This window comes from Triticum urartu, chromosome 5A (assembly GCF_056163025.1).
Source record: "Triticum urartu cultivar PI428250 chromosome 5A, HENAU_Tu73, whole genome shotgun sequence".
Lineage (NCBI taxonomy): Eukaryota > Viridiplantae > Streptophyta > Magnoliopsida > Poales > Poaceae > Triticum > Triticum urartu.
In genome coordinates this window covers 150,594,322-150,666,410 of record NC_141877.1, presented here as the reverse complement: position 1 = coordinate 150,666,410, position 72,089 = coordinate 150,594,322, and the positions used below count along the sequence as shown (strand labels likewise).

At 44.5% G+C, this 72,089-nt stretch overlaps 2 protein-coding genes across 3 annotated transcripts; both read left to right on the top strand.

Moving 5' to 3' along the window:
- Window positions 1–25,582: 25,582 nt before the first annotated feature.
- Window positions 25,583–43,765, top strand: LOC125508274 (phosphoglucosamine mutase family protein). 2 transcript variants are annotated; one of them, XM_048672929.2, is made up of 18 exons: window positions 25,583–25,760; window positions 26,933–27,154; window positions 27,359–27,425; window positions 28,790–28,973; window positions 29,968–30,020; window positions 32,219–32,307; window positions 37,381–37,605; window positions 38,533–38,597; window positions 40,965–41,025; window positions 41,099–41,216; window positions 41,287–41,368; window positions 41,449–41,521; window positions 41,621–41,682; window positions 41,773–41,868; window positions 42,243–42,397; window positions 42,945–43,041; window positions 43,129–43,206; window positions 43,302–43,765. In XM_048672929.2, the coding sequence occupies exons 1-18, from the start codon at window positions 25,598–25,600 to the stop codon at window positions 43,407–43,409; spliced, it is 1,998 nt and encodes a 665-aa protein (XP_048528886.1). In that variant the 5' UTR covers window positions 25,583–25,597; the 3' UTR covers window positions 43,410–43,765. The 2 variants fall into 2 exon arrangements, with proteins under 2 accessions (XP_048528886.1, XP_048528887.1); XM_048672930.2 differs by lacking the exon at window positions 26,933–27,154.
- A 4,818-nt stretch (window positions 43,766–48,583) lies between these two features.
- Window positions 48,584–50,040, top strand: LOC125508273 (aquaporin PIP2-6). Its single transcript, XM_048672928.2, has 3 exons — window positions 48,584–49,285; window positions 49,376–49,516; window positions 49,624–50,040. Exons 1-3 carry the CDS (start codon window positions 48,677–48,679, stop codon window positions 49,732–49,734), a joined length of 861 nt encoding a protein of 286 aa, XP_048528885.1. The 5' UTR covers window positions 48,584–48,676; the 3' UTR covers window positions 49,735–50,040.
- Window positions 50,041–72,089: the final 22,049 nt, after the last annotated feature.

Below are 72,089 nucleotides of genomic sequence, written 5' to 3'. Positions count from 1 at the left end.
TTTTGTGGGCACTATGCTTTTGTCTCTATTACAGAGCCCACTAAGGTAGATGAAGCATTTCTGGAGTCTGAGTGGATTCAGGCCATGCAAGAAGAATTACATCAGTTCGAGCTCAACAATGTCTGGGAACTGGTCAAACGTCCAGATCCTCGCAAGCACAATATCATTAGCACAAAAGTGGATCTACCGCAACAAGCAAGATGAAAATGGCCTTGTGGTGAGGAATAAGGCACGACTTGTAGCTCAAGACTACACACAGGTTGAAGGAATTGATTTCGATGAAACTTTTGCACCTGTTGCTAGACTTGAGGCTATTCGCATATTACTTGCTTATGCTAACCATCATGATATCACTTTATATCAAATGGATGTGAAAAGTGCATTCCTCAATGGTAAGCTTGAGGAAGAAGTATATGTTGCTCAACCCCCAGGTTTTGAAGATCCAAAGAATCTTGACAAAGTCTTCAGACTCAACAAGGCCCTCTATGGCCTCAAGCAGGCCCCGCGGGCATGGTATGACACCTTGAAGGAATTCCTCATGAAGAAAGGCTTCGAACCCAGTTCACTCGACCCTACTCTTTTCACTAAATCTTATGATGGTGAATTGTTTGTGTGCCAAATATATGTTGATGATATTATCTTTGGCTGTACTGACCAACGTTATAGTGATGAATTTGCCTATATGATGAGTGAAGAATATCAAATGTCTATGATGGGAGAGTTGAAATTCTTCTTAGGTATTCAAATTCGTCAACAACGCAATGGCATATTCATATCTCAGGAGAAATACCTCAAGGATGTACTGAGGAAATTCGGCATGCAAGATTGCAAAGGCGTCAAAATTCCTATGCCCACAAATGTCCATCTATGCACTGATGAAAATGGTATCAACTTCGATCATAAGGTATGCCGCTCCATGATTGGCTCTTTTTTGTACTTATGTGCATCTAGGCCAGATATAATGCTTAGTGTTTGCATGTGTGCCCGATTTCAAGCTACACCGAAGGAATCACACCATAAGGCTGTGAAGCATATTCTTCGATATCTAGCTCACACACCAACACTTGGATTATGGTACCCCAAGGGCTCGGCTTTTGATCTCATTGGATATTCTGACTCTGACTATGCTGGTGATCGTGTGGAACGCAAGTCAACATCTGGTACATGTCATTTCCTCGGACGATCTTTGGTCTGTTGGTCCTCAAAGAAACAGAATTGCATATCACTATCTACTGCTGAAGCTGAGTATATTGCCGCTGGTTCTTGCTGTGCTCAATTGCTATGGACGAAGCAAACTCTCAAGGACTACGGCGTCAACATGAAGAATGTGCCTCTCTTCTGTGACAATGAGAGTGCCATCAAGATTGCTCACAACCCAGTTCAGCACCCGAAGACAAAGCACATTCAGATTCGTCATCATTTTCTTCGTGATCATGTGTTGAAGGGCGACATTTCTATTGAGCATGTGAAGACTGAAGAACAGCTAGCCGATATCTTCACAAAGCCCTTGGATGAGAAGAGATTTAGCAAGTTGCGTTGTGAGCTAAATATCCTAGAATCTTCGAATGTTCTTTGAAAAGGACACTCATCCTAACACTTATGCAAAATTGATGACTTAGATGTGCAACACATGAAGAAACGTTTTTCTTCAATCAATGAAGAATAACACTCTTAGTGTGAAGAAATTAACGAAGAATTTGATTCTCAGAACCCTACGATAATTGTACACGGTGTTTGAAATCATCATTCTTATACGGTGGGTTACGCCACCACCAAAAATTGCAATTCCTCAATTGTTCATATTCTTCAACTTTGCATTGTCTTCACTGTTTCCGTCGTTTTCTTCATTGGCTATATATATATGAATTTATGTCCTCTACAGCATTCACTTATTGCTAATTCTTCAAGTTGGTTTTTCTGCTAAGTGAATGTGATCGGACCCTTCCCCTCTATGCTATACTCAACCCAATCTGTTCACAAATTCTTCATGTGCATTCTATTTGAAACTCGTTCAAAATCTTCACTGTGTCCTTGTCAGCTGAAGAAATTGTGAACGGAACTTTAAAACCTATCTTATTGAATTTTTGGCTTTGCTGCTCAAACCGTTCCGCATCCCACGATACACTTATCCATTCACCCACGATCGCACACGATCTCCACCTCTTAGTACGTGGGTGACACATGTCAAGCGGATGAGAAGGGTCAGGGGCACGTTCGTCCAATTTCTTCGGGCGAATAGTTTTTCACCGTGGCTATAAATACCCCTCCTTCCCTTCCTCACTTCTTTTACTCCACTCGATCTCTCTCCAGCTCGAGCTTCTCAAACCCTAGCGCCGCCGCTACTTCACCGTCGCCGGTGAGGAAGAGCTTCACTGCCTCGACCTCGTCGCCGACGTACTCGCACCGACCGCGGAAATCTTCACTCCGCCGCTGCCGTAGCCGTCTTCCTCCGCCGAGTTAGGGCGTGAAAGATCTACACAGACGAACTTCACATCTCCACTTCACTGTTCGTCGTGTTCGTCGTCCAGGGTAATTAAAAGTTACTTTTACTGCCCTCGTTGATTCGAATGATTATCTACAAAATCTTCAAAGGTGTTTTTCTTCATATCTTCACTCAACTACAAAGCTGATTTTCAGAATCATCTCAGCTACTTGCCCCCAATTGAAGTCCTCAAGCAGACCTATTCCTCAGTTGATGGAAAGGGCAAGGCACCAGCTGTTATAGATGAAGGCATTCGTCCATTGGATGGTCAATTTCGCAAAGCTGCTTCTTATTCCACCAATGATGACTCTGCCACACATGACTTTGCCAATGCACCCAAGTCCACTCCTCAAGCCACTGCTCCACGCGTGATGACTGACCGTGAACTTCTGCTTAGTCTTCACCAGAAGGTGGATCGAAATCACAAATGGGTTAAGCGTCAGTTTGGTTCATTTCTTCACAACATGACTGCTACACACAACGCAGTGAAGAAAAACCATTACTACCTCCATCAAGTCTTCGGTCGCACCTGGGCAATCCTGTCACATCTGTATGGTGAAGACGATCTGAAGAAAATGGGTCTTAAGGAAGATTTTGACTGGTCTGCACCTCCACCTAAGAAATTCAAGAAGGTCAAGGTTCCTTCTCTGGTGGCCAGCTCATATTCTTCATCACGCGACACTGATGAAAATGAAGACTTGGACGACACTGCGGCAGGCCCTACTACGACAAATGACCCCAACAACGCTGGCGCTCCTTCATCAACTTGATATTCTTCAGGGGCGTTAGTCCTCATATTCGATCCTTTTGGTCATTTGATGACAAAGGGGGAGAATTTTGAGTTAGTCTTCAAGCGGGTCTTTCTATATGGGCGTTTTTTTGTTAAGTTACAACTCTTGTTCTTCTGAGACTTTATTGGATCGAGTTGTAAACTTAAACCCGATGGTGCTCTGATACTTTTGATATGTTTTTCTGCATGCTTATTCCTCATATATGCTAATGCACGCATGCTGAATTACATCAGTCACCATATTTCATCATGCATTTCAAATTCTTTATTATGATATGTCAAATGCGTGTATGAATTACAAGATATAGGGGGAGATCTTCATGATTCAACTCTTCAAGTGTGCATTGCTTCAAAAGCAAATTCCTCACTATGCACATCTTCAGGGGGAGTTCTTCTATATCTTGCAATCAAATTCCTCAATATCAGTATTTACACTTCATGTGTTTATCCCCGTTGAAAGCTTAACCTATATTGTCATCAATCACCAAAAAGGGGGAGATTGTAAGTGCATCTAGTGCGCCTTAGTGATTTTGGTGTATTGAAGACTTATAGGTTAAGGGACTAATGCGTTTGTGAGTGTACACAGGTCTATAAGTCTATGAGGAGTTTGATATTTACAGAGAAAGTCGACCCCTAAAAATTAAGTTCTTCAACTGAAGACTTTGAATCTCTGAAGACTTTCTGAAGACTTTGAAAGTGAAGAAATTGGTGTGACCTTGAAGACTTGGTATTCATTCGAGGAACATGAAGCGTGAAGATTTTTGTTTTCGTAGTTTCATTTTCCCTTTCTTGAGTCATAGGAAACACCGTACTATTAAAGGGGGTCGAGAAAATACTAAGGAAAAATTTCCATGTGATGCTCAACTCAAAATCCTACACCTACCAATCCCTTCGAGTGAAGTCATTGGAAATCTCATACAGTTCAGTCATATTCTTCAGTGACAGAGACGAAGTTCTTCTGGTCACTGAGGAATTTGTTCTGACTGAGGAGTTAGGAATTCGCCAGTGCGGATTGCCTACACAGTGAGGAACATGATAGCCCTGAGGATTTTGCTACTCAAAATTCCGACCATTGCTGTGCTATGCGCCAGCTGTTCCAAAATATCTATCCACCTAACGGTCATATCATTGAAGGCATTTATGTCTTACCATGTCGGGCTGCTCCCACTACAACAAGAACCCCCCTACAGCAACGCATCATTGCGTTGGCAAAGGTCCATATAAGCGTTGGTAGGGCCTACACCAACGGACTTGTATGCGTTGCCGTTGGTGGCGTTGCAAGGGTCTACAACAACATATATGCATCCGTTGGTAAACGACCGGAATAAGCGTTGTAAGATAGCAACGTATAGAGTTAGAGCCCAACAACGGTTCACATGCGTTGGTGGCTACCCAACAGGATGATTATAAATGAGTACTACAATACTAGTGCATTGCATGAAAAATACATGGTATTTATATATCACCATCAAGAATTATTAGGACAATGTTGATATTGCACAGGGAACATTGTATAATAAACAGAAATTTCTCATCATATATTAAATCAACTTGGTTGCATTACAAAGTACACCATACAAAGATTGCAAGATGTGAAACTAGTAGTAATCCCATTCTTGACCTTGCAACCTTCGTGTCAGCCATTCTGAAACATAATGATCTAACATTGATACCAAAAATATCAGATACATAATGATTGAAACATTGGAACTGGAAATGGCATTCTAAGACACAATGTGAAACTATCTAGTAGCACCCCTATTCTTGACCTTGCAACCAACATCTGAGATATGCACCATCGAATATTTGAATCTATCTACAAAACAAAGAAATGAAATAGGTTAATAGGGCAGAAAAATTGAAAGGAGCAGCAACATAGAAAGGTTGAAGGCAATGTGATAATTAATCTTGCTGCATGACTAATAAATTTGACCTTTTTTGTAGTTGTAAAACCTTATAAGATTTCGCTAATGTAGTATCAGCTTGCAATACCAAGAATTCATTACCAAGTTTAACAACATCAAATTTAGCTTTATATTTGGGGTTAATCCTTTAGATTGAAGTAAAAGCAGTGTTCTTGTTCGGATTTTTCCAGTATCACATTTGTAGCTAACAATAGTCATTTTAGCTCACGGTAAACTAACTCAGTTAATTTAATTTTTAAGTTTCCCCATGTTAATAGAAACAGAGTGCTTTATAGGGGTGGGGGAATGTAAGGCAGGCATACAGTAGTTGATGAATTGTTTTACTTAATCTAGCCGCAAAGATTCTTATCTCACAGAAGTAGTACGGCCATTTTTACATGCAAGAAAAGTGTTCTCTTGTACTAATTATGTGAAAAAGAGAGAAACATGTCCAAAATAATAAAATATAGTAATGCTATTAATACTCCAAAATTTCCATTAAAACTGGTGAAGAATCATTCGCGCAATATGGAACTACGATCAGAAAATACCTCCTAGTAAATCCAGCTTGGCACAGTAGTCTTCTATGTTTTAGCGCCAACAACATCGACTTGGAACAATCGAGTCTCTGTAGCCTGCTAATTTGGCATATGCATTAGTAATCTATGTTCGCTTTTGCCCACAGAATCGAACATCAAAATAGCTGAATACATGTGCACGAAGTCCTTTACCGTACTCTTTCTTATCTTATTTTATACCAAAACTCTTACATGACCTTGTTCTTGTATGGAAAAACTCTTGCACGACCTGGTTCCACGATATGACATGCTACATGGCCGAAACAATCTAAACCTACTCCCTACTTATAGCATCTAAAACAACGCAGACTCCAGCGCCCTTTCCTACACTAGTAAGGCATGCCAACTCCAAGACATAGTAGTATAACATGTAGGCAGCTAGCTATGCAAACTCATTGAATCATATATGGACTAGTACGACCACCCAAGTACACAAATGCTTATGACATGCAAACCAGACTTGCTGGAAAACTAACTAATCAATCTAACCAAATTAGACTCAAACTTGGCTAGTTAAACTAGCACGGACTCCTACTAAACTACTTGACATTATTCTAACAATTTAGAAGACCACAACATTCATGCAGACTAAGTAGTGCCAGTGTATTAATCTATGCCAACATTTATTAAATAGGATTGGCTTTCTTAGTTCACTTGTTTACCGAGAACGTGGAAACTTAGAGCAGTTCCAGTATGCTCAGCTTTGTCACCATGGTTGCTGGATGCTGAAACTGTTGGCCGAATAGGTAGAGGAGATGGCCCTGAGTATTACAGAGAAGAGGGGATCCTAGTAAGATCCAATAGTTTCAGATCAGTGAATTTGACGTACTGACACACTCGCATAGTCGTCGCATCTGATTGCTTAGCTATCTATTTATGGCTGTTGGTATCATCCAACCACCGTAGTGTGCCCTGTATGTCAGGGAAGGAGAGTGCACAAGAGGAATACTTTTCATGTTTACGTTCTTGGATGAACCAAGTACATGCTCATTGTGTTAACAGTTTAAGAAGAATATAGTACAAACAAGAGAAGATGTGAGAGGCACCTGGCCAAGAGTTTGTGTGCGACCCATCATGCATCATTCTAGTATTTGGAAACATCTGTGGCTCCTCACAAAATACAAAATTAGTACAGAAATTGCAGGAATTCAGAAGTACCTGTATTTCCAAAAAAAAGAGCACTAAACTCGATTTAGAGGCGAGATTTCAACAATATGAGTCATATACATATGACAAGAATATCAAGGTATGTTCTTGTATCGCACCTTCAAACTTTATAAATTATTTAACAATTTATATTGGATAACATGAGTGTAAGAATTATTTCCATCTGAGCTCTTGCATTAACTTCAAGATTGTAGTGTGCAAATTTTAACTGAATAAGAAACTGAAACTAACATAAGTTTTTGTCCAGGGAAAACAAATATTACATCAACCAGAAAAAAGAATAAGATACAAATTCATGTTTTCCTTACTGTAACATAAACTAGCGAAAGGATCCTCGCCATGCTATAAACAAGTGAGTTAAGTACTCTTCTTAAGGCTTCTTATACATGGATCGATTTCTCCTGATTGTAATGCATAAGTGATGTACATCGATCTGTTAAGAAACAACAGAAGCACACACTTAGTAAAAGACAATGTCAGAACCTGTGAGTGTAGATGGAACAAAGGGTTATAGAATAAATACAAATATTGGGACGGAGGATGCGAGTGGGACTTATTTATTTAGTATATTGTACATGTTACACCAAGTAAATAACGATTCAGTGTATTGAGAAGGGGAATCTCCATTTGAAATAATTATGCCAGTATCATGGACCCATAATTACACTGACATGTTGATTTTTGCAGCAATGTTCTTCAGTGACATACACAATCACATATGATATATCGTTGATGGACTATCCCAATCCAATTTGAACTAAGTTGATCTTTTTTATAAGAAAAAACTGCGTTTATCTTATTGAAGAGGTCATGCTACATGCTAGCATGTAATGATTAATTGAACTTGAAAAATACTTAATTATCCATCGATCCATCTATATAGGAGGAGGAAAGTCTAACCATAACGCATAACAGAGTATTCGTCCGAAATTAGTACAGATCAACACATGGTGAATCACATCTAATCAAATAAACACCAGAACCAGAAAACGTCAGCGTCGGAGTTGAGGTAGAAGAGGCGGAGTACCAACGTAAGCCCGAGCCGAATGCCGCGCGTGAGGTGATGCAGGGGTAGTGGGCCGACAAAGCAGAGCTGCCGGAGCCACGCCGGCGATGCGTGGCGGCTAGGTTTGTTGCGTGCCGCGCGTGTAGGGGAGTGGTGGCCTCGGGCGAAGGACCGGAGGAGAACATAGACGGAGTGGGGCAGGCCGGTGAGCAGTGGGTTGGGAGTCCGCCGGAGCTTCCTGCAATCGGAGTTGGCGGCGACAACCCTGTAGTGTGAGAGACAGAGAGGAATCAGGGGGAGAGGCGGCCGGGTGAAAAAAAAGGCTTCAGGGGGGAGTATTTGGATGGAGGGGTCGCGGATAAGGTGGAGGTGCGTACGGGGAGGTTAGTCCTTCGTGGGGAGGTGGGGTGGATCCCAACAACACATAGGCCGACATCGTTGCTAGATATGTGTTGGTGTATATGGGTGTTTGTTGTAGTGTCCCTAGGCTATAAATAGCCACCCCCTACAACCACTAGCTGGTTGGCTGCTCCGAGAAAAACTGACACTTGTCATTTGAGAGCAACCCATCCTCTGAGGACTTTGAGCGAAAATCATCAAGTAAGGAAAAACCAAAAACCCAAACACCTACAAACCCCAAGTGATTGAGCATCGCTGAAGAGATTGATCCTGCGTGGATCCGACGCTTGTTACTTTTGAAGACTGTGCTTCTTCCAGACGGTTAGGTGTCATGGTCTAGAGCATCCAAGAGGAATTGTGGATCGCCGAGTGACCAAGTTTGTGAAGGTTTGGAAGTCGCCTGAAGACTTACCACGAGTGATTGGGCGAGGTTTGTGTGACCTTAGCTCAAGGAGAATATGGTGAGGACTTGGTGTCCTGAGCTACGTGCTCAGGACTGGGTGTCCGGGACTGTGTGTCCTCGAGTTTAAATACTCAGCCGCTCCAACCAGACGTACAACTGAGACAGCATTTGGAACTGGTCTACCAAATCATTGTATTCACCAAGCTTACTGGTTCTATTCCCTCAACTCTTTCATTTCCTCATAACTGCGTTGTGTGCTTGTACATATCTATGTTTGAAGACTTTGGCTGAAGACCTTCTCAATTTTCTCAGTTCAATTTCTTCAGTCTGTTTGTCTTCATCCTGTGTTATCATGTGCTTACGCTTCCTGTACTCTGTGCCTGTCTTCATTGCATCATGATGACTATGCTTGTATTATGTTATGTTTACTTTTGAGTACTTATTCCGCTGCTAGTAGTTCTTCGCTAAGGAATTTCCTCATCGGCAAATTCCTCAGTGAAGAATTTCATAAAAATCGCCTATTCACCCCCCCTCTAGTCGATATAACGCACTTTCAGTAGCGGATAATCTATCCGCATCCTCTGTAGGGGGATTATCCGGCGCCTGCCCCATATTGGCTTCCGCCTCTATGTCCGGTCTTGGCGCCCGACTGGTGGAGGCGTGATCAGCAACATCGCCGGACATATTCCGGCGAGCGTTTTTTCTATTAAAGAAACACAGGCGTCATTACATTTTGAGAGAGACGACAACCACGGAGCCGGGTTTTTATACCTTTGCGCCGGCGTCTTCGTCCTAACCGCCTTCCTTTTTGGCCTACCCGGCCTCGGTGCCTCTTGTTGGCGAGTTGCTACGGGTTCGGCAGGGCGTCCCGAATGCCTTCCCTGTAAAAAATGCCATGTGTATATGGTGGGTGAAGTGTCTAAAAGGGGATCCTAGTTTTTGGAGTTGAGATTTTTGGTTTTTCTTACGTGCGATGCAGGGAGCAGTCCGGGATAGTCGGCCGTAATGGCCACCGTGGCATCGTCGCAACTTAACTGATAGAACTGCCGGTCTATCAGCTCCACGGAGATAACCGGATCTTCTTCAAGTCCGGAGTCGAGGGCCCGGTCAGGGTCCTCCGGTTGTGGAGAGGGGCTGCTGACCTCCTTTATGGCTTTTCGCAGTTCCTGCCGCAAACTGGCAAGGTGAATACTTACGACAAAGAATGCGGGAAAATGGAAGTAAGGGGATATAGCTTACCCAGCTTGGAGGATTGTACATGGAGAATCCATCCCATAGCTTGATACTTGTGAACTCCTCCTCCTCTCCCTTGAACAATTCAGACAGATTTTTGGCTAAAGCGGCAGCATCGCCCGGACCCTTACGCCCGTAGCGGGTAGCGCCATCCGCCCCGTTGAAACACCACAATGGGTGCCCACGGTATTGAAGTGGTTGCACTCCCCGCATTATGCAAATCGACATAACTTCGATTATTGTCAATCCTGATTGAGCCAGTGCTTTGATCCGGTTCATCAGATAGAGGACTTCTCTGTTGTCTTCCACCTGGGGGCTCCGTGGGCGCCAACTTCGGCGCTTCTTCGGAGGAGCATTGTTGAACTCAGGAAGACCCCGCCGAACAGGGTCCGGAAGGGGAACGTCCTCCATATAAAACCATTCTGAAGGCCAGTCTTCGGACGGCTTCTTCGGGGTACCGGACGGGTATCCGGTATCGGCGATGCGCCATATTTCGGCTCCGCCCACTTGATAAAGTGATTCCCTCTGTGTGCGAGGGACGAGGCAAAATAGCCTTTTCCACAGCTCGAAAGTGAGCCTCGCAGCCCAGGAACAACTTGCAGAGAGCAACATAGCCGGCGATATGTAGAATGGAGGCAGGGGTGAAGTTGTGTAATTGGAGGCCGTAGAACTCCAGGAGCCCGCGGAGGAACGGATGAATTGGAAATCCGAGTCCCCTTAGTAAATAAGGAACAAGGCAGACCCGTTCCACCATGGAGGGACGGGGAAAGCTCTCCGCTTGCTCCCCGCCATTGTAGGTGGCAAGCCCGGCTCGAACGGGCACCATATACGCCGGAGGGAGAAACCCCTTGGTCTGCAGTTCGACCAATCGACTGTGTGGGACTGAACCCCTCTCCCAATCACCGGGCTTAGGGCTACAGGGGCGGGAGGAGGAGCTGCGGAGGTCGGCCATGCTAGGATGGATCTTTCCGAAACACGCTCTGATGGATTCTCGCTGAGGGGAGGATGGTGTGGACCGGATCTAAGAATCCCTATCCCTTTAATAGAAAATTTATTTATCTGGCTAGGGGGCAAATGTAAAAATGCCCTAGCGCCTCGTATTCATTCGACGCATGGGAGATAGCCCTTATTGGGCACAGAAGCCAAGAGGTTCAACATTTATGGGGCCGGACACTGCTTACAAACACTTGGAAATTGGAGAAGAACACGCCTTGCAATGCCGAAGACAATATTGCGCGCCGGACTCATCGTCATTGAAGCCTGGTTCGGGGGCTACTGAGGGAGTCCTGGATTAGGGGGTCTCTGGACAGCCGGACTATATCCTTTGGCCGGACTATTGGACTATGAAGATACAAGATTGAAGACTTCGTCCCGTGTCCAGATGGGACTCTACTTGGCATGGAAGGCAAGCTAGGCAATACGGATATGTATATCTCCTCCTTTGTAACCGACCTTGTGTAACCCTAGCCCCCTCCGGTGTCTATATAAACTGGAGGGTTTAGTCCGTAGGACAACATACAATCATACCATAGGCTAGCTTCTAGGGTTTAGCCTCTCCGATCTCGTGGTAGATCAACTCTTGTAATACCCATATCATCAAGAATAAATCAAGCAGGACGTAGGGTTTTACCTCCATCAAGAGGGCCTGAACCTGGGTAAAACATTGTGTCCCCTGCCTCCTGTTACCATCCGCCTTAGACGCACAGTTCGGGACCCCCTACCCGAGATCTGCCAGTTTTGACACCGACACTAACTAAGCAATTATGTATTCTCAAAATAACATGGCCAAAGAAAGTTATCCCTACAAAATCATATAGTCTGGCTATGCTCTATCTTCACCACACAAAATATTTAAATCATGCACAACCCCGATGACAAGCCAAGCAATTGTTTCATACTTTTGATGTTCTCAATCTTTTTCAATCTTCACACAATATATGAGCGTGAGCCATGGATATAACACTATATGTGAAATAGAATGGTGGTTGTGGAGAAGACAAAAAGGAGAAGATAGTCTCACATCAACTAGGCGTATCAACGGGCTATGGAGATGCCCATCAATAGATATCAATGTGAGTGACTAGGGATTGCCATGCAACGGATGCACTAGAGCTATAAGTATATGAAAGCTCAACAAAAGAAACTATATGGGTGTGCATCAAACTTGCTTGCTCATGAAGACCTAAGGCATTTTGAGGAAGCCCATCATTGGAATATACAAGCCAAGTTCTATAATGAAAAATTCCCACTAGTATATGAAAGTGACAACATAGGAGACTCTCTATCATGAAGATCATTGTGCTACTTTGAAGCACAAGTGTGGAAAAAGAATAGTAGCATTGTCCCTTCTCTTTTTTCTCTCATTTTGTGGGCCTTCTTCTTTTTTATGGCCTTTCTTTTTTTTCGTCCGGAGTCTCATCCCGACTTGTGGGGGAATCATAGTCTCCATCATCCTGTACTCACTGGGACAATGCTTTAATAATGATGATCATCACACTTTATTTACTTACAACTCAAGAATTACAACTCAATACTTACAACTCAATACTTACAACAAAATATGACTCTATGTGAATGCCTCCGGTGGTGTACCGGGATGTGCAATGATGCATGAGTGACATGTATGAAGAATTATGAATGGTGGCCTTGCCACAAATATGATGTCAACTACATGATCATGCAAGCAATATGACAATGATGAAGCGTGTCATAATAACGGAACGGTGAAAAGTTGCATGGCAATATATCTCGGAATGGCTATGGAAATGCCATAATAGATAGGTGTGGTGGCTGTTTTAAGGAAGGTATATGGTGGGTTTAAGGTACCGGCAAAATTTGTGCGATACTAGAGAGGCTAGCAACGGTGGAAGGATGAGAGTGCGTATAATCCATGGACTCAACATTAGTCATAAAGAACTCACATACTTATTGCAAAAATCTATTAGTTATCGAAACAAAGTATTATGCGCATGCTTCTAGGGGGGTAGATTGGTAGGAAAAGACCATCGCTCGTCCCCGACCGCCACTCATAAGGAAGACAATCAATAAATAAATCATGCTCCGACTTCATCACATAACGGTTCACCATACGTGCATGCTACGGGAATCACAAACTTCAACACAAGTATTTCTCAAATTCACAACTACTCAACTAGCATGATTCTAATATCACCATCTCCATATCTCAAAACAATTATCAAGTATCAAACTTCTCATAGTATTCAATGCACTCCTATGAAAGTTTTTATATTAAAGCAAGTTTCCATGTTGTTCTAAAGGACTCCCAAAATAATATAAGTGAAGCATGAGAGATCAATAGTTTCTAAAAAACAAAACCACCGCCATGCTCTAAAAGATATAAATGAAGAACTAGAGCAAAAACTATATAGCTCAAAAGATATAAGTGAAGCACATAGAGTATTCTAATAATTTTCAAATCATGCGAGTCTCTCTCAAAAGGTGTGTACATCAAGGATGATTGTGGTAAACTAAAAAGCAAAGACTCAAATCATACAAGACGCTTCAAGCAAAACACATATCATGTGGTGAATAAAAATATAGCTCCAAGTAAAGTTATCAATAGACAAAGACGCAGAGGGGATGCCTTCCGGGGCATCCCCAAGCTTAGGCTTTTTGGTGTTCTTGAATTTTACCTTGGGGTGTCATGGGCATCCCCAATCTTAGGATCTTGCCACTCCTTGTTTCATAATCCATCAAATCTTTACCAAAACTTGAAAACTTTACAACACAAAACTCAAAATAAAAAATCTTGTGAGCTCCGTTAACGAAAGAAAACAAAACACCACTTCAAGGTACTGTAATGAACTCATTCTTGATTTATATTGATATTAGACCTACTGTATTCCAACTTCTCTATGGTTTATAAACTCTTTTACTAGCCATAGATTCATCGAAATAAGCAAACAACACAAGAAAAATAGAATCTGTCAAAAACAGAACAGTCTGTAGTAATCTGTAGCTAACGCAACTTCTGGAACCCAAAAATTCTAAAATAAATTGCTGGACGTGAGGAATTTATCTATTAATAATCTGCAAAAAGAATTAACTAAATAGCACTTTCCAAATAAAAATGGCAGCAATTCTCGTGAGCGCTAAAGTTTTTTTACAGCAAGATCAAAAAGACTTTCCCCAAGTCTTCCCAACGGTTCTACTTGACACAAACACTAATTAAACACAAAAAACATAACCAAAACAGAGGCTAGATAAATTATTTATTACTAAACAGGAGCAAAAAGTAAGGAATAAAAATAAAATTGGGTTGCCTCCCAACAAGCGCTATCGTTTAACGCCCCTAGCTAGGCATAAAAGCGAAGATAGATCTAGGTATTGCCATAATAATAGGATAGATCACGAAAACTCATTTCATATTCTCTATGTTCAGCAGCAAGTTTTCTTTGAGGCAAACAAAAGTAATCAAAAGGGCTAAATTTAATGGGACAGAAGTCCCCAAGATCAATTTTGGGAGGTATAGGTTCCTCCTTTGGCCCTTCATATTGCACAACCAATTCATCATTATAAACATTCTTTTGACAGAACTTCATGAGCCTATACTCAAGAGAATATCCTAGATCATTGTTTCGAATAGCAAAATCATTATTAAGTTCGGAAATTCTATCAACTAGAACATTGGTAGGAACCTTTTTCCTAAGGTTCTCATTAAAAGCAACATAGTCTAAAGATTAAAAACGCATTATTTCCTCTTGATCAAAGAGGATTGCCTCTATGGGAGGACGGCCAGCGTCCACCCTATAGTGCGCAAAGATTTCTTTGGCCTCTTTTATTATAAATCTGAACTTATGAGCCAAAAAGATAGTAGCGGCACGCTTAACAGAAGAATGCTCAATATTAGAAAATTCTAGGAAAATCCTTTGTATGCAAGGATGCATGTGCATAAATTGTCTTTCAAGTTCAACTACAAGCATGGCGATAGCGTCCGCAAGACTACTAGTTCTATGAAGAATAGAACTACGCATAGAAGGCAAAGCACCGGCACAAGTAAAGAAATATTGGATAACTCATTTTCCAATAATATTACCACTACCGATTCGGATTTTTTTGTATGTAAGATAGGGGGTTCTTCAGCAGGAGCATCAGACTTTTCCATGTTATTATTATCCATATCGACAATAATTTCCCCAATTTCAGACATAACGGCAGAAAATGCGAGGAGCAAAAGAAAGAGGGAAGCAAACAGAAGAGAGAGGGCGAAAGGAAAAGAGGGCGAATAAAACGGCAAGGGTGAAGTGGGGGAGAGGAAAACGAGAGGCAATGTAATGCGAAGGATAAGAGTTTGTGATGGGTACTTGGTATGTCTTGACTTGTGCGTAGACTCCGGCAACGGTGCCAAAAATAGCTTGTTGTTAGGAGTCAAATCTTGACTTGACTTGGCGTGAATCTCCCCGGCAACAGCGCCAGAAATCCTTCTTGCTACCTCTTGAGCACTGCGTTGTTTTCCCTTGAAGAGGAAAGGGTGATGCAACAAAGTAGCACAAGTATTTCCCTCAGTTTTTGAGAACCAAGATATCAATCCAGTAGGAGATCACACTCGAGTCCCACACACCTACACAAACAAATAAGAACCTCGCAACCAACGCGATAAAGGGGTTGTCAATCCCTTCACGGCCACTTACGAGAGTGAGATCTGATAGATATGATAAGATAATATTTTTGGTATTTTTATGATAAAGAGAAATAAAGATGCAAAGTAAAATAAACGGCAAAGGAAATAACTAAGTATAGGAAGATTAATATGATGGAAGATAGATCCGGGGGCCATAGGTTTCACTAGTGGCTTCTCTCAAGAGCATAAGTATTATGGTGGGTAAACGAATTACTGTCGAGCAATTGATAGAATTGAGCATAGTTATGAGAATATCTAGGTATGATCATGTATATAGGCATCACGTCCGCGACAAGTAAACCGAAACGATTCTGCATCTACTACTATTACTCCACACATCGACCGCTATCCAACATGCATCTAGAGTATTAAATTCATAAGAACAGAGTAATGCTTTAAGTAAGATGACATGATGTAGGGGATAAACTCATGTAATATGATACAAAACTCATCTTTTTATCCTCGATGGCAAAAATGCAATACGTGTCGGTTCCCTTTCTGTCACTGGGATCGAGCACCGTAAGATTGAACCCAAATCTAAGCACTTTTCCCATTGCAAGAAAGATCAATCTAGTAGGCCAAACCAAACTGATAATTCGAAGAGACTTGCAAAGATAAACCAATCATACATAAAAGAATTCAGAGGAGATTCAAATATTGTTCATAGATAAACTGGATCATAAACCCACAATTCATCGGATCTCGACAAACACACCGCAAAAGAAGATTACATCGAATAGATCTTCAAAAAGATCGAGGAGAACTTTGTATTGAGATCCAAAGAGAGAGAAGAAGCCATCTAGCTAATAACTATGGATCCGAAAGTCTGAAGTAAACTACTCACACATCACCGGAGATGCCATGGAGTTGATGTAGAGGCCCTCCGTGATCAATGCCCCCTTCGGCGGAGCTCCGGGAAAGGCTTCGAGATGGGATCTCTCGGGTACAGAAGGTTGCGGCGGTGGAATTAGGTTTTCGTGGTGCTCCTGAATGTTTGGGGGGTACGTGGATATATATATGAGAAAGAAGTACGTCGATGGAGCATCGAGGGGCCCACGAGGGTGGAGGGCGCGCCCCCCCTGTCTCGTGCCCTCCTCGATAATTTCTTGACGTCCACTCCAAGTCTTCTGGATCACGTTTGTTGAGAAAATCACGTTTTCGAAGGTTTCATTCCATTTGGACTCCGTTTGATATTCCTTTTCTTCGAAACCCTAAAATAGACAAAAAACTTCAATTTGGGTTGGGCCTGCGGTTAGTAGGTTAGTCCCAAAAATGATGTAAAAGTATAAAATAAAGTCCATTAACATTCAAAATAGATAATATAATAGCATGAAGCAATCAAAAATTATAAATACGTTGAAGACGTATCACAGCCAACATTGTTTTTCCAAGGTTGTGATAAAATGGATGAGGTCGTCCTTGTACAAGCCGTCGTGAGCTGCTATATGATCTATTTGTACATATGGCATGACGTTCAAGGAAGCAAACGCGCTATATACTTGTCGTTTGGTAACTTCCGTACTACGGTTTTTGCAAAGAATTATAATGTAGCATGTAATTTCAGGTTATGGCCATCTTTTATATCAAGACGAATACCTGATAATCCTAAAAATTTAAAAGAGAATCAAAAGTTTTTGCTGATATACATTTTGATCTTGGTGTGCGCCTCTATGTCATCCTCGGATGGCACCGTTTGGATATGATGTGTCGCATTAATGGTCGTTTATATAGGTATATGAATTTTTTTCTCCCATTGCAACGCATGGGCACATGTGCTAGTAACCCATAAATACGTAGCATTTTCAATAAGCAAGAGCGTCGAATCCAATAATAAAGAAAAGGAATTAGTTGATGGAAACCAATAACAATTCACTGTAAAAGGCTTAAAATAATGACAAAAATGCAACTGTGCATCAAGTGACCCAATTTTTAATTATGCTAAGGACAAACAATTGTCTTATTTTATTTTTTATTATATTTATGGCGCTTTGTATTTCTGGTGAATATTTATACTAGATCTGTCTTTTCTATGAAAAAAAATCATCAATCGAGGTCTCAGATTGTGGATCTTGTATTTCTCTCCTCTTATTTTTTTGGATTATGTAAAATGTAAATATATGATGTTTTAGTAGTTTAATATTTCTTTTTTTGACTGCAAATAGACTTTATTTCTCAAATAATAGACATGTCATTTACAAGTAGATGAGAAATAAAATCAGGGATCTCATCATCCCAAGAACTAGAAGATCTAGTAGTAAAAGTGTTCTTTGCTAATTTATCTGCCACCTGATTGGCCTCTCTATAGCAATGTCTGAAGGATATGGACGCAAAGTCCATCATAAGTTGTTTACACTCTGTGACGATAGCTACCTCCGCGCCTAAATAATCATCAACTTGGTTCAGCGAGTCCACTGCGAACGAACAATCTGATTCAATTTTTATGTTGTTGCATCCAATGTGAGTTGCCAAGTATATCCCGTTTCTGATGGCAGTTAGCTCAGCTGAGTCAACTCCACTGATGTTTGGAACAAACCAACTTGCTGCAGCAATAAAATCACCCCGGTAGTCCCGAGCCACAGCACCCCAAGCACCTGAAAGTGTTTCATACTGAAAGGAAGCATCAACATTTATCTTCACGATCCCATATCCTGGTTTCCTCCACATGTGGTCGTTCTTACGTATTGGTCCTTTGGGTATAGTTGACCTGAGGAAATTTGTCGCCAAAACCTTGATGGATAGTGCAGTTTTTTCCGGCGTTTGGACTTTGACTTCCTTTACTATCTGTCGGCGCTGCCACCATATATACCATGCTGCTACAACAGCAAGCTCCGTCGTTGGTACCTCCGCATCATTGCCCTGAAGCTTTGATAAAATTTCCATCGCAATAGATCTTGATCTGTCCTCGGCGACAGCTTTCCGTATGACTTGTAGCAAGCCCAGCCGCTCCCAAACATCCGTCGCTCGTCGGCACCTAAATAAGCAGTGTTGAATGTCTTCTGCTCCGACTAAACAAACTGGACATTGAGCTGAGCATGGGATGTGTCGGCTTGCTAATACACCAAAGCATGGGAGGGCGCCATGCAAAACTTTCCATGCAAAATGTTTTATCTTCCCTGGTATTTTCAGCTTCCACATATCCTTCCAAACTGAGTTTATATTTTCTGTACCTTGCCCATCAGCTCGCACCCACTGTGCCCCATGTTGATGTTCAAACTCCTTATGATAAGCCGATCACATGGAAAACGTGCCTGATCGTGTATAGTTCCAAGCCACAAAGTCTTCCGTCAAGTGATAATTCAAGGGGATTTGTAATATCCTATGAACATCAACAGGAGAGAACACATCACAAATTAGATCCTCATCCCACTGGCCTGTGTACGGATTTATTAACTCATCAACCTTTGAAAGCATTGTTGCACCCCTATTCGTGTTTACTTTCCTTGTGACACTTGATGGAATCCATGGATCATGCCAGATATCAATTTGAGCTCCACTTCCAACACGCCAAATGCAACCCCGCTTAAAAGTCTGAATACCTGCGACAATACTCTGCCAAGTATAAGAAGAGCCTTTTTTGGGTCCAGCTTTCAATATGTCACCATCTGGGTAATATTTTGCCCTCAGAACTTGCGCACACAAAGAATCCGGGTTTTGGATTAGTCGCCAACACTGTTTTGCTAACATAGCAAGATTAAAACTGTGCAAGTCTCTAAAACCCAATCCCCCTTCCTTCTTCGGAATACACAACCTCCACCACGCAAACCAATGCATTTTCTTTTTCTCCTCATTGTCACCCCACCAGAACCCAGCAATTTCATCAGTGATAGACTTACAGATTCCTTTAGGCAATTCAAAAACTGACATTGCATAAGAAGGTATTGCTTGGGCTACCGACTTTACCAGTACCTCTTTACCTTGCATCGAGAGTGTTTTCTCCTTCCACCCCTTCAACCTCTGGCAAACTCTATCGATCAAGTGCTGGAAACAGTCAGTTCTGTCGACTCCCACCATTGTAGGGAGACCCAAGTATGTGTCCGATAGAGCTTCTGTCTCAATATTTAATTCTGTACACACATTCTCCCTGGTATTGACATTAGTATTAGGACTAAAAAATATACTCGATTTAGCATTACTAACTAGTTTCCCAGAACTAGCACAATATGTGTCAAGAATCCTTTTGAGTGTACTTGCATTATGTGAGTCCGCCTTCATTAGGATCAAGGAGTCATCTGCAAACAGTAAATGTGAGATAGGGGGAGCATTTCTACAAACACGGACCCCTTCCAGACCTCCAACTTCCTGTTCATGAGCTAATAAGCTTGAAAGACCCTCAGAGCACAAGAGAAATAAATAAGGTGATAATGGGTCGCCCTGTCTGAGCCCTCTCGTGGGAGCGAATTCTTCAGTTTCTGTATTATTGAACCGGACCCTATAGCTTACTGAAGATACACACTCCATGATAAGCTCCACCCAATGTGCATGAAATCCCATCCGCAACATTATTTTTTCCAAGAAGCCCCACTCAACACGGTCGTAGGCTTTGTTCATGTCCAGCTTCACGGCACAAAATCCATTTGATCCATGTGTTTTTTTCTTGATTGCATGAAAACACTCATAAGCTACCAACACATTATCAGTAATAAGTCTGCCTGGGACAAAAGCACTTTGTGTTGGAGATATAATTTCAGGAAGGATTCGTTGTAGTCTGTTTGCAAACATTTTTGAAATTATTTTATAAACCACATTGCAAAGACTGATTGGCCTGTATTGCGTAATTACCTCTGGACTATTGACCTTGGGAATTAGCACTACATTTGTTGAATTCCATCCTGAAGGGATCTTCCTTTTATTTATAGCATTGAGCACTTCATCAGTCAACTCGTCGCCTACAATATGCCAAAATCTTTTAAAAAAGATAGCATGAAGTCCGTCCGGGCCAGGAGCCTTCAAATCTCCTATTTGAAATAAAGCTTGGCGAACATCCTCCCTCGTGTACTCAGCCAAAAGCATATTATTCATATCGACGGTCACCACGGGTTTTACAGAGTTCAGCAATCCTTGGTCCACCACACCCATATCGGGTGTGAAGAGGCCATGGAAGTAGTCCCTAATTAGGGGCTTAAGATTATCATTACCTTCCACCCAGGAATCACTACTACTCTTGAGCTTTTTTATTAAATTCTTCCGTCGGCGTGCCGAGGCGAACTGATGAAAATAAGCCGTGTTCCGGTCGCCTCGACGTAGCCAGCTTACTTTGCCTCTTTGTGCCCAATATATCTCGTCTTGCTCCAGCAAATTTTCTATAAAAAGAGACAACTCCTTCTGCTGCATACAAACATCCAATGTCGGGCTGGATTTTGTAAGCGACTCAAGTTCCCGTTGTGCCTTCCTGAGTCTTGAACGAGGCTCCTTCAGGACCATACGGTCCCATGCATGCAGGTCTTGGTGCACCACTGTTAGCTTTGTCCCTATATCTGGTCCAATACCCCGCTGAGCAGCCTTGCACCATGCTGTTTTTCACTACTTCCTCAACAGTCTCCTCTGCCAGCCACCTCGCCTCAAATTTCCTCCCATAGGAAGGTCGTTGTTCTGCAATTCCAGCCAGGTGATATGTATCCAGGCAGATCGGTCGATGATCTGATTTTCCTAATTCCAGGTTGCAAGGACCAGCCAAAGGATGAAGCTGCATCCATCCAGCATTCGTCATTACCCGATCGAGTCTTTCCCGCAACCCTCCACGGAACCACGTGAATATGTCTCCCTCATAACCCAAGTCTTCAAGGGAGTAGTCAGACAAGGCGTCCTGAAAAGCTTGTAGACGGGATTGATGTCGAGGGGCCCCACCATCTTTCTCTGATGAGAATAGAATCTCGTTAAAGTCGCCAATTACTGTCCACGGCAACCTGGATTGGGCATGAAGATCCCGTAGTAATTGATACGTACGGTTTTTGTTATCCCAACTTGGTTCACCGTATATTCCAGTTAACCTCCACATGTCTCCATTATCCTCTTCCACAGAGACATCGATGAAATCCAGGGTAGCAGCCCGGGAGTAGATCCTCACCTCCTTCTTCCAGACTAGTAGCAAACAACCCTTTCTTCCATCTAGACTAGGAACCACAATCCTGTGATCCATACGTAATTTTTTCATTAAACTTTCTGCCCTTGATTCATCCAGATGCATCTCAGACAGAAAAAATGCATCTGGTTCATGTCGCCTCTGTATCTACTACCCCTATAAAAGCACGAGAGGGCGGAGAACCAATACATCTCAACCGTATAATGGAGAGATCTGACGATCAAAATCATCTCAATGTTTAATGTTTAGCATCAACCACGCGGTTAGTATACGGTCAAGCCACTAAACTTTCCTCCACGCAGCAACCCACGCCCTCCGCTTAATCCTCCTCTGCCCCGCTGCATCCGACGCGCCCAGCCGCCCCTGCCCCTCCGCCCCGCTCCTGGCTCCGCGCTCGGTCACCCCTGCTCCCTGTCCGCCCTTGCTCCTCTACCACAGCCAACACTCCTCCACCAGTGCCCGCCGCGCCCGGCCTCCCCCGACGTCCGCGCCCGCCCGGCCGCCCCTGCTCCCCCGCCAGTGCCCGTTCCAGACGCCGCCTTGTGCGCCCCCGCGCCCGGCCGCCCCCAGCACGCGTCCGCTCCACGCCTACCCACGCACGTAGCCGACGACCCTTCATGCCTCCCACGACATGCCCGTGGAGCTCTTTCTGCAACAAATCCCTCACCAATTGGAGCCCCAAGGAAACACATATCCTTTCTCGTAAGTAATCATCATCAATAAGGAGCGAGTATTTATGCTCAATTATGTGCTTGTACTGATTTCTTCACTTTCCCATGGATTTACCTTCACACAGATGAATAATCATCATCCACCTGCATCTCCATTACGATCAGAAGAATGTTCTCCATTTAAGGACCTGACAATCACGCCTAATCACGGGAATGCAAATGCCCTAGGTGAAAATCTGCGAGAACAACTGAATTGGGGTCAAAATTGGGATGCCCAAGTGTCTGATGAGAAGATAATGGAATACAACAGGAAGCGACCTACAACCCTCTCCATTGCCCAAAGTAATGTAAGCTAGAGGAATTCTTATTAATGCTTTAGTTCAGTTTAGAATCTGGTAAGGGAAAGGATACAATGTGCATGCATGTGAGTTGTATACATTGCATTCCACATGACAATTTCATTTGGCCTACTTACATGCCGTCAGAAGCTGGACATGGACTCCATGCAAATATATAGGCCTGCAAATAATTAACAAAACGATATACTAAGACATATCTATATCACTAACAAAGAGTGTAACTGATTTTCCCTTGATCTATTCAGCCCATGTCTTGTTAGCTTGGATCTTTATTTTGAGCATATGTTTCGTGTTCTACAGAGCATTCACCATTTTCTTTTTCTTTGTGGCCGTATATATTTTTGAAAAAAATTTATGATCTTGTTCTAGATTGATGGTACTACCAATAGCATACATGTATTTTTTTACTTTCTCATGTTTTTAATTTTAGCTCGACCAACGTTTGTAATGCGGCGATGCCATATTTGTCAGAAGGTTGGTTTTAGTTTCTTGTTCATAGTTAATAATCATGACATATGGTAAGATGTCTTTATGGGCTCATATGTACTCTATGAAAATGTTACATGAAAAGCATTGCTAGGAATTTTAAATTGGGATGTGTACTGCTTATTATTTCCAATTTTGCACTATAGACTCACAATCCTATGATTAATCTTTTTGGTTGACTAGCACACCATTTTTTGATTGCGACCTCATTCTTAAATAGTTAAATTTGGCAGGTTGCAGAAATTCAAATTCACTATCTCTTCAGAATCAATGCAAATTCACCGAATGCTTCATAGCTTCGTGGAATTTTGCTGCTTACATTGCAAATACTTGATCCTTGATAGCTATGCTATGTTGATCATGCCAATAAATGTTTGGAGACAGGAAACATCATGTACAAGTTAATATATAGAAAATATTTTTTACGCACCACTAGCTCCAAGAAATTGTTTCCTCTACTTGAAACATAGAGGTGAGTGTTTGATACTCCTTTAATCATGTATCTCCTTACTGAAACTGAATGCAGTTTTTGTTGGCTTGGGGGAATGTCTGCACCAATCCACCACACTCGAATTAGGGGATCATATACAATGTGGTGGCAAAAATTGAGATGATGATCCATCAGGTTCGCCTCATATTTGTTTTTGGGAATGACTTAATTGGTCCCAGACACTTTTTGTGGCATAGAAAATATCGTAAATGTTCACCGGTCAGCCGGCTCCTCCGCGATTGACTCCCTGCAGTTATTGACCCAACACATTGATTGTTCTACCCCATATACCCACTTCATTCTTGCCCTAATATATTAACCAACTGTCATGTTGATCCGTTTATCTATTTTGAGCATATGTGGCATGGTCTACAAGGCATTCAGTTTAGATTTTTCTTATCATGGATTCAGTTTTTTATTGTAGTTTGTGGGGTTATTTTAGTTACTAGCTTGCAACGATTCAGTTTATCCACTGCTACTCCTAGAGGGTGCATTTGAATGATGAGAAGGTGGAAGTTAATAACTTCATATGGTTATCTGATTTCTCTACGAGTGATTTCCTTTTGTTTTGTTCGGGCAAGCTTGATTTATATGCGCTCACATGGTTAATGCTCTCTTGCAGTATATGCATGCAAGGCACTGTTTGGGTTGGCTTGCATTTATGGGTATGTGATAAATCTGAAAGAAACTTATGCCATGTATATCATGTACTACCTGGAGTTTTTGCAGCCGTTGAATGTAGAACCCTTGAAATTTTTCTTATGTACTTCTAATTTTCTCCGAGCAAAGACGTTTAACCTACTTAAGGACAAACATACATATATTTCCACAAATTATTTTATGATCCATGTCATAAGAGTCTTTCTATCTACCAAACTATATACTTGTCATGAACTGGAGTTTTTTGGTTTTCCTTTTGTGTACATATTGTGTATGAAATTGTTCTTTTAGAGAAAGGAAAAATTTAGTATGCTAAATACTTGTCATGAACTGGAGTTTTTTGGTTTTCCTTTTGTGTACATATTGTGTATCAAATTGTTCTTTTGGAGAAAGGAAAATTTAGTATGCTAAATAAGAGGACATACTTAGAAAATGTTACATTAATTTGTTTACATTATAGCTTTTGTTCAGTTGATTGAGTTTCACGGTGCATGTGGATAAACTGAATCGTTGGCAATAGTAGAAGGAAGATTCAGGGGTTGAACATTAGGTACGCTGCAATCATGTTGATGCTCCTCAAGATCATGCCGCCATTATTGTTATCCTTCAGAGGGAACTTGACCTACTAATCAACAATGAATTTTATTGATAACAAACCAACATCCTACAGTTCTACAATCAAATTTTAGTTGACTGTTGTCTTACTATATATTGTAGGTAATTTTTGTTCTTATATTTTTATGGGCCTTAAGATTAACTTATCGTTATTCCATTTCACAATCTCAAAGCATGTAAAAATATTACTTTCTCCGTCCCATAATTCTTGTCGTGGATTTAGTTCAGTTGAAAGATTCATTGTGGATTCACTAGATTCATGGTATCATTTTAAGACAGATTTATGGCCATGTCATACAATACGTAGGTAGGCGTGTATGATTCTTTTTCAGTAAAAAGTATTGGTGCAGAGCTAGAAGAAAACCTTGAGATGGTCCAACTTTTTGTAAGTGTGCTATTGTTAGATAGTGATTTGTATGATATCTCGTATTTTTCTATGATTATACGTGTGTTACACGTACACGCTTACTAGTATTCAGAAATGAACGAACTGTTGGGGCACCAAGAATACCCCGACAGTTCCAGCTGATCAATTTCATTGCTCCCGTCCGTCGTCGACGGACGAGAAAAAACGCACGGTCGACAGTAGCAACCAGGCTGTGGATCTTATATCGACGGTGCCGCGCACCTTGAGATGCTCGATCTGATCCAAGTATCCAACAACACAACTCCCTGCTCTGCCTTCCTCCCCGCAGAAAAAACCCCCTCTCTGCCCTCCACACCTCGTGCACGCCGTCCGCGCATACGCACAGCAAAGCCGGCTTCCCGCGAGCTCTTCCTCCTCACATCCATGGCCGGTCAGTGATTCGCATCCTCCTCCTTACACCCCGCAGTACGTACAACAGCTACTCTAGTTGATCCGCCCGATCGAATTGAACCGTATCCCGTATTCGAATCCGTGGCCGCAAGCCCCGACCGGTCCGTGAAGGGCAGAAGCGTAGAGCCAGGGAAGCGCGGGCGGAATCCATGGCCGTAGAAAGGATTGCCGTTCGTTCTCTCGCGCCGTGTGGGGGATTCGTGGGCGTATTCGGAATAGAAGGGAGCCAGGTGAAGTTTCCGATTGGCCACCGCTTCTATTTTCCAACCGTAGAAGGGTTTGTTTAGACCGATGGAATGGGTGGAAATCCACGTCAGCCCAATGCGTTGTGCAGGAGAGAATAGATTAGTGGGATTAGGGGCATGGCGAAATTTCCTTGGGTTGATGAATGTAAGAATTGTTGGTTTTATCTGCTTGCCTCTTCGATCGGAGGACTAACTTTCGACAATCGTAGTTATATCTGACTGAAATTTTAAACTGATTCAATCACTGCTTGTCAAACAAAGAAAATAAGAAACTTGAACGGCTGGTGAAATTCATTTGAGTTCATGGAAAACCACCGTGGATGAAGACTGACAGCAAAATTTAGGGCCTTTCTTTTTGCTGGCAGCTCTCTGTGGCTGCCTTCGGGCCCAGAAAGATCCATATGGACCATATTTCGTGGTGTTATGATAGTTGTTGTTAAGCATTGTATTTCGAGATTCAGCTAGTGGCTAATACTTGCATTTTAGCCAATATTGTTTTTATTCAAAGATGTTTCTAGTTCCTTTTTAATGAAATTCCACTTCCAGTTTTGAACTGAATGTTGGCTTCAAGAAAAATACACAGTTTGATTGTTCCTTAATCTAAGTATTCTATCATTCTAATCTTATTCCTAGATATAAGCATTTTATCTTTCAAAGGAGATTTCTTCAATTCTTAGCCCGTGCATCCCTTCTTTAATTAGTTGCTAAATAGGTTCTGGAGTAATATATAGGGCATGGTTTTCACACATGCCTATATTCTTGTACCATATATTTGAGAAATGAGAGAGTACAAATATTTCTGTATATTTTGTGGAACAAAACTATGCTATAAATGACCCAAATAAGCAATTATCTTGTGCACTGTCATAAGAATAGAAGAAGCTGATAGATTTGGACATTTGTGCAGCATTATCAGCGAAGGCCATACAAAATGCATTCTTGGCACAAGATGGTCCACGGACTAGGCACAACACAAGATATACCTGTGATTTTTGTGCCCTCAATACCCGCAGCATGCATTCCGTCCAGGGGTGTAGATTATCATTAGCTGATACTTCAGCCAAGTGGTTAAATACCACATCAACAGCATGGATTAGCTTCGGGAAACAAGCAAATATTAGCTGCAATGGTCTGTTCTAGGCTCTCAATGATCGTTATTAGTTTACGTAGGTTTTTTTTACCCGCTCAATATGGTGTGTCTGTCAAATATTGGCTTATTTTCCAATTATTTTATGTCAGATCATAGCTTGGTTACTGGTTTTAGATAGTTTCTGCTGTGCCATGTATGCTCATGCGAAATTCTGAAAACTTTCTTACATAACTTCCATTACAGCTACTCAAGGTGCCAGTGATGTCTTGTCCATTGACAAAGTTGATTTCCTCAAGCTCCAAAATGGCAGGTATAACAAGGTTTCTACTTTGTATGATACTCTCCTTGGCATTGCATGCTCTTAATTCTTATAGCGAGACTGTATATTTTTCTTTTTTGCTATATGCATGGTAACAAAACATGTACTTTATTTCCTTGGTGTTTTTTTCCAAAAGCAATGAAATATGTTTGTCAATAGACAATGACGTGCATAAGCTTTTCAATCCCATTTTTTCTTATTGAATATTTAATTTAGTTGCTTTGGTAGTTCACAGAAATGGCCAATTAAGTATTGTTGATATCTACATTTGCTTGTCTACTCTGCTGTCTTTAGGCCATCTATTACGTAGACAAGATTTTGTATCCCAATCCTTGGGTGAGAATCGATGCTTGTCGGACTGTTTCTGTTAGTTCGCCTTTTAGCAGTAAGCAACTTTCCATACACATTTTTCTTAAAAAATATTCTGAACATATTGACCCAGCAAAGATCTGAGTACCCAATGGAAAACAGCTACATCTTCATATATGTTGCAATATTCAGAGATTTATTAGTAGTCATATATCACATTAAATAGAAGATATGTGAAATCTAATTTTCAAAATTACCATGGAAAAGTAGTGTTTGCCAAAGCAAGAGTACTCATTGATACTTTCGCTGCCAAGTGCAAGGGATACTTTATTTTACAGAGAGGTGGCATGCACGATATGTCGGAATAAAACCCCTAACCCAAAAAAGTGGGAAGAGGATGCAAGTGTCTGTGGGTGTCCAACCATGTTTTAACCCATACATATAACCATGCATCAGTGCATAGAAACTTCCTGCTTGATCAGCAGGTCAACTTGTCATCAGTTAGCAGAACAGTACACCATATTGCCAATTTGTATGGTATATGTGAGGTTTAGCATGTCATCCTTAGCAGTGGTTCCCTTCTTTGGCATGAACGGCGGCACAAACAATGATTGTGACATTCGACACCCAAAGTCTTTACTGCTCCGTCAAATGGGTGCATATGTCTTGCAGCTTTCCATAACTTTATTTTCATCAAGCATTTCTCAGGTATAATGCTGTTATCATGCATCAATGGTTGTGTTGGATAAACTCTTTGAAATATTATATTGCTTCCAGTGATTTCTTTGTGATTGGATGATATGATTCTTGTGAATTAATATTGTACTCGAATAATGCAAAATATGGCAGTACAAAGTCGACTCCCATTTGAAATTAGCTTTTAGAGTCGTCTAATTTGTTGAAACTAGTGTATTATTCACGTTCGTTAAGAAACCTGAAGAGGCATTTGATGGACAGTTTCAAGATGTTCTAGATATGTGTGTTCATATGTATGATATGTTACAAAAAAAATCAACTTCTTTTATACAGACTATTTTGTTTTACAGTGATATTCGTGGTGTTGCTATTGCTGGGGTTGAAGGTGAGCCTCTCAATCTCACGGAGCTTGTCGCTGAAGCTATAGCTGCTGCATTTGCTGCATGGTTATTAAACAAGAAGGAAGCCGATGGCTTGAGACGTTTAAGAATCTCTGTTGGACATGATTCACGAATTTCTGCTCATAAATTGCAGGTACCTGATTTCTATGCATTTAGAAAAAGGACCCACAAGGTCCTGTGTGCATTTTTGTCTAATTTATTATTTCTAGTTTTGTATTCTTACTTAAGCCATTATTAGACCAAAACCATGTTCCAACAAGTCATGGTTTGGACTTTCCGGTCATTCAAAGAGTTAGCCGAGAAACTAGGGTAATTTCTGTCGAATCGGATAACATATGGTGACCGATTTTTATCTTCAGCTCATTGGGTAGCTGGCATTCTGTTATTGTGTTGGAGGTGGAATTCTCATCACATGTTCGAGCTCTGGGAATTAATTGGGAATTGGTAGTACCACCCTACGCACACTCTCCCTCTAAAAAAAGCTTAAAGTTAAACCCGAGTAGAACCCTATTTGTAGATGTGCATGCTTAAATACTTACATCCTTAGTTGTTAAGTTTGAGTAGATCGCTCACATTTCCTTAAAAGCTTAAGGTTCTGGATGAATTACGATAGCAGAGCCAATAGGTCCAGAGTCCGGAACATGTCTATCGCAATTTTAAGACAAATAATCATGCACAGCACACATTTAAGTATACACCATAGATGGATAGGCCTGATGGAGCCTAGACATCAGAAGAAGTAAGGGAAGTGTTAAAAGTGTGATTAGATTGCAGCTACATTTCCTCAACAGCTTCAGGACAGGTCTAGGTCTGCCTTCTCTGTTTGCAGGATTTTTGAATGATACAAATTTATGATGGTCATGTTGGTTGCTGCTGTTTCGATATCCTTTGTGCCTATAAAGTTCATAAGTATCGCCTGCGTTCTGATGCTTAAACTGATCAACTATTTCATTTGGAATTTCGCTACCCTCCCCACCCAAACAAAGTTCATAAATATCGCGTTGTGATGCTTAAACTGATCAACAATTTCATTTGGAATTTCGCTACCCTCCCCACCCAAACAAAGTTCATGAGTAACATTTGGATAATTATTTGATTATTGAATATTGAACAGTAATTGTTTTCAGAATGCAGTTACTCATGGAATCACTGCTGTCGGACATGATGTTCTACAGTTTGGGTGAGTTCAAACTTCTTTTTGCTTACATTCAAGATATGAGATCTTCTGTGTTGTATAGACTCTAGCAGGGACCAAAAACACAGAGGCAATCTGAATTTTCTTGTCATGTGAGATCTTTTTGTACTTATAATCTGCACACATCCTTTTTCTATTGCAAGGGTAGACATCCATTATTGGGAATCTAGAAACTCACTTTCATACATCCGTTCTTGGGAAGCTATAAACTCACTTTTAACTGTTCCAAGGGGTTTGCCCGTTTGAGCTCTTCATAAATGTGACCTCTCTACTCTGACATGCCAACAAATGAGTCAAATATCCAAGACAAAATTGCTTATTTACCAGTATATAAAACCCTATCCTGTCAGATATCACCAGAATAACTCCTTATTCATTCCATGCCATCCATTTTCAAATAGCCTTCATTCTTTGCTATCGCTGTTAACTTGCCGTCCAAGGCTGTTAAATCAAGAGAACGTCCATATTGCCCTTATGTAAAGTGGTGAGCCGAGAATATGCCATCCACTTGATCCAGCATTCCATGTATGTATGTGTGCATGCCTACTCTTGGAGTCTTGGTTATGCATTCAGCTACAGTTATTCAGGTCTATGCTACTAATGTCTATGCATCTACTAAAGTGTCAACAAAATAATATTAAATCTTCCCTGATGGCATGTTCTGCAAAAGAATAAACAATATGATTCATGTGGCATCCGTGCCTTATAAATTGCACAAGACAAATCCTTTTCCAGAGACAAGCACATAAGAAACCCATACCCGGCATGATCCCAGTTGAAGCGGCGGATGACCCTAGCAAAATGGACAACAACAAGTTGGGGTAGGCTAGAGGTGAAACCCATAAGATCTCGCGACCAACTCATGGCTCTGGCACATGGATAGCAAGCTTCCATGCACCTCTGTCCATAGCTAGTTCTTTGGTGATACTCCAATCCTTCAGGTCTCTCTTAACGGACTCCTCCCATGTCAAATTCGGTCTACCCCGACCTCTCTTGACATTCTCCGCACGCTTTAGCCGTCCGCTATGCACTGGAGCTTCTGGAGGCCTGCGCTGAATATGCCCAAACCATCTCAGACGATGTTGGACAAGCTTCTCTTCAGTTGGTGCTACCCCAACTCTATCTTGTATATCATCATTCCGGACTCTATCCTTCCTCGTGTGGCCATACATCCATCTCAACATACGCATCTCCGCCACACCTAACTGTTGAACATGTCGCCTTTTAGTCGGCCAACACTCAGCGCCATATAACATTGCGGGTCGAACAGCCGTCCTGTAGAACTTGCCTTTTAGCTTTTGTGGCACTCTCTTGTCACAGAAAATGCCAGAAGCTTTGCGCCACTTCATCCATCCGGCTTTGATTCGATGGTTCACATCTTCATCAATACCCCCATCCTCCTGCAACATTGACCCCAAATATCGAAAGGTGTCCTTCTGAGGTACCACCTGCCCATCAAGGCTAACCTCCTCACACCTAGTAGTACTGAAACCTCACATCATGTACTCGGTTTTAGTTCTACTAAGCCTAAACCCTTTCTATTCCAAGATTTGTCTCCATAACTCTAACTTCCTATTTACCCCCGTCCGACTATCGTCAACTAGCACTGCATCATCCGCAAAGAGCATACACCACGGGATATCTCCTTGTATATCCCTTGTGACCTCATCCATCACCAAGGCAAAAAGATAAGGGCTCAAAGCTGACCCCTGATGCAGTCCTATCTTAATCGGGAAGTCATCAGTGTCGACATCACTTGTTCGAACACTTGTCACAACATTATCGTACATGTCCTTGATGAGGGTGATGTACTTTGCTGGGACTTTGTGTTTCTCCAAGGTCCACCACATGACATTCCGTGGTATCTTATCATAGGCCTTCTCCAAGTCAATGAACACCATATGCAAGTCCTTCTTTTGCTCCCTGTATCTCTCCATAAGTTGTCGTACCAAGAAAATGGCTTCCATGGTCAACCTCCCAGGCATGACCATAGCAAAATGGACACTAGAGACAAATCCTTTTCCAGAGACAAACATAAGAAACCCATACCGGCATGACTTAAGAGCAGCCCTCAGACGGCAAACTAACTGTGATAAAAATAATTAATAATATTTGAAAATATGTTAAGTAGATGAGCAGTATCCTTCTCAGTATTCAGTTCTGACAATGTGTTATATATATAGATTGGCTTCAACACCGGCAATGTTCAACAGCACACTTACCGAAGATGCGATACATCATTGCCCAGCAGATGGAGGCATAATGATAACAGGTACTATTCCCAGTTTGATACGCTCCATCACAATCAAGCATTTGTATATATCAGTAATCAGTTCCTCTACCAACTATATGTATTGTTGCCTGCTGACACTGTTTGACTATTTTTATCGCTCTTTATTTATTTGACATTTACCCATCTCAGCAAGTGCATATTCATGCAGTCACAACTTTATCTGGCCCATTGGTTTCTACCAGATTTTTTCCCTAACACTACTAACAGTGTAAACATGGCACGACTTCACCCTGGAATCTCTCCTAGTGCCACTGTCCATTACCACATCGAAATCACACACAAACACTTCGTTCTTTCAGGGCATACTGTTGGAAATATGCAACATGTATTTCCTGGGGGGCAAACGGCACTTCTTAACACCCCTTATACTACAGGGGAACTATACAGGCTACATGGAAACATAACATAACTCTTAAGACTCCCCTCAAACTCAGGGTGGATCCACAACACTGAGTTTGGAGAGTTAAAATCCATGTCGAGGAGGATGGACGCGGGTAGAAGGGACGAGACTCATCGAAGGTCACATCCCGAGAAATACGCATCCGACGACCAACGGGATCCCAACACCGATAGCCCTTATGCTCATCACTGTATCCAAGAAAGACACTCAACAGACTGAGCAGTCAGTTTGGTGCGTTCACGAGGGGCAAGCAAAACATAGCAAACGCAACCAAACAAGCGAAACACCGAATAATCAGGAGAACGACCAGAAAGACGCTCGAGAGGAATGCCACCCTGTAGAGCAGCAGATGGCTGAATGTTAATGAGATACGTGGAAGTGGTAACAGCCTCAGCCCAGAAGTGAGGCGGAAGAGAGGCGGCGATCATCATCGCACGCGCCGTCTCAAGAAGGTGACGGTGTTTGCGCTCAGCCACACCATTCTGAGCATGAGCACCAGGGCAAGAGAACTGAGGAAGAGTACCTTGCTCAGCAAGGAATCCTCGCAGCGCGGAGATATACTCACCAGCTGAATCTGCACGAAAAACACGAATAGGAGTGGAAAACTGGGTTTGATCCATGGCAGCAAATTTTTTGTATATAGATAAGACCTCACTACGAGAAGACATGAAATAGATCCAAGTGTACCGCGAATAATCGTCTATAAAGATAATATAGTAGCGGTGACCCCCTTTTGAAGCAAAGGGAGCCAAGCCCCAAACATCAGAGTGAACGAGGTCAAAAGGGCGCTCGGACACCGACTCACTGTGAGGATAGGGTAGCTGAATCTGCTTACCAAGCCTACAACCCAGACAATCCAACGAAGCGTTACCGGAGACAGACCCCAGAACACCACGATGAACCAAAGACGAGAGACGAGAACCACATAAATGGCGAAGACGATGATGCCACTGCTGAAAAGAACTGGTAGATGCAGCAACAGGAGCTACGAGACTGACAGCGGTGGCAGCGGAAGCAATGTTCAAGAAAGCGGAAAGCGTAAGCGAAGCGGAAGGCCACAGCTTAGAGCAATGAGCGCTTAAGCGCAGCTTAATCGTACTTAAGCGTTTTTTGAAATTGGCTAGAATTTGACAGATTTTGAATGATATACACATGAAAATAGGAAGCATGGCACATGGGTAATTGAAGTAGCATCTGAAATACAGTTCACACAATAGCAAATACATATCAGGTTAGCATAGCAAGCAAAACAACAACTAAAATGCAGTTCAGTTCAAATAGACATAACCTAACAGATATCATGTGGACAGAATTTTACCAAAATATGAAGGAAATAGTTCTTGAACATAGCCTAGTAATAAGATAAATAGCATATTGCCATTATTGCGCAAGCAGACCAGCAGAAGTACAAAAATTGCCAAATTTTGGTCAAATTTAAATAAAAAACGCTTAATCTACCGCTTAGGGCAAAAACGAAGCGCTTTGCCATCGCTCAGCGCTTAATCGCGCTTAAGCGTCGCTTAAGAACGCTTTCTTGAACAATGAGCGGAAGGAAGACGTAGCCAGTCAAGCTCCCAAAGACCATCAGAGCGTTGAGGGCCAGCACCAAGTAGAGTGCCCGTGCGATGATCCTGGACGGAACATGAATCAAAGTCAAGGATGACCCTACAACTAGAGTCAACAATCTGACCACCAGATATGAGCTGCATGGTAAGTCGAGGAACATGAGCGACAGAGGGAACATGAAATGAAGAAGTGCTAAGAGTGCCTCGACTAGCTACAGGCAAGGGAGTGCCATCAGCTGTAAGAACACGAACAGGAGACTCAACAGGTCGAACGGAGGTCAAAGTGGAAGAGTCATATGTCATATGAAAAGATGCTCCAGTATCAAGAATCCATGGGGATGTACCTGAATGACTAGAAGGTGGTTTCTCAGTGCCAGAAGAGTCAGTCACGGAACCTGCAGAACTTGTTGGTGAAGAATCCCAAGTAGCAAGCAGAGATTGCAGCTGCTTAATCTCACGCGGAGATAGGGACATGGCGGAAGAGGTCGAGGTAGAAGCACCTATTGATAAAAAGCAGTCTTCACCACCCGTGGAAGCCGCGTGCAGAGTCGACCGAGAGTAGTGAGTCGACGTAGAGCCATATGTGGAAGCCACTGGGGGAGTCGACATAGAGCGATCACCGCCGCGCGCGGAAGCCGCGAGAGGAGTCGACGTAGAGTGGTCACCGCTGCGTGCGGAAGCCGTGAGAGGAGTCGACGTAGAACGGTCACCGCCACGCGCGGAAGCCGTGAGAGGAGTCGACGTAGAGCGGTCACCGCTGCGCGCGGAAGCTGCCAGAGGAGTCGATGTAGGGCGGCCAACAACACCGGTGGAAGTCGCAAAAGGTGTCGAAGTAGAGCGACAACCACCGTCTCCAAGCGGGCAAGCATGTGCGTGACAGGATCAATGTATGGAACACCACCAAAAAACATCCAACGGCGATGAAGAGGTGTACCCGACGAAAGCATTGTACCTCTTTTTTTTACTCTTTTTTTTTAACTCAATCTCCAATCCAACAGAATACGCCCGAAACAGGGCCAAAGGTGTCAACAGCAGCCGAGGCCCAAAATGTGGCCCGAGTTGCCCACGCTTAGGATAACACACGAAGCGGCCTCGTTCATGGAATGACGAGCGGAAGCGGCACAGGCGAGCCTGCAGGGGTCGCCGGTGGCACAGGCGTGTCCGACGGGCGAGATGGAGCGGAGCCGGTGGCGGCCAGAGAATCAGCCCCCGATAGGCAGTGGGCGGCGGCCTGATCACCGGCGGCGGTGGAGGGCCTTCTCGGGGGCGGCCTGATCCCGGCGGCGGCGGACGGCCTTCTCGGGGGCGGCCTGACAGGGAGGAAGGGCCGGCACCCTGGGCGGGGTAAGCCGGAAGCAAATTGAATGAAACTTTCGTCCGAAGTAAACATTTCTGTCTGGTGAGGTGCAGTTCGCGCAGGGGATCAGATACCCGCGATCTCCCTGGTACTCCCGATCTTCCCTTGGCCCTCGCTCTCTTCTTCTCTTCGATCTGGTTGTGGCGTGGTGAAGAGAGGTGGCTAGATGTGGTGGTGCTGGGAGATAGAACAGCAGTCTGTGATGGTGGGGCTGGATCGGGCGAGCGGGTGTGGCAAAACAGCAGCAGCGATCAGCCACAAGGAAGGAGCAGTGGCTGCCGGCAGGCGGCAGGGAAGAGGACAGCGACGGCCAAGAGTACCAGCGGACGCGAGATGGGATCGGATGAAGCATGAGTTGCGCGTGCGGAAAAAAACCTAATGTAATGCTCTAATACCATGTTAGGGAAATATGCAACTTGATATTATTAGGAGGCCAAGCCATCATATATACATGTACAAGAGAATCCCAAGAGGCTAGAATACAAAAGGCCAAAGGCCATCATCAATATAACTCTTAACAAGATCTAAAGCTTCTTCGAGGCGATCCACTCAGGCGATCTGGGTCGAATGAAATTTGCTCCGAGCACTGGGCTCGGACGGAAACTTCACAAGGAAAGCTTACCCTGTTGACGGATTTGTACTAGAGGTCACACCATTCTGTGGGATTATGTCTTGCTCTATTGGGAGTCATGGACAAACATCTTTCTGATTCTCGCAAGTATACGGTAACCTGTCCCACGACTTCCTTATACACCTGTCTTAACTATTGTCAATGACGACACTTGCTCGCACTGCAACAATCTTACCCCTCAACACTATCGTAGAAGGTGGCAAAAATAATGCAAATTACACTGTTGATGATATTATGCTTGGCTTAGATCTGGAATCCAAGAGATTAAAAGTATGAAATACCATATGTCTGACAACAGTATGGTAGTACCACAACATGTGGTGATTCCTGTAGAACCTTTAGCCATTGGCTGCCTACCAACAGTGGTGATTCCTGTAGAACCTTTAGCCATTGATTACCAGGATGTTCAGTATTTCTATTGTGGTACAAACAGATTTACTAAACTCAAATCTGACATATTAGTGTTGTGTCATATATACGAATTTGATGCTAATGGTGAACAAGAGAGTGAAAAGAAAAGACTGACAAATATATTGTTTAGATGGTGTTCTCACTAGATGGTTGCGCAGAAAATCGTTTATGTGATTGTCTTATTCTTCACTGGAACCTATGTATTCTGATTAGGCCTCCCCCGCTGCAGTTTTTTTTTTTGAACACGCAGGAGATCTGCGTATCATTATATTAAGAAAAAGAAATGGGACAAGAACCCATACACAAGTATCATGCAGTGCCATGTAATCATTAAGATGATGTGGCACTACAATTGAAGATGAGAGAGGTGGTAGTAGTATCATAGCACACAGAAGAAGGAAATTTAATGGCAAATAGATATTGTACAGTCACAATTTCACATTTAGATTCTACAAATGAATAAACAAGGTAGCACTATGATGCTATGCAATGGGAAGGTAGTAACTAAAGTGGTATTTTGCGTTACGATACTACCCACTGCAAGAGGCCTTATATATCTTACGTGCATGTGTCCTCATTCTGACAGCAACGTTTTGCAACTCTGCATTAGTTCAGAGATCATTTCTACTTCATTTCTTAAAGTTTTGTTAAATATAGGCTCACTATTTTTTTCACTGGTTCTGTACAGCGAGCCATTTGCCCTACAATCGGAATGGTTTCAAGTTTTTTACAAGTGATGGTGGTCTAAATAAGACTGATATTAAAGATATATTGGAGCGGGCTTCTAGAATATACGAGGAATCTGCGCATTGTGGCAAACAAGAACAGACCGGTGTTGTAACTCATGTGGACTACATGTCAATTTATGCTTCCGATCTAGTGCAAGCAGTTCGTAAATCTGCTGGAAACAAAGGTGTTCATCATATGCTTATTTTATACTGTATTTTGATTCATTAGGCAATTTATGCTCGATCACGTTTGATTTCTTGCCTTTGCTTTGCATATCTGATGTTTTTATTTCCGCCATTGATTGATTTCTCATTGTCATTACGTATATAAATTTCATGCGCTCAATAAACAAATTATCTTGCTGATGAATTTCACATTCTATTTATATTTTGCTTGATCCTAGTTGCTGTGATATTAATCATTAATATTATATGCTTTATTCTATCTTATACTCCCTCCGTTTTTATTTACTCCGCATATTAGCTTTTGTTTGAAGTCAAACTTTATAAACTTGGGCCAAGTTTATAGGAAAACTATAAAACATACACAATACCAAATCAATACCATTGGATTCAACACTGAATATATTTTCACATCATATAGATCTGTTGTTGTAAATGTTCATATTATTTTCTATAAACTTAGTCAAACTTTATAAAGTTTGACTTCAGTCAAAGCTAATATGCGGAGCTAGGCGCCTGAACCTGGCCCGCTTCATATGCAAAACTAAAATTAGTTCCAGCTGAAGTAGAGTGTGTTATACTAGTTTATACTATTTGTCTCTTTGGCGGGTCTTTGCGGGACACCGCTTTGCACCCCCTATGCGGTGTATATAAAAATAAAGGGGGCATAAGTATTATTGTTATTTTACAATCCACATTTCTCGGATGCATTACACATGTCAATTTCTACTATTCATATACCTTTTTATCTGCTCATTAGAAAGCTACTGGTTCATGTATCTCACATTCTATTTGTATTCAAATATGTGACTATTGCCTATGTGGAAGATTAATCTGATAGCTAACTGTGAAATGATTGAATATAGAGAAGATAAATATGAAGGAAAATGACTTTCTCTATGCTTATATTTTTGTCCATTTGGTCTTAGAGAAACCATTGGAGGGACTGCACATAGTTGTTGATGCAGGGAATGGAGCAGGTGGCTTTTTTGTGGTAATGTGTTTACTCCTACTTGTTCTGTAGCAGTATGTTTTTTCAGTCAGGGTTTTTGTGTTGTGCATTCTATCCTTACCTTCGGCCAACTGATCGACAAGTCTATTGGATATTTTCTCAGTTTTCTTATGCAATATTATAGACACATTATTCTAATAGAAACAGAAGTTTAGTTATTTCAACTTAGTTGTTACTCCCATATAAGACAACAGATTATGCAAAACATTAAGTTTTCTGAATTTGAACTTAGCATTAAAAAAAAGATTGTCTGGTTTTGAATTTGTAGTCATATCCACTCAATCTGGTTGCCAGCAGAAACCGGATTTTTTCCCCAGGGCGAATATGAGCCCTGGTGAAATATTAGGTTGTTACGTCAAATTATTAGAATATGTGCTTATGGCTGACTCAGTGAACATAAAATTTTGATTTCGATAAATCTATCTGCCATGGGGCTTGAATTTGGGTTTGGTGTGGTAATAAGTAGTAACAGACTAATTTTTTTGTGGACTACCAGGTCCAGGTGGGAGTCCAAACAGAGAGGAGTGCGCTAGCATATTTGGTAGGCTAGGTGTTGAGATGGGAGTTCTATAAGGAGTCCCATTGTATTAGGAAGGTTAAGGCTAAGCATCTACAGTACTATATAAGCATACCATTACCATGTATCTTGGGTTGAGGCAAGCAAGAACAGTCAATTTGATCTCTCCTAGTTATTCTCTCGTACCAACCTATGTCTACTCAATCCCTCACAGCCGTGCCGTCTGCCTATCTTCAGTGTGGTAGTTATCCCATTGTGAATCGAGGTTCACAACAAATTCATACCACAATTGTCATTGAGTGTTCGGACAGTGTCCTATAGAGGCCAAGGCCACATGTTGGCCTGTGAGTTTATTTTTGTTTCAACCCAATCCTTGCACATAGGGGGAAGAAAACATGTTGAGTATGAGACGGAGCATACCTGCTCTGCTCTCGTTCGTGTGTGTCGGCGCTGGCGGCTAGGTCTCTTGGCTGGGAGAGAGCCCTCCTGGATGCTTATACTAGAGAGCCCACTTGGGCCTAAGAGGTGATGGGCCAGGCCCATACCGGTTCAACACTTCCCCTCAAGATGGGTTGTAGATATCTATCAACCCCATCTTGTCACATGCCAAGTTACAATCATTTGTTCCCAGTCCTTTGTCAAGCAATTTGCAATTTGCTGCCCAGAGCTGACATGAGTAAGGCTGAAGAACCCAGCGTCAAGTTTCTCCTTAACGAACAATTTCCGCATGTTCTGTCCTGTCCTATCATGTTGAACTGGGTTATTGGCAATGTTTATAGCTGACTGATTGTCACACCACACTCTCAGCGGTCCCTTCCTCTAAAGTTTCAACTCGCCCAGTAGGTTCTTCACCCAGAGCATCTCACTCAATCCTTGAGATAATGATGTTCTATACTCAGCTTCTGCTGTTGATCTAGACACAACTGTCTGTTGGGTTAGGCTAGAGCTGAAACCCATAAGATCTCGCAATCAACTCATGGTTCTGGCACATGGATAGCTAGCTTCCACGCACCCCTGTCCATGGCTTGTTCTTTGCTGATACTCCAGTCCTTCAGATCTCTCTTTACGGACTCCTCCCATGTCAAGTTTGGTCTACCCGACCTCTCTTGACATTATCAGCACGCTTTAGCTGTCTGCTATGCACTGGAGCTTCTGGAGGCCTGCGTTCAATATGCCCAAACCATCTCAGACGATGTCGGACAAGCTTCTCTTCAATCAAATTTCCTCCCACAAACACACAATAGCCTGAAGTTGATCTCCTAAAAATTTCAAATCCAAATTTGAAATACACATGGAGAAACAAAAAGGACAAATCCATATGTGAATAGTGTCCTTTTTGTTTCTCCACGTGTACATTGGATTTGAATTTTTTACAGATTGTAGGCACATGTCTTGAAAACATTCACACAAAAATCCGAATTTTTGAAACATTTAAATATATTTTCTGAAAGTTGGGAGCACGTGAGCATTTAAGGGGCGGTAGCACCTGATATTTTCCCATGATTGAAGGCCATCATCATCTGTGTATTTTGCAAGTTTTTTTATCTGTTTTGCATTTCCAGTATAATGAAATATGGGTTGTTTTGGGCAGGGCTAGGAATATACATACAAATGAACTTGACTTGTAGATACTAGATAGGAAGTCATATAATAATGATAAATACTAAATAGAATGCCCATTGCACAGAATTTGTTGATACTTAGAATCACTATAATCTCTTTAACCAAGGTTGATCCATTGCATTGGTGCCAACATGCCGATTGAATACTTAAAATGGGCTGCTGAAATTATCTAATATTGCCTTCTGGAATTGCTGTGGTTATTGGACCAGGACAAGGTACTAAAACCATTAGGAGCTGTTACTGATGGGAGCCAATTCCTGGAGCCTGATGGTAATAGCTGGATCTTTTCTTCATTCCAGTAATCTCTTTGTGGCCTTTCTCTCATTATGAACTACATATTTAGGTTTGTTTCCCAATCATATTCCGAATCCTGAGGACAAAGCTGCAATGGAAGCCATTACACAAGCAGTGCTTAATAATAAGGCAGACTTGGGCATCATATTTGATACGGATGTTGACAGGTGCAAAAATAATCATTGAGATTCTGCATATGCGTAATAACATCAATGCTAAAAATCTTGATTTTTGCAGGTCAGCTGCTGTTGATTCCAGTGGACGTGAGTTGAACCGCAACCGATTAATTGCTTTGATGTCTGCCATAGTTCTTGAGGAGGTAAGATTTTGTGGAGCTGCAGTTTTGTTTCGTATTACTCTGTTGCTTGTGTCTTAACTAATTCATTGATCTGCTACTAGCATCCAGGAACCACTGTTGTGACTGATAGCGTGACATCAGATGGACTGACTGTATTTATTGAGAAGAAACTTGGTAGATACTTTTTTTGAACTGAAAACTTGGTATTGTGCTAGTCACAGCTTGGTGCTTATTTGCTTAAATAATCATTTTCTTATCTATTTTATGCTCAAGGAGGGAAACACCATCGATTCAAGCGAGGATACAAGAATGTAATCGATGAGGCTATTCGTCTGGTTAGTTTACTCTTTCTTCATGATTCAGATCACCCTGTAATTTGTTCCATGATACCTAGTAGTATGAAATGCAAATTATGAATATTTCAGAATTCTATTGGTGAGGAATCACATTTGGCGATGGAAACAAGTGGCCATGGAGCACTAAAAGAGAATCACTGGCTCGATGATGGAGCGTATATGATGGTAAGGGTTCTTGTTCTGCTACATTCCTTGAACCTTTATGAACATGGAATTATATGGGAACCAGATGAAGATGTTGCCATTTTATGCTTAACATTGGTTGGTTTGAAATCTCCCTCTGAACCTTTATGACATGTTATAGCTGAATCTCTTATAGCTACAACTTTAGAAGCATTGCTATTTGTATCCCTCTATTCTTAAGATAGTTCCTCCTTACTAGACTAATTCCAACAGTATATATCATTGTAGTTCCGGATGTGCTGTATTTCATTTGACCTGGAAAGAAAACTGGAACATCATATTCCCAAGGACACATTGCCATCTCTCTTTATTGGCACACGCGTCCTTACTTATCTTCTCTTATTTTTTTGCCCTAGGTTAAACTTCTGAATAAACTTGCTGGTGCCAGAACATTGAACCCAAACATCGGTAGTAAAGTTTTGACTGATTTGGTCGAGGGCCTTGAGGAGGCTGCTGTGACAGTGGAGATAAGGTTGAAGATTGATCAAAATCATGCAGATTTGAAAGGAGGGTATGTTAAGTTCTAACCAGCAACATTCAGTCCATTTTTAGAAAAACGATGCTACCCATGGCCTTGACTACTGGCTGAAATAAAAACACTTTCATTCAGTAGCCAGTTAAGGTGGGATATCATGGAAGACTACTGGCCCAAGATTCAATAGAAATGGAACAATAGTTATAGTAGGAAGCATGCGTGAACCTTAGTTGAACTTGCTACAGCAAAATTGATTGAACTTATGCTTAACTTTGAGAGTTCTAGTTGTCACATGCTTCTATTGTGCATAAGCATGTCTCAATGTGTTAATATTGTGAGTTCATCTGCATGACATCCATGGAATGCTCTGATTTAGATTGTTTTATGTTCTAGGTAAGAGAGCTTTCACATTTGAAGGAGATTAATTGGCCATTTGAAAATAGGGTTACCCCTTGTCTTTTTAGCAGTAAATTACACATGCTGGCACAACAAAAGCCGGTCAAGCTTGACTACAGAGATGTATTTAAGTACTCTATATCAAGTACTGACAAAGTTCATGGGTTTAATTTATTCTTTTTTGCAGGCCCTTCCGTGACTATGGAGAATCAATCTTGAAACATTTGGAGAGTGTGATCAGTAAAGACCCAAATCTTCGCAAAGCCCCAAAGAATCATGAAGGCGTACGTCGATCATCTTTGCTAAGCTGATGTATACATCTTCAGTTCTTTACTGATTAATATTTCATGCTGCATTACTATGGTACGCAGGTCAGAGTTTCTGGATATGGTGGCTGGTTCCTGTTGAGGCTATCCCTCCATGATCCAGTTCTTCCCCTTAACATTGAGGTTGTCCTTTCTTCCCTTTTCTTTCAACTGTCAAACCTTAGGAAGCACCATTCTATTAAAAAGAAATTGACCGGCCATGTCACATGTGCATGCAGGCACAAAGCAAGAATGACGCCATTAAGCTCGGACTTGCAGTGCTTGCTGCTGCGAATGAATTTTCAGCATTGGACACAATTGCATTGAACAAGTTTTTGCAGCAGTGAAGGGTAGGAAAATCGATTGATCTGCAGCCTTTGCATGGCTTGTTCGTCTGTGTTGAGCTGGATTTGGATACAGGGCAACAGTACTATACAAAGAAATACTTGTTTCAAACTATGCCCTACCCATATATACTTCACTTGGCCTCTCCTTGGTAAGGAAGTACCGAAACGAATTCTTCATGTTCTCCAGCAGATGACAAAGCAATTGTCAAAAATCTTGCATACTGACATGGCCGCATGGATGCTTTGTCCTTGAATATTTGCAACTTAATAGTTAGGCCCTGAAATCTCAGAAATCTGCAAGGCAGAAACATTTATGAACTGCTTTTGAATTGAATGAAGTATCTCCTGCTTGATTTTGCCGGTGTGTTGCATGGAAGTGAACATTTGAATCTCGATCTTGCATTTGCTATGTGTTCATGAAAAGTTTCAAAGGTACTGATTTCGCATGAATTTTGTGGGGAACATGCATGGACTCGAATCGCAAGTTTGTTCAGGGAGATTGCCAAGTTTGGTAAAATAAAGACAGTTTCTCTGTCTAGGACTGTGACTTCTTGCAATAAGAAGGGCAATACGGTACGTAACAGCGAAGTCCAAGTCTTTGAAACAAAATTGCATTTGTTTTTTTTGGTCGTTGGATCTTCATCGAACGGCTTCTGCGTCGTCTTCTACATCTAGCCTCCTTCCTCCTGAACAACCCACAACCACCGATCGATCCACCACCTGCGGCTGCTGGTGCTCTTGTGCTGCCTCACCTACCCGCTTTCCCCTCACTGTTGCGCTGCTGACACCCTTGATCACCCCTCTAAAGAATACCTGGTGATTAGATTTTGTCCGGTGAGCCATCGCCTCTGCTCGTCGGCCAGGCCTCCTTCCTTCCCGCCTGTCGGCCAGGCCTCCTTCCTTCCCACAGAAAATTGATTTGAGAAAAAAATCAGATGACTTACATATAGCTCATGCGTTTGAATATTTGTTGGGTACAGACATACACCTCAAAGTTTGATGCCAACGACATGCTTGGGCCTGCTTTAGACTAGAGATCCCCTCCCCCCGCGGCGCTGCCAAGGATGGTAGCGGCGGGGCTTCCGGCTGCCCTGCCTCCATGCGGGGGGCTTTGGATCTGGAGCAGCGACTCCCTTGGCAAGGCTCCACCGGCTTTGTGGCAAGCGGCGGCGCAGATGATGGATCCGGTGTCCAGGACGCGTGGGCGGCGGGATTTCGATGGCCGAGGGCGGTGGCGGTGGCTTCCGCGATGGCTGCCGATGTGCGAGATTTGCCCCCTCCTTCCCTGTTCGGCGTGCGGGCCTTCCTGGTCAGGCCGTGCTACCCTGGGTCACCGGCTCTCGGTTAGGAGATGCTGCTAGTGGCGAGGATCGGGCAAAATTCCTGGCCGGCCGCGCCGACAGCGACACCCGTGGGCGCCGTTCCCCTCCTTGGAGGCGTTAGTATGGGCTGATTCTCCCACCCCCCCTTTCCTAAGTCTTCCAGGCGAAAGTCCAAACTTTGTTGGGTGGCGGCGGCGCTCTCGGCGCCGTTCCCTTCTTGAAGGCGCCGCTTGGGAGCCTTGTGGGCAGGAGGTGCTTGTGGGTGGTGGTGGCGGCGACGGTGTGGCCCTCCCGTCCTAGCGTGAACTCCCCTCCTTCGATGTTGGATGTGTGTAGCGGCGATGTTCTGCTCAAGGCGAGCCTCCGCGTCCCGTTGGTGATGCGTTGGCCCTCTCTATGTGGCCATCTTCTGGCGGCATCCATCCCATTTTGCGACGGTGTGGTGCCTTCGATACAGAGGTAGTGGCCTTCTTCGAAGATGGTGTTTCAGATGTGTCGTGCCGGGGCCCGTAGGTGCATGGCGATGGCATGCCCCGTTGGTGTCGGCCCCTCTCTCCTTTGAGCCAATGTGTTATTGTTCCTGGTGCTGCAGCCTCGGAGGAGGACCTTGGCGTCTTCGGCTTGTGAGTAGTTTGGTGTTTATTCATCGTATATGTATCTTACCGTCGTGTTGTTCTTTCCTTTTTTTTTTGCCTAAAAACGTATGCTTGTAATCCTGGCCAGTTGATGGTTTTGTTAATTCAAATTCGAGCTAGGCTCGAACCACATCGCGGGCTCGGCTGATGCCTTTTCTCTGAAAAAGTTTGGATGTCAACCAGAGCCGTTCCGGTGCAGCGTACGTGTGGAGCGATCCATAAGAAGTGACAAGCAATCAAAAGCCAACAGGAAGCGCACAAGAATCCGAGTCAGCCATCACGTTCATGCATGCACCTCAATCAAACTGCTCCATTGGCGGGAACTGCATGAGAACCGGAAAAACCATGGGCTGGTCTGATCCAAGAAACACCCTCCTCAGTCCTCACGTTGCATCGCAACCTTTCTCCGCCTCAGATTCTCCTTAAAGTTCTCCTGGTCGGCGCATGCTTTTCCAAACTCTGTTTGTGGACGGAATTGCACCTCCGGCTCAGCGTGACAACACCAACTACAACCAAACCGATCCAGCACCAGCACTAGCACCAGCTTTTCTTGTCTTTGTTAAATTGATTGATCCGGGTGTTGTTAGCTCGTGTTCGGCCACAGGACTAGCCGAAATGACGCCGCTGGTGGGCCAGGGAGCAAGATGGATTCTTATATGAATGAATTTGGATCAAAGTCGGTGCTGGACGGCCCTCCGAACCAACCAATTACAGGGCAATCATTCACATAACCTCCACCATGGAATTTATAAATGAAGCAATGAGCTCTTTTTTTAGCGAAAGCTTGGTCTCCAAGGGCCCAGATGCCACGTTATTCAGAGAGCATCCTACACTGGACCCCTAGTAAAAGAGAAACAACAAACCAGTCCCTGACTATTACATAAAGGCCCCCGAAAGGCAAAAGAAGATTGCAGTTGGGTCCTTGACTGCTTCCGCATGAGCGTAACCTCGTGGTCATAGCACCACACCATAGAGTTTGTACGCCAGGGGGTGGAAGATCGACCGGCCACCTTTAGCAAGAAAAGCAGATGTGCCGACGGAGACAGGTGGCTGCCGACCACCACAGTGAGTGTCGTAGCTCCTTTGCAAAATCCATCGATCATGAGCTCCTTCCCTATAAACAACAATCAGAGCTCCGCCTTTCCTCTGCTACTTGCCCACCTTCATGGCAATCTCGGAAGCAAAAAATAAGTTTTGTGTGTGTGTTGGGGGGGGGGGGGTCCTCCTAGAGATTCATGAACCGGGTGAACTTATTGAAGGGAAGAGCCGTCGAAGAATCCCTTCATACCTGGCTCTATCCCCCGGAGCACCTAAAAAAAGGGGATTGCGACCGCGAGGTATACACTTCACACTGATAAAAGGAAAAGGGAGACAACAAACAAGAAAGACCACTGGTGGACACACCGGCCTCCTTCCTCCTCCACTCTGCTCGGCAGCACCAGTGGAGGAGAGACGAAGAGGAGCAACCAAGATTAGCGACACCAGGCTGGCCAAATATAATATTGAGGAAGGGGGATCTCTATGCTACACTTAGATATCATATATTTCAGTTATACCAGAATAGTTAAATATTGGACCTAGATATCACAAAATTTGGCATCGTTAATGGTACGACAACGCGTGTTTATTTGATATTCGCAAAAACCTGGTGTTGTGTTGTTTGCATAAATTCCAACAACATAACAAGTGAATCAAAACCCTTCCTCCTTACTTTAGGAAGAAAATCCCGAGATTTGATTCACCAATCATCAAGAGTGTCTTCACAATTTGAGATAGAAACATCTCTAGTAACATGAATTGCCTCAAAGTAACGATGCTAAACTTGTCGAGCATAAACACATTGCATCAAAATATAGTCGGTAGTATGCTAATGCTAGCAGGAGTATGTTTAGTCCAGCAAACCTCTCCTCACGCGCCATCAGATGTCCAAATGCAGTATTGGAGTGCCAACCGAAGTAACATAATAATATCTCATAATAATAAGCATGAATCTTGAGCTAACAGAACATCATAAAATATTATTTATTAAACTGTCATGATGGAAACCATAAAATGTAATAGGACAACTAAAAATGTATGATAATACATAGTTAAACCTGTATGATTTACAATCACTTGTATCCCCCCACCCCAATCTCTTTGTTCTACAAAATAATAAGGTATTGGATATTCTAAAATAGAAACACCGCATTGCCACATCACTAGTCCACAAAATTTACGATGATAAACTTTGAAAACCTAGTGTGGAATATTTTAAAACCCACACACCATTAATCAATGGATGCAACGTGAACCCCAACATATTTTGCTAAATCCAACAGAGATTCTAGCAAACACAATGTGCAGACCGCTCTTTGCTCTAGAGTTGTTTTGTTGTTTCAACTACGTGGTATTCTTAGTAGCGCGTAAGCAAATTAGCGAGGGTATGTATGACGGCCTTATAGCGAAGGTGATCGGACATTCAACATGAGTGACACAACGATTCTTTTCAAATAGGTCAAGTCGTTTTGATGGAGCACGGGTAATGATTTTTAAACAAGTTATCTATCAACCCATTGTGTAAGGATCGATTTTCTTTGTTGGCCCGCAAAAGGCGGGAGCTAACTATGATCATTAGCTTTGTTTGAGTTTTGGGTTATCGATTTAATCATCAACATTCTGAGTAAGTACCATGATATGTAGGTTCATCTTTTTACGATGACAATCAATGAGGAACTGGGGATATCCAATGGGTTTTAGGCAACAAGGGAAAGTAGATGATTGGTCATAAGTTTCGATAGTTGTATCAAATTTAACGTTTGGTTGGCGCTACAAGAAATCCCCTAAAAAAAGTGAGACATCATGAAAAAACACAAAAATCCGGTGGCCAGAATTGTCTGGGATATGAAATTGGATGGTTCAAAACGTTGCGGCTCTGTGAGGGTTAAAACTTTAAAGGATGCCTAGCTGTAAATTCGTAATAAACAAATAAATATGATTATTCAGCGTAAATAAATGTTGGAAATTGACTGGACGAGGCCAGAACAGAATATTGAAGTATGAACACGCGTCAACCCCAGAAAAGGAAACACCCTCTGTGTATACAGGCTAGGTCACGTCAACTTTCCAAAATTAAGCATTTCAAAAACAAAACTTTCCAAAACTAAGGAAATGTATACCAACTTAAACCTTCCTCTTGCCCCAACAGGCTTAAACCCCTATAAATACCGCCGTTCATAACCACACGAGACCACAACACAAACACAAGAATTACCTGTCAAGTAGCCTTGCTTCCATCCTAGAGTTCCAAGAAAACCACAGAGTAGGTTAAATGGGCAAAGAGGTCGACGTGGGTGCCCTCGAGGCCGGCGGCGCCCGGGACTACTCCGACCCTCCACCGGCGCCGCTGGTGGACGTCGATGAGCTCGGCAAGTGGTCCCTGTACCGCGCGGTGATCGCGGAATTCGTGGCCACGCTGCTCTTCCTCTACATCACGGTGTCCACCGTCATCGGGTACAAGCACCAGACGGACGCGTCGGCCTCCGGCCCCGACGCGGCGTGCGGCGGGGTGGGCATCCTCGGCATCGCGTGGGCGTTCGGGGGCATGATCTTCGTCCTCGTCTACTGCACCGCCGGCATCTCCGGCGGGCACATCAACCCGGCCGTGACGTTCGGCCTCTTCCTGGCGCGCAGGGTGTCCCTGGTGCGCGCGCTGCTCTACATGGCCGCGCAGTGCCTCGGCGCCGTCTGCGGCGTCGGGCTCGTCAAGGGGTTCCAGAGCGGGCTCTACGCGCGCCACGGCGGCGGCGCGAACGAGGTCGGCGCCGGATACTCGGTCGGTACGGGGCTCGCCGCGGAGATCGTCGGCACCTTCGTGCTCGTCTACACCGTCTTCTCCGCCACTGATTCCAAGCGCAACGCTCGTGACTCCCACGTCCCGGTAACCGGCCGCACAAACCTGTCTCCGATGAACCCTTTCTTCTATCGCCTTGGCACACTCGTTTTGATATATGTTGATTGATGAACGAAGGTGTTGGCGCCTCTGCCGATCGGGTTCGCGGTGTTCATGGTGCACCTGGCCACCATCCCGATCACCGGGACGGGGATCAACCCGGCGAGGAGTCTCGGCGCCGCCGTCATCTACAACGGCGACAAAGCCTGGAGCGATCAGGTAAATGCTTGGTGCCGACTGTAGGAAATTATGGAATCGGGCAAGAATTTTAGTGTCGATCGAGCTTGCCTGAACTGACAGTGCATTGTTGTTCACCTGTGATGCAGTGGATCTTCTGGGTGGGGCCGTTCATCGGCGCGGCGATCGCAGCGCTCTACCACCAGACCATCCTCCGCGCCAGCGCCAGGGGCTATGGCTCCTTCCGTAGCAACGCCTAGCTAGCTCGCCCACCCATCCGAACCAAAATTGGCATCTTTCTCCTTAACTTTTTCAGTCCACTGTGAAGTCTGCAGTGTGCCGGAGCAGCGAAAGTGAAGTGTCCTTGTGTGTTTGTGCGTCCGATTGAAGCAGTTGTAACTTGGCCTGTGTACTTTTTGGTTCAGGGTAGCAGTCAATAAATTCAGATGGGAGAATCCAAGTGATGAGAAAAGACAAATTCACTTGTTTGATTGATTTTCTTTTTTGAGAGAATGTCACGCTTTATTGATCAAGGATAATCAAGGCACTCACTCTTGTTTGATTGATTTTCTGGAGAATCCTCTCCGATTAGATCGTTTTGTGTTACACTGACTGTTTTGGGCCAAAATAATGCTAAAAATGAAAGTGTCAAAAAATAACAATTTTAAATCGGTTTTAAATTGGGGCGACGCTGGACACTGGCCGACCGACCGATGCATGGGAAAATCCCCTCGCCTCTGCCACACACACGACTTGTTGGAGTAAATGACCACTAGCCTCATCAGCTCCCCGCGGTATTTCAAGACATTGGGGCCGACTGCGCCTCTCACACCTCCAGGACGAACAATTGTCTTCTTGGGCCGGCTGGTCCAAGCGGTCGGCTGCTAAGAGGCGGCAAAATACCAGAAGGCGGCTACGAAACGACCGACTTCTGGCAGGCGGCCTCTCATGCGCTCAAAGTTTGCACTCACTTAACTACGATGAGACGGGGCGTGACTACAGTGTAGCCTACCACCCCCGAATCTGGGGCTAAGCGCGGCTACAGTACGGGCGTACCCAGCGGACGCCTCTCACCCCGCGGGGTACTGTAGCCACGCAGCCTGTGACATCACCTACCACATAAGGAGCGGCGCTCCCACCACGGCTTGTCGGTATGGCCCGTAGGCGGCGGGCCCTACCTGCCGGCAAGCCCCGAGAAGGCGGCAAGACCCCAGCAGGCGGCAAAGGGGGTGGGCCGCCTTCCAGCAGGCGGCACCCTCCCCCCTCAAAGTCTATGCCATTGGCAGCGGGACTGTAGCCACGCTCCTCCGATAAAACATCCGTCATCAGTAGCAAGGCTACAGTACGGGGCGATCAACCAGACCCGCAAGCGATGGGCACGGCCTGTCGGCCGGCTCCACGACAGCCGGCGGAGCCCACCAGGCGGCGGGCCCCAGCAGCCGACGACTAGAGACACTGACAGTCGGGTCCTACACCCGGCCGAATTACCAGTGTATCCCTGGGGTAGGCCTATATAAACCCCCAGATCACCCATGCAAAGGGTTGAGAATCTTAACACACACACACCACGTAGAGGGAGTGGAGTAGAGCTAGCCTTGTTCTTCTTCCTCTAGCAAAACAGCTCAAGGAGCAAGCTTGTAGCTACCTTGTTGAGATAGTGATCATGTGGAGACCCCGCAGAGCAGGACTAGGGGTGTTATCTCCTAGGAGAGCCCCGAACCTGTGTAAGATTCGCAGACGCATGCAGTCTCGCTCACTCCCGCTTCTAGAGCCCGACAACGTACTCTTGTCCCTCTCCATGATAAGCCACGCCTTGGCATATGTCGCTACACATCTTCGACATTTGGCGTCCACCGTGGGGCGAGGTGCACCGTCGTTCGGAAACACGTTCTGGACGGGAACCCTCTTCCTTCCTAGCGAGCGCAGCCAGCTGGGCACACCGGATGCGTTTGCGTTGACGCGCTGTGCGGCACGGAAGCCACTTGCGCCGCGAGCAGTCTCCCCGACCTCGTCGGCGAGATCCGCCTCTCCGACGAGCCAGCGCCCGACGCTGGAGCAGCCCGCTCCGAAAGCTGCCTCGTCGACCTCCTTGGCAAGATCAACATCGCCAACGAGCCCGCCTTCGACATCGATTTTTGTTGGCTTCATCGACCCGATGCTCGTCGACTTCGACGTAGCATCCCCCGATTCCTTCCCCGCCAACATGGTGGTCATCGACGACCTGCTCCCTCTTGCGACCAGCGACGCCGGCACCAGCACCGTCATGGAGGTGCTGGTCATCAGCCATGACGGAGCTTCTGGCAGGGTCGGCCAGGACCAGCTGCAAGCGGCAATGCGGGACCTGTCTGCGCCCATCGCGGCAGACGCCAACGGCGAGACGCTGGAGGCCTGCCGCATCACACTCGTCGAGAGTGCCAAAAAGTTGGCCGCCATGAGATGCCTCACTGAGGCCTACCAGCGCGAGATCGACCGCGCCGTCTGCTGGCGAGCCCAGCCAGATGGGCACCATTTGACAGCGAGGCGCGGCCGTTGCCAGCATGCTGGCGGTCGACTGCCCCATTTATGCCACACCCCTAGAGAACATGTGTGTCGCCCAGGCGGCGACAGACGAACTGGATCACCTGGAGGGCGACGAGCGATGTTGCATGATAGAGCGCGTCCAGCAGCTCCTGGACGCGGCCACCGCACATCAAGAAGCCAGCCGCCACGTGGTGGAGCCTGGCCTGCACGCCGAGAACCTTCCCCCTCCGCCGAGAATACGACGTGACCTTCCGAACGCCGACAGGCGGCACCCGCGACCGAAGAGACCAAGAGCCGGCTGCTAGCCGTAGCTGCACGCGCATCACCATCGAGCGTGACCAAGACGGTCACCCTCGAGCAGTCGAGCAGCAGGGTGATCGTCTACCTCCTCTGTGCAGGGAGAGGCACGTCTCCCTGCCGGCTATTGATCACCTGACTCTCGGAGACCGGCTAGGCCGCCATGAGGGAATAGGAGAAAACGACGCCCGCCACCGGATCAACCGCCTGGCCCGATCCCTGGCGCTTGAAGAAGAAGATGCAATCGGCCCGCCTTGTTTCGCCCCCCGCATTCGCGACGAGCCCTTCCTCAAAGGGTTCTCGCTCCCTCGAGACACTCCCAAGTACAACGGCTCCGTGAAGCCGGAAGATTGGCTGGTTGACTACTCCACCGCCGTCAGCATAGCAAACGGCAACAAGCGTGTTGCCATGAAGTACGTTCCCCTCATGCTCCAGGGCACGGCCCGGACATGGCTGAATAGTCTCAAGCCCTACAGCGTCAACAACTGGGTGGACTTCTCATCCGCAACTTCACTAGCACCTACAAGTGGCCGTCCAAGCCTTGCCAGCTCTCCCTGTGCGTCCAAGGCCCCACCAAGTCCACCAGCGACTACTTGACATGGTGGGCCAAACTGCGCAACTCTTGCGAAGGGGTGCACGAGGTGCAAGCCATAGAATACTTCACAGCCAGGTGCCGAGAGGGCACCCTACTCAAACACCAACTCCTCTGTGACGAGCCGACTACACTCGACGAACTACTCATCATAGCGGACAAATACGCCACCGCAGACTCCATGAAGTCGGAGCTCCGAGTGGACGCGCCTGGGAAAGTACTTCCTCCGGCTCTACAAACGCCGGCTGGTGACAACAGTCGGCGCCATCAGCAGAACGACAATAAGTGCAAGGCCCAGCAGCCGGCTTCTACCAGCCGACAGGTGGCGACAGTCGGCGACCAGCAGCCGGAGGGTCAGCCCGGCCCCAAGTGTCCGAAGGGCGGCAAACCAGCCTGGTTGCCCGCCTTCTCCTATTAGCAAACCCTCGATGCTCCATGCAAGTTCCACAGCGGCGCAAAGCCATCCAACCACACCACCCGGAAGTGCCACTGGCTCACAAGAATTGCCAAGGGCGAGGGACTGCCGCCTCCGCTTGCTGGCCAGCCGACGCTGCCTTCTCAGCAGCCGGCGGTCCGCCCGATTGCCGTTGTCTGATGACCCACAAGTATAGGGGATCTATCGTAGTCCTTTTGATAAGTAAGAGTGTCGAACCCAACGAGGAGCAGAAGGAAACGACAAGCAGTTTTCAGTAAGGTATTCTCTGCAAGCACTGAAATTATCGGTAACAGATAGTTTTGTGATAAGGTAATTCATAACAGGTAACAAGTAACAAAAGTAAACAAGGTGCAACAAGGTGGCCCAATCCTTTTTGTAGCAAAGGACAAGCCTGGACAAACTCTTATATAAAGGAAAGCGCTCCCGAGGACACATGGGAATTATCGCCAAGCTAGTTTTCATCATGCTCATATGATTCGCGTTTATTACTTTGATAATTTGATATGTGGGTGGACCGGTGCTTGGGTATTGCCCTTCCTTGGACAAGCATCCCACTTATGATTAACCCCCTCGCAAGCATCCACAACTACGAAAGAGGAATTAAGGTAAACCTAACCAAAGCATGAAACATCACTGAAGGCTTAATATTTGCCTTCTGCTTCTGTAGTTTCCCAGATGAGATTCATCTGTCTATTTACCGTGTATGATGCTACTTTTCAAAGGTTTCTAATGCTGCATGTGAAACTTGGTGTTGTTGTGTAATGGCGTAACTGAGTGCCGAAGCTATCTGATGTAATTCGATTATGAAATCCTGCTTGCTTTTATACGGATATGAAATATCTGGCTTGTTTTATAAGAAATATCAGTTTGATTAGTACATGGCTTATCAATAATAGGCTAATTACCCTTCTTATTGGGGTTTTCTATTGCAAACGGTTACTCAGACATCACCGTGGGCGATGAACTCAAACAACCCGCACGGTTTCTAGAAAGTAGGCGTGTTTGATCAACTAACAATCACACACGGCTTCCGGCAGCGAAATGTTTGCGTTAGGCCACCTTGCACACACGTTTCCACACAAAGAACTGCGTGGGATGTACATACCTACGGAAATGATTTTCTGGGATTCACCGTGTGGGATGTACATACCTATGAAAATGATTCCTGGGATTCACCGTGTGGGATGAACATACCTACGAAAATGATTTCTGGGATTCACCGTGTGGGATGTACATACGTATGGAAATGATTTCTGGGATTCACCGTGTGGGATGTACATACCTACGGAAATGATTTCCGAGATTCACCGTGTGGGATGTACATACCTACGGAAATGATTGGGTTTCCATTCCTTGCCCGATCGCACATGGCCCTAGCCTGGGTCCCACGAGGGCCTATCCCCGACGATTTCTGGGTCGTGTGGGAAGGACCACCCTATCGCCCACACTCACTTGGCAACGGTTCCAAAGGCCGTCACAGAAAGGGGTTTTAAACCGTTTGTTTAGGACGTCGCTGTACCAGTGTGTTCCATCTCCTGTAAAAGGATTAGCTAGCAGTTTCTCTATCATACCCGAGGGAATTTCAAAGTAAACATTTTCAGTAGGTTCATTAGGTTGAGGAGAAAATCTTTGCTCTACTGGTTGGGGTGAAGATACCCCGAACAAGCCCCTCAAAGGATTAGTTTCCATAGTAACAAGTGACAGTAAATTTCAGCACACTATATAAATTTTTCCTTACCAAATTCCTCCTATCAAAGGCGCTTCACTCCCCGGCAACGGCGCCAGAAAAGAGTCTTGATGACCCACAAGTATAGGGGATCTATCATAGTCCTTTCGATAAGTAAGAGTGTCGAACCCAACGAGGAGCAGAAGGAAATGACAAGCGGTTTTCAGTAAGGTATTCTCTGCAAGCATTGAAATTATCGGTAACAGATAGTTTTGTGATAAGGTAATTCATAATAGGCAACAAGTAACAAAAGTAAACAAGGTGCAACAAGGTGGCCCAATCCTTTTTGTAGCAAAGGACAAGCCTGGACAAACTCTTATATAAAGGAAAGCGCTCCTGAGGACACATGGGAATTATCGTCAAGCTAGTTTTCATCATGCTCATATGATTCACGTTCGTTACTTTGATAATTTGATATATTGGTGGACCGGTGTTGGGTACTGCCCTTCCTTGGACAAGCATCCCACTTATGATTAAACCCCCTCGCATGCATCCGCAACTACGAAAGAGGAATTAAGGTAAACCTAACCATAACATGAAACATATGGATCCAAATCAGCCCCTTACGAAGCAACGCATAAACTAGGGTTTAAGCTTCTATCACTCTAGCAACCCATCATCTACTTACTACTTCCCAATGCCTTCCCCTAGGCCCAAACAATGGTGAAGTGTCATGTAGTTGACGTTCACATAACACTACTAGAGGAAAGACAACATACATCGATCTCATCAAAATATCAAACGAATACCAAATTCACATGACTACTTATAGCAAGACTTCTCCCATGTCCCCAGGAACAAACGTAACTACTCACAAATCATATTCATGTTCATAATTATAGGGGTATTAATATGCATAAAGGATCTGAACATATATTCTTCCACCGAATAAACCAACTAGCATCAACTACAAGGAGTAATCAACCCTACTAGCAACCCACAGGTACCAATCTGAGGTTTTGAAACAAAGATCGGATACAAGAGATGAACTAGGGTTTGAGAGGAGATGGTGTTGGCGAAGATGTTGATGGAGATTGATGCCCTCCCGATGAGAGGATCGATGGTGACGATTTCCCCCTCCCAGAGGGATGTTTCCCGGGCAGAACATCTCCGCCTGAGCCCTAGATTGGTTCCGCCAAGGTTCCACCTCGAGACGGTGGCGCTTCGTCCCGAATTTTTTTTCTGATTTTTTCCAGGGCAAAAGACACCTTATACCAGAAGATGGGCATCAGGGGGCTTCTAGGTGGCCCACAAGGCAAGGGGCGCGCCCTCCACCCTCGTGGACGATGGGTGGCCCCCCTCTGGTGCTTCCTTCGCCCAATATTTTTTTATATATTCCAATACCGACTTTCGTGGAGTTTCAGGACTTTTGGAGTTGTGCAGAATATGTCTCTAATATTTGCTCCTTTTCCAGCCCAGAATTCTAGCTGCCGGCATTCTCCCTCTTCATGTAAACCTTGTAAAATAAGAGAGAAAAGGCATAAGTATTGTGACATAATGTGTAATAACAACCCATAATGCAATAAATATCAATATAAAAGCATGATGCAAAATGGACGTGTCAACTCCCCCAAGCTTAGACCTCGCTTGTCCTCAAGCGGAAGCCGATATCGAAAAATATGTCCACATGTTTAGGGATAGAGGTGTCGATAAAATAAAATACAGACATGAGGGCATCATGATCATTCTTAGAATAGCAACACACACACACACATATATATATATAGTCATATGATTTCTTATGCTAAAGTAACAATCTATTCACAATGTAAAGTATGAATCAGAAACTTCATTAAAAAACTAGCAAACTATAATCTCAGTCATTGAAGCAATTGCAATTTATCATAACATTGGAAAGAGTCAATATAAGAGCTTTTCAGCAAGTCCACATACTCAACTATCATTTAGTCTTTCACAATTGCTAACACTCGCGCAATACTTATGGGTATGAAGTTTTAATCGGACATAGAGAAAGATAGTTTTGCCTCCCAACCTTTTACCTCAAGGGTAACATCAACAATAATGCTTTATGAAAACCCATATCCAATTATATATATATATATATATATATCAAGATCTTTCCAACACATAGTGCTTGCCAACGGATAAAGTGTAAAAAGGAAAGGTGAAGGTCACCATGACTCATGTATAAGGTATAAGACAAAAATAAAAGATAGGCCCTTCGTAGAGGGAAGCAGAGGTTGTCATGTGCTTTTATGGTTGGATGCACAAAATCTTAATGCAAAAGAACGTCACTTTATATTGCCACTTGCGATAGGGACCTTTATTATGCAGTCCATCGCTTTTATTTCTTCCATATCACAAGGTCGTATATGGCTTATTTTCTCCACACTAATAGATCATACATATTTAAAGAGCAATTTTTATTGCTTGCAAGAGTGACAACTTACTTGAAGGATCTTATTCAATCCATAGGTAGATATGGTGGACTCTCATGGCAAAACTGGGTTTAAGGATGTTTGGAAGCACAAGTAGTATCTCTACTTGGTGCAAAGAATTTGGCTAGCATAAGGGGGAAAGGCAAGCTCGACATGTTGGATGATCCATGACAATATAATTTATTTCGGATATAAGAAAACATAACCCATTACGTTGTCTTCCTTGTCCAACATCAACTTTTTAGCATGTCATATTTTAATGAGTGCTCACAATCATAAAATATGTCCAAGATAGTATATTTATATGTGAAAACCTCTCTTTCTTTATTACTTCCTATTAATTGCAATGATGACCAAAACTATGGTTGTCAGCTCTCAACAACTTTTATTCATCACACTCTTTATATGTGAAGTCATTACTCTCCACAAGATCAATATGATCTCTTTATTTCTTTTTATTCTTTCTTTTATTCTTCTTTTATTCCCTCAAGATCATAGCAAGATAACTAAGCCCTCGATTCAAGACTTATCTTTATTATATATAGCTCACGGACTCGATTACATAGATAAGGATCAACACAAAAAACTCAAAGCTAGACCATACTAAATTTTATTCTACTAGATCAAGATATAACCAAAAGGATCAAACTAAGAAAAATGGTAAATATAGAAGTGTGATGGTGATACGATACCGGTGCACCTCCCCCAAGCTTGGCAGTTGCCAAGGGGAGTGCCCATACCCATGTATTTATGTCTCTTTCTTCGGAGGTGGTGATGTGATATTCTTGGCGATGATGCCCCTTAGGATATGATTCTCCTCTTCGAGCTTATTGACTTGCTGCTTGAGATCCATTATTTACCTACGGAGCTTACCCGTGACGGCTAAAGCTCCTTTCACCCATGGATGTTGTGTTGGGGAACGTAGCATAAATTCAAAATTTTCCTACGTGTCACCAAGATCTATCTATGGAGAGACCAGCAACGAGGGGAAGGAGAGTGCATCTACATACCCTTGTAGATCGCTAAGCGGAAGCGTTCAAGAGAACGGGGTTGATGGAGTCGTACTCGTCGTGATCCAAATCACCGATGATCCTAGTGCCGAACGGCCGGCACCTCCGCGTTCAACACACGTACAGCCCGGTGACGTCTCCCATGCCTTGATCCAGCAAGGAGAGAGGGAGAGGTTGAGGAAGACTCCATCCAGCAGCAGCACAACGGCGTGGTGGTGATGGAGGAGCATGGCAATCCTGCAGGGCTTCGCCAAGCACCACAGGAGATATGAGGAGAAAGAGAGGGGGGGGGGGCTGCACCAACAGGGAGAGATCAAATCATGTGTTGGGCAGCCCCTAGGCCTCATTATTTATAGGAGGAGGGGAGGAGGGTGCGCCCCCTCTAGGGTTCCCACCCCTAGGGGGGCGGCAGCCCTAGATGGGAAAGGGGAGGCGGCCAAGGGGAGGAATCCCTCCTCCCCAAGGCACCTAGGAGGTGCCTTCCCCTCCTAGGACTCTTCCTTTTAGGGTTTTCCCCACCCTAGGCGCATGGGCCCTAGGGGAAGTGGCGCCCCAGCCCACTTTGGGCTGGATCCCTTCCCACTTCAGCCCATGGGGCCCTCCGGGATAGGTGGCCCCACCCGGTGGACCCCCGGGACCCTTCCGGTGGTCCCGGTACAATACCGATGACCCCAAAACTTGTCCTGATGGCCGAAATAGGACTTCCTATATATAAATCTTTACCTCCGGACCATTCCGGAACTCCTCGTGACGTCCGGGATCTCATCCGGGACTCCGAACAACATTCGGTAACCACATACAAACTTCCTTTATAACCCTAGCGTCATCGAACCTTAAGTGTGTAGACCCTACGGGTTCGGGAGACATGCAGACATGACCGAGATGACTCTCCGGTCAATAACCAACAGCGGGATCTGGATACCCATGTTGGCTCCCACATGTTCCACGATGATCTCATCGGATGAACCACGATGTCGAGGACTTAATCAATCCCGTATACAATTCCCTTTGTCTATCGGTACGATACTTGCCCGAGATTCGATCGTCGGTATCCCGATACCTTGTTCAATCTCGTTACCGGCAAGTCTCTTTACTCGTTACGTAACACATCATCCCGTGATCAACTCCTTGATCACATTGTGCACATTATGATGATGTCCTACCGAGTGGGCCCAGAGATACCTCTCCGTCACACGGAGTGACAAATCCCAGTCTCGATTTGTGCCAACCCAACAGACACTTTCGGAGATACCCGTAGTGTACCTTTACAGTCACCCAGTTACGTTGTGACGTTTGGCACACCCAAAGTATTCCTACGGTATCCGGGAGTTGCACAATCTCATGGTCTAAGGAAATGATACTTGACATTAGAAAAGCTTTAGCATACGAACTACACGATCTTGTGCTATGCTTAGGATTGGGTCTTGTCCATCACATCATTCTCCTAATGATGTGATCCCGTTATCAATGACACCCAATGTCCATGGTCAGGAAACCGTAACCATCTATTGATCAACGAGCTAGTCAACTAGAGGCTTACTAGGGACATGGTGTTGTCTATGTATCCACACATGTATCTGAGTTTCCTATCAATACAATTCTAGCATGGATAATAAACGATTATCATGAACAAGGAAATATAATAATAATCAATTTATTATTGCCTCTAGGGCATATTTCCAACAGTCTCCCACTTGCACTAGAGTCAATAATCTAGTTCACATCGATATGTGATTAACACTCAAGGTCACATCCCCATGTGACTAACACCCAAAGAGTTTACTAGAGTCAATAATCTAGTTCACATCACTATGTGATTAGCACTCAATGAGTTCTGGGTTTGATCATGTTGCTTGTGAGAGAGGTTTTAGTCAACGGGTCTGAACCTTTCAGATCCGTGTGTGCTTTACAAATCTCTATGTCATCTCCTAGATGCAGCTACCACGTTCTATTTGGAGCTATTCCAAATAACTGTTCTACTTGGAGCTATTCTAAATTGTTGCTCCATTATACGTATCCGGTATCTCTATCGGAGCTATCCGGATAGGTGTTAAGCTTGCATCGACGTAACCCTTTACGACGAACTCTTTTACCACCTCCATAATCGAGAAAATTCCTTAGTCCACTAGTTACTAAGGATAACTTTGACCGCTGTCCTGTGATCCATTCTTGGATTACTCTTGTACCCCTTGACTGACTCATGGCAAGGCACACTTCAGGTGCGGTACACAGCATAGCATACTGTAGAGCCTACGTCTTAAGCATAGGGGATGACCTTCGTCCTTTCTCTCTATTCTGCCGTGGTCGAGCTTTAAGTCTTAACTTCATACCTTACAACTCAGGCAAGAACTCCTTCTTTGACTGATCCATCTTGAACACCTTCAAGATCATATCAAGGTATGTGCTCATTTCAAAATACCATTAAGCGTTTTGATCTATCCTTATAGATCTTGATGCTCAATGTTCAAGTAGCTTAATCCAGGCTTTCCATTGAAAAACACTTTCCAAATAACCGTATATGCTTTCCAGAAATTCTACGTCATTTCTAATCAACAATATGTCAACAACATATATTCATCAGAAATTCTATAGTGCTCCCACTCACTTCTTTGGAAATACAAGTTTCTCATAAACTTTGTATAAACCCAAAAACTTTGATCATCTTATCAAAGCATACATTCCAACTCTGAGATGCTTACTCCAGTCCTTAGAAGGATTGCTGGAGATTTGCATACTTATTAGCATCTTTCAGGATTGACAAAACCTTCCGGTTGTATCACATACAACCTTTCCTCAAGAAAAAACATCGAGGAAACAATGTTTTGACATCCTATCTGCAAGATTTCATAAATAATGCAGTAATTGCTAATATAATTCCAACAGACTCTTAGCATCGCTACGAGTGAGAAAGTCTCATCGTAGTCAACTCCTTGAACTTATCAGGAAACTTCTTAATGACAAGTCGAACTTTCTTAATGGTGATACTTACCATCATTGTCCGTCTTCCTTTTAAAATCCATCTGCACTCAATAGCCTTACGACCACCGAGCTGTTCAGCCAAAGTCTACACTTTGTTTTCATACATGGATCCTCTCTCGTATTTTATGGCCTCGAGCCATTTATCGGAATACGGGCCCACCATCGCTTCTCCAGAGCTCGTAGGTTCATTGTTGTCTAGCAACATTACTTCCAAGACAGGATCACGTACCACTCTGAAGTAGTACGCATCCTTGTCATCCCACGAGGTTTGGTAGTGACTTGATCTGAAGTTTCATGATCACTATCATAAGCTTCCACTTCAATTGGTGTAGGTGCCACAGGAACAACTTCCTGTGCCCTGCCACACACTAGTTGAAGAGACGGTTCAATAACCTCATCAAGTCTCCACCATCCTCCCACTCAATTCTTTCGAGAGAAACTTTTCCTCGAGAAAGGACCCGATTCTAGAAACAATCCCTTATTGCTTTCGGATCTGAGACAGGAGGTATACCCAACTGTTTTGGGTGTCCTATGAAGATGCATTTATCCGCTTTGGGTTCGAGCTTATCATCCTGAAACTTTTTCACATAAGCGTCGCAACCCCAAACTTTTAAGAAACGACAGCTTAGGTTTCTCTAAACCATAGTTCATACGGTGTCATCTCATCGGAATTACGTGGTGCCCCTTTTAAAGTGAATGTGGTTGTCTCTAATGCCTAACCCATAAACTATTGTGGTAATTCGATAAGAGACATCATGGTATGCATCATATCCAATAGGGTGCAGTTATGATGTTCGGACACACCATCACACTACGGTGTTCCAGGCTGTATTAGTTGTGAAACAATTTCCACAATGTCTTAATTCTGTGCCAAACTCGTAATTCAGATATTCATCTCTATGATCATATCATAGATATTTTATCCTCTTGTCACGACGATCTTTCAACTTCACCCTGAAATTACTTGAACCTTTCAATAATTCAGACTCGTGACTCATCAAGTAAATATACTCAACATCTACTCAAATCATCTGTGAAGTAAGAACATAACGATATCCACTACACGCCTCAGCACTCATTGGACTGCACACATCAAAATGTATTACTTCCAACAAGTTGCTTTCTAGTTCCATTTTACTGAAAACGAGGCTTTCAGTCATCTTGCCCATGTGGTATGATTTGCATGTCTCAAGTGATTAAAAATCAAGTGAGTCCAAACGGTCCATTTGCATGGAGTTTCTTCATGCATATACACCAATAGACATGGTTCGCATGTCTCAAACCTTTCAAAAACGAGTGAGCCCAAAGATCCATCAACATGGAGCTTCTTCATGCGTTTTATACCGATATGACTTAAGTGGCAGTGCCACAAGTAGGTGGTACTATCATTACTATCTTTTGGCATGAACATGTGTATCACTATGATCGAGATTTCAATGAACCATTCATTTTAGGTGCAAGACCATTGAAGGTATTATTCAAATAAACAGAGTAACCATTATTCTCTTTAAATGAATAACCGTATTGCGATAGACATAATCCAATCATGTCTATGCTCAACGCAAACACCAAATAACAATTATTTAGGTTTTAATACCAATCTCGATGGTAGAGGGAGCTTGCGATGCTTGATCATATCAAGCCTGGAAACACTTCCAACACATATCGTCAGCTCACCTTTAGCTAGTCTCCGTTTATTCCGTAGCCTTTTGTTTCGAGTTACTAACACTTAGTAACCGAACCGGTATCTAATACCCTGGTGCTACCAGGAGTACTAGTACAGCACACATTAGCACAATGTATATCCAATATACTTCTATCGACCTTGCCAGCCTTCTCATCTACCAAGTATCTAGGGTAATTCTGCTCCAGTGGCTGTTCCCCTTATTACAGAAGCACTTAGTCTCAGGTTTGGGTTCAACCTAGGGTTTCTTCACTAGAGCAGCAGCTGAATTGCCGTTTCATGAAGTATCCCTTCGTGCCCTTACCCTTCTTGAAACTAGTGGTTTCACCAACCATCAACAATTGATGCTCCTTGATTTCTACTTTTGTGGTGTCAAACATCGCGAATATCTCAAGGATCATCATATATGTCCCTGATATATTATAGTTCATCACGAAGCTCTAGCAGCTTGGTGGTAATGACTTCGGAGAAACATCACTATCTCATCTGGAAGATCAACTCCCACTCGATTCAAATGATTGTTGTACTTAGACAATCTGAGCACAAGCTCAACAATTGAGCTTTTCTCCCTTAGTTTGCAGGCTAAGAAAATCGTCGGAGGTCTTATACCTCCTGACGTGGGCACGAGCCTGAAATCCCAATTTCAGCCCTCAAAACATATCATATGTTTTGCGACGTTTCAAAACCGTCTTCGGTGCCTCAACTCTAAACCGTTCAACTGAACTATCATGTAGTTATCAAAACGTGTATGTCAGATGTTCGCAACATCCACAGACAATGTTCGAGGTTCAGCACACTGAGTGGTGCATTAAGGACATAAGCCTTCTATGAAGCAATGAGGACAATCCTCAGTTTACGGACCTAGTCCGCATAATTGCTACTATCAACTTTCAACTAATTTTTCTCTAGGAACATATCTAAATAGTAAAACCGAAGCGCGAGCTACGACATAATTTGCAAAACCTTTTGACTATGTTCAGGATAATTAAGTTCATCTTATGAACTCCCACTCAGATAGACATCCCTCTAGTCATCTAAGTGATTACATGATCCGAGTCAACTAGGCCGTGTCTGATCATCACGTGAGACGGACTAGTCATCATCGGTGAACATCTTCATGTTGATCGTATCTACCATACGACTCATGCTCGACCTTTCGGTCTTCTGTGTTCCGAGGCCATGTCTGTACACATGCTAGGCTCGTCAAGTCAACCTAAGTGTTTTGCGTGTGTAAATCTGTCTTACACCCGTTGTATGTGAACGTTTAGAATCTAACACCCGATCATCACGTGGTGCTTCGAAACAACGAACTGTCGCAACGGTGCACAGTTAGGGGGAACACTTTCTTGAAATTTTAATGAGGGATCATCTTATTTACTACCGTCGTTCTAAGTAAACAAGATGTATAAACATGATAAACATCACATGCAATCAAATAATAGTGACATGATATGGCCAATATCATATAGCTCCTTTGATCTCCATCTTGGGGCTCCATGATCATCTTGTCACCGGCATGACACCATGATCTCCATCATCATGATCTCCATCATCGTGTCTCCATGAAGTTGTCACGTCATCTATTACTTCTACTACTACAGCTAACGGTTAGCAATAAAGTAAAGTAATTACATGACGTTTATGTTGACACGCAGGTCATAAATAAATTAAGACAACTCCTATGGCTCCTGCCGGTTGTCATACTCATCGACATGCAAGTCGTGATTCCTATTACAAGAACATGATCAATCTCATACATCACATATATCATTCATCACATCCTTCTGGCCATATCACATCACATAGCATACCCTGCAAAAACAAGTTAGACGTCCTCTAATTGTTGTTTGCATGTTTTACGTGGCTGCTATGGGTTTCTAGCAAGAACGTTTCTTACCTACGCAAAAACCACAACGTGATATGCCAATTGCTATTTACCCTTCATAAGGACCCTTTTCATCGAATCCGATCCGACTAAAGTGGGAGAGACAGACACCCGCCAGCCACCTAATGCAACTAGTGCATGTCAGTCGGTGGAACCGGTCTCACGTAAGCATACGTGTAAGGTTGGTCCAGGCCGCTTCATCCCACGATGCCGCCGAATCAAGATAAGACTAGTAACGGCAAGCATATTGAACAAAATCAACGCCCACAACTACTTTGTGTTCTACTCGTGCATAGAAACTACGCATAGACCTAGCTCTGATACCACTGTTGGGGAACGTAGCATAAATTCAAAATTTTCCTACGTGTCACCAAGATCTATCTATGGAGAGACCAACAACGAGGGGAAGGAGAGTGCATCTACATACCCTTGTAGATCGCTAAGCGGAAGCGTTCAAGAGAACGGGGTTGATGGAGTCGTACTCGTCGTGATCCAAATCACCGATGATCCTAGTGCCGAACGGACGGCACCTCCGCGTTCAACACACGTACAGCCCGGTGACGTCTCCCATGCCTTGATCCAGCAAGGAGAGAGGGAGAGGTTGAGGAAGACTCCATCCAGCAGCAGCACAACGGCGTGGTGGTGATGGAGGAGCATGGCAATCCTGCAGGGCTTCGCCAAGCACCACAGGAGATATGAGGAGAAAGAGGGGGGGGGGGCTGCACCAACAGGGAGAGATCAAATCATGTGTTGGGCAGCCCCTAGGCCTCATTATTTATAGGAGGAGGGGAGGAGGGTGCGCCCCCTCTAGGGTTCCCACCCCTAGGGGGGCGGCAGCCCTAGATGGGAAAGGGGAGGCGGCCAAGGGGAGGAATCCCTCCTCCCCAAGGCACCTAGGAGGTGCCTTCCCCTCCTAGGACTCTTCCTTTTAGGGTTTTCCCCACCCTAGGCGCATGGGCCCTAGGGGAAGTGGCGCCCCAGCCCACTTTGGGCTGGATCCCTTCCCACTTCAGCCCATGGGGCCCTCCGGGATAGGTGGCCCCACCCGGTGGACCCCCGGGACCCTTCCGGTGGTCCCGGTACAATACCGATGACCCCAAAACTTGTCCTGATGGCCGAAATAGGACTTCCTATATATAAATCTTTACCTCCGGACCATTCCGGAACTCCTCGTGACGTCCGGGATCTCATCCGGGACTCCGACCAACATTAGGTAACCACATACAAACTTCCTTTATAACCCTAGCGTCATCAAACCTTAAGTGTGTAGACCCTACGGGTTCGGGAGACATGCAGACATGACCGAGATGACTCTCCGGTCAATAACCAACAGCGGGATCTGGATACCCATGTTGGCTCCCACATGTTCCACGATGATCTCATCGGATGAACCACGATGTCGAGGACTTAATCAATCCCGTATACAATTCCCTTTGTCTATCGGTACGATACTTGCCCGAGATTCGATCATCGGTATCCCGATACCTTGTTCAATCTCGTTACTGGCAAGTCTCTTTACTCGTTCCGTAACACATCATCCCGTGATCAACTCCTTGATCACATTGTGCACATTATGATGATGTCCTACCGAGTGGGCCCAGAGATACCTCTCCGTCACACGGAGTGACAAATCCCAGTCTCGATTCGTGCCAACCCAACAGACACTTTCGGAGATACCCGTAGTGTACCTTTATAGTCACCCAGTTACGTTGTGACACCCAAAGTATTCCTACGGTATCCGGGAGTTGCACAATCTCATGGTCTAAGGAAATGATACTTGACATTAGAAAAGCTTTAGCATACGAACTACACGATCTTGTGCTATGCTTAGGATTGGGTCTTGTCCATCACATCATTCTCCTAATGATGTGATCCCGTTATCAATGACATCCAATGTCCATGGTCAGGAAACCGTAACCATCTATTGATCAACGAGCTAGTCAACTAGAGGCTTACTAGGGACATGGTGTTGTCTATGTATCCACACATGTATCTGAGTTTCCTATCAATACAATTCTAGCATGGATAATAAACGATTATCATGAACAAGGAAATATAATAATAATCAATTTATTATTGCCTCTAGGGCATATTTCCAACATGTTGCATAGCCGCGGGAGAACAAGTGACACTCTTTTTCATATTTTCATAAGAAAGAAATCTAGCATTGGATGGATGACCGAGTTTGGAGTTGCCGAGCTCTGAAGTTCCTCCATCGTGAATCTGGCTTGGAGACGAGAGGTAACTTCTTGATCCTCCTCCATGGCATCTATCCTTTTCAAGTCGGCCTCCATCTCTTCCTCCATTGATGGCACAAAGTGGTCAGTATCACTGTTTGCTCCTGGCCCCGGTGTCGGATGAGATACCTGACTCTCCCCGACTGACTCTTGAGAAGACATCTTGCTCTAAACCTGCTGCAGAAAACAACTCAAAACAAAAACAGAGGATTGTGTCATGGTACGGTGGTTGAGGGAGTCCTGGATTAGGGGGTGTTCGGGTAGCCGGACTCCTGGACTATGAAGATACAAGATTGAAGACTTCGTCCCGTGTCCGGATGGGACTTTCCTTGGCGTGGAAGGCAAGCTTGGCGATGCGGATATTCAAGATCTCCTACCATTGTAACCGACTCTGTGTAACCCTAACCCTATCCGGTGTCTATATAAATCGGAGGGTTGTAGTCCGTAGGCAATCAACTCCATACACAACAATCATACCATAGGCTAGCTTCTAGGGTTTAGCCTCGTTGATCTCGTGGTAGATCTACTCTTGTATTACCTCCATCGAGAGGGCCCGAACCTGGGTAAAAAATATCGTGTCCCTTGTCTCCTGCTACCATCCGGCCTTGACGCACAGTTCGGGACCCCCTACCCGAGATCCGCCGGTTTTGACACCGACATTGGTGCTTTCATTGAGAGTTCCTCTGTGTCGTCGCCTTTAGGCCCGATGGCTCCTTTGATCATCAACAACGATACGGTCCAGGGTGAGACTTTTTCCCCGGACAGATCTTCGTCTTCGGCGGCTTCGCTCTGCGGGCCAATTCGCTCGGCCACCTGGAGCAGATCGAAAGCTACGCCCCTGGCCATCAAGTCAGGTTTGGAAGCTTAAACTACACGGCTGACATCCGCGGAGACTTGATCTTCGACGGGCTCGAGCCACGGCCAAGCGCGCCGCACTATCTCAAGGGGCATGATCTAGCTCTGCCCCCGGACAGTGTCCTGGAGGCCGCACACGCATCGGTTCCGACCCCTAACGTGGAGCCTATTGCGCCAATTGAGGATGAGCGGTTGGACGTCACCTCGGGGGCTGCGATCCCGAAAGCGATCGAGCCGAACGCTAGCCTCGCACTCTGCACGACCCGTGACTCCGAGGATCCGGACTCCTCCCAGGACTCCGAACCCCCCGCGCCCCTGCCAATCGAATCCGATTGGGCGCCGATAATGGAGTTCACCGCCGTAGACATCTTTCAGCACTCGCCTTGTGGCAATATCCTGAACTCTCTCAAGTCTCTCTCCTTATCAGGAGAGCCCTGGCCGAACTACGGTCAGCGAGGATGGGATACGGACGATGAAGAAATTCAAAGCCCACCCACCACCCACTTGGTAGCCACTGTCGACAATTTAAACGACGTGCTCAACTTCGACTCCGGAGACATGGACAACATGGATGACGATGCAGGAGATACCGACGAACCAACGCCCACAGGGCATTGGACAGCCACCTCATCTCACGATGTGTACATGGTGGATACCCCTAAAGGAAGCGACAACGAGGAAAAAGGGGATGGGACGGGAGATCGACCCCCCGAAAAGCAATCAAAGCGTCGGCATAAACACCGACCCAAGCCCCGCCTCGACAAAAACCTAGCCATAGAGCAGGACGAGCCGGTAGACGACAAGCAGGCCTTAGAGAAACCATTCGAACAGGGCAACACGGATAGAGAAACCGAACATCCCTCCTCCGGCGAAAACGGCATTCCGGACGACCTCACGCCGAATAAACCTATGGAGCAGAAGAATCTCCATGAGAGGCTCGTTGCAACTACACGCAGCCTAAAAAAGCAGAAGCAGAAGCTAAAAACAGCGGAAGATGCACTCCGGATTAGATGGAGCAAAGTAATCAATACCACAGATAAGTACGGCGACAGTCGCCGCACTAAAAGCTATCCGAAAAGAAAGCTACTGCCTGAATTCGACGAAGAGGCCCTAGAGCCCTCGCATTCAAAAAATGAAAAAGCCACACGGTCGGATAGACGACCCCATAAAGCGGCAAGCGGCGCCGCACCTAAATCGGCATGCGACCCACTTAAGGATTCACACCATGGCCCAGTCAGGTCCATTTATGGGCCAAGAAAGCAAGCTCTCGTAAGCAATGCTATGAAGCCATCATCAGAATCCTGCACACCCAAATACAGGGGCGCCGCACACCCCCTATGTTTCACCGATGAGGTCGTGGACTATGAATTCCCAGAAGGATTCAAACCCGTAAACATAGAGGCATATGATGGAACAACAGACCCTGGAGTCTGGATCAAGGATTATATCCTCCACATACACACGGCTAGAGGAGATGATCTCCACGCCATAAAATATCTACCCCTTAAGCTTAAAGGGCCAGCCCGGCATTGGCTTAAAAGCCTTCTCGAAAACACAATTGGAAGCTGGGAAGAGCTCGAGGATGCTTTCCGAGCAAACTTTGAAGGGACCTATGTCCGCCCTCCGGATGCAGACGATCTTAGTCACATAACTCAACAACCCGGAGAATCAGCTCGGCAGTTCTGGAATAGATTCCTCACTAAAAAGAATCAGATAGTCGACTATCCGGACGCCGAAGCCTTAGCGGCTTTCAGGCATAACGTCCGAGACGAATGGCTCGCCAGACACCTCTGCCAAGAAAAGCCAAGAACAATGGCCGCACTAACAAGCCTTATGACCCGCTTTTGTGCAGGGGAGGATAGCTGGTTGGCAAGGTGCAGCCCAGCGACCCAAGTACATCCGAAACTAGGGATGGAAACGGAAAACCACGACGCAACAAGGACCGTCGCTGGACTAAGGACAAAAGTCCAAAGAGCACGACAGTCAATGCCGGATTCAAAGGCTCATGACAAAATCAGGAAAAATCGCCCCCAGGATAACAGGGACGATCCATCCAACCTAAATAAAATCCTGGACAGGATATGTCAGATACACAGTACTCCCGGGAAGCCTGCTAACCATATCCACAGAGACTGTTGGGTTTTCAAACAATCCGGCAAACTCAATGCCGAACACAAGGGGCTCGACACACCAAGCGAAGACGAGGACGAACCCCAAAAGCAGAGCACCAGGACACAAAAGAACTTCCCACAAGAAGTAAAAACAGTGAACTCACTTCACATAACAAAACGTGCGTCGCCCGTAAAGGTACGCACCACACGGCCCATCCCCAAAGGGTCCTGCCACTGGTTGTCAAAACCGATCATCTTCTATCAGCTAGATTATTCTAGGAATATCAAGAATGTAGGCTGGACTGCCTTGATACTCGATCCAATAATTGGCGGACTCCAGTTTTCAAATGTCCTTATGGACGGCGGCAGTGGACTAAACCTGATATATCAGGATACAATCCAGCACATGGGGATAAACCCAGCAAGAATCCACCGCAGCAAAACCTCCTTTCAAGGGGTAATACCTGGTCCGGAAACCCATTGTACGGGTTTTCTCCGGCTCACAGTCACATTCGGCTTTGCCGATAACCTCCGCCGCGAAAAGCTGACCTTCCATATCGTCCCGTTCTCAAGTCGCTATCAAGCACTACTGGGACGCGAAGCTTTCGCTCGCTTTAATGCAATACCGCATTATGCATCTCTTATGCTTAAGATGCCCGGTCCACGACGCATCATCTCTTTGAAGGGGAAGCACTAAAGTGCACCTCCCCAAGCGAAGGACTGTGCGGCCGCTTTGACAGCCCCACAGCAAAATGGCCTCACCGGCAAAAAACTTCAAATAGGTCATTCAAGACCACGAACGCGGATAGACGAGTTCGGTGCAAAATCATCATTGATGCAGGCCTAGAAGCCATATACCCCCGCACTAGGGGCTCCACGCATATACAATAAGAGACAATAAAGCTCAAACTTATATATCTTACTTTGTACTTTGCTTATTTTAAACTTTTTCGGCACGACCCGTTTTCAACCCAGTTCCTCTCTTTTACAGATGAACGTCGTGCGGCGCCCGTCCAGGATACGGCACAATGGAGACACAGGCGCAGACGTGCAGTAGGGACCCGTCCTGAAGGATTCGTTTTAGATTAAGACCCTGCGTAAACCTTTTTTACTGTCTCTTGTTGCTACACATCCCCTGGTTTTTTCTTTCTAAATATAACCAAGGAGGAGGCTGGCGTCTTGGCATGTGGCCACGTCAGAATTTTTGCACGTACCTGGACACTAGGGGCTTTTTTTAATAAAGAGTGTTGTTTCGCCCGCACTCATAAAGACCGAACACCTTAGGGAGTGTTCGGCATCGCGAGTTTTGGCATTATATGCATCAGCTCCGAATCATGTCTTTGGTCAAATGTTGGGTTGCCCGGCTCCTGAGTTCGGCTACCTTACGTTCCGCTCTATCGGCTAAGGTAGCACCAGGAGAACTACTGCGATTGTGCCCCCGGTTCGGCCAGGGCGAGCACCTCAGTAGAGAAAGCCAAAAACTGACTGTCATGATGTAGCGTGAGACTGGTCAGCCACTCGATGACCTATCGGAATCTATCGGATTCCTCCGCTTTAACGAAGGGCCGCTTCCCGGTCAGGCACATACGCGCCCCGAACTCGGACGAGCGCAGTTGCCACCAAGGAGCTACCTAAATAGTCTCACTGTTAAACTCCTATGGCTAAGTGAAAGTGTTAAAGCATTATAGTCCGGTTGACTGGCCCGCTGCGCTATCACCTCCTTTGTAGGACCAAGACGTTGGGTTAAGTGTGAAAATGCGTCTTCTGCGAGCACCCCCGCACTATGTGCATGGGGGCTGAAGCCAACGACTGCCATCTTTCAGATTCTGTATATATATATATATATCTTAAAATAGCCGCACAGGAGGTGTTCCCAATACTTGG

Excerpts from the sequence above, each read along its gene's own strand:
- LOC125508274 (XM_048672929.2), top strand. The coding sequence starts at position 25,598 with ATGCTCGATCTGATCCAAGTATCCAACAACACAACTCCCTGCTCTGCC. Across the intron at positions 32,308-37,380 it reads TGGAGGCATAATGATAACAG|CGAGCCATTTGCCCTACAAT; the intron begins GTACTATTCCCA and ends GGTTCTGTACAG. Across the intron at positions 43,207-43,301 it reads TTCTTCCCCTTAACATTGAG|GCACAAAGCAAGAATGACGC; the intron begins GTTGTCCTTTCT and ends ATGTGCATGCAG.
- LOC125508273 (XM_048672928.2), top strand. The coding sequence starts at position 48,677 with ATGGGCAAAGAGGTCGACGTGGGTGCCCTCGAGGCCGGCGGCGCCCGG. Across the intron at positions 49,286-49,375 it reads CTCGTGACTCCCACGTCCCG|GTGTTGGCGCCTCTGCCGAT; the intron begins GTAACCGGCCGC and ends TGATGAACGAAG. Across the intron at positions 49,517-49,623 it reads ACAAAGCCTGGAGCGATCAG|TGGATCTTCTGGGTGGGGCC; the intron begins GTAAATGCTTGG and ends CCTGTGATGCAG.